General features: G+C 33.6%; 5 protein-coding genes and 1 non-coding gene across 10 annotated transcripts in view; 5 read left to right on the top strand and 1 right to left on the bottom strand.

Moving 5' to 3' along the window:
• Positions 1–2,188, top strand: part of LOC126705500 (uncharacterized) — a 6,198-nt gene extending 4,010 nt beyond the window's left edge. The window contains exons 2-4 of one of the 3 annotated variants that reach the window (XR_007648299.1): positions 591–631; positions 718–964; positions 1,194–2,188. Coding sequence is in view for 1 of the 3 variants with exons in the window: in XM_050404556.1 (XP_050260513.1) it covers positions 591–631; positions 718–821 (145 nt within the window). In the remaining 2 variants the exon portion in view is untranslated. Of the gene's footprint in view, positions 1–590; positions 632–717; positions 1,143–1,193 lie in introns of those variants that run through there. The other 2 variants (XM_050404556.1, XR_007648300.1) reach the window with 2 other exon arrangements.
• A 10,813-nt stretch (positions 2,189–13,001) lies between these two features.
• On the top strand, positions 13,002–22,104 carry LOC126704577 (uncharacterized). 3 transcript variants are annotated; one of them, XM_050403580.1, is made up of 6 exons: positions 13,003–14,062; positions 14,489–15,255; positions 15,341–15,430; positions 18,226–18,355; positions 18,470–19,014; positions 21,434–22,104. In XM_050403580.1, exons 1-6 carry the CDS (start codon positions 13,954–13,956, stop codon positions 21,557–21,559), a joined length of 1,767 nt encoding a protein of 588 aa, XP_050259537.1. In that variant the 5' UTR covers positions 13,003–13,953; the 3' UTR covers positions 21,560–22,104. The 3 variants fall into 3 exon arrangements, with proteins under 3 accessions (XP_050259536.1, XP_050259537.1, XP_050259534.1); XM_050403579.1 differs by having other exon boundaries at positions 13,002–13,541; positions 18,226–19,014; XM_050403577.1 differs by having other exon boundaries at positions 18,226–19,014.
• Positions 22,105–32,795: 10,691 nt separating this feature from the next.
• LOC126706783 (probable WRKY transcription factor 9) lies at positions 32,796–35,146 on the top strand. The gene is made up of 5 exons (XM_050406332.1): positions 32,796–33,168; positions 33,353–33,490; positions 33,604–33,975; positions 34,164–34,277; positions 34,385–35,146. Exons 1-5 carry the CDS (start codon positions 32,935–32,937, stop codon positions 35,087–35,089), a joined length of 1,563 nt encoding a protein of 520 aa, XP_050262289.1. The 5' UTR covers positions 32,796–32,934; the 3' UTR covers positions 35,090–35,146.
• Positions 35,147–46,552: 11,406 nt separating this feature from the next.
• Positions 46,553–54,241, top strand: LOC126705447 (uncharacterized). Its single transcript, XM_050404470.1, has 10 exons — positions 46,553–46,812; positions 46,908–47,018; positions 47,104–47,169; positions 47,783–47,959; positions 48,051–48,164; positions 50,620–50,691; positions 50,865–50,948; positions 51,056–51,156; positions 51,497–51,581; positions 53,561–54,241. Exons 1-10 carry the CDS (start codon positions 46,729–46,731, stop codon positions 53,948–53,950), a joined length of 1,284 nt encoding a protein of 427 aa, XP_050260427.1. The 5' UTR covers positions 46,553–46,728; the 3' UTR covers positions 53,951–54,241.
• A 2,705-nt stretch (positions 54,242–56,946) lies between these two features.
• LOC126706265 (uncharacterized) lies at positions 56,947–61,524 on the top strand. Its single transcript, XM_050405659.1, has 2 exons — positions 56,947–57,796; positions 61,067–61,524. The coding sequence occupies exons 1-2, from the start codon at positions 57,086–57,088 to the stop codon at positions 61,151–61,153; spliced, it is 798 nt and encodes a 265-aa protein (XP_050261616.1). The 5' UTR covers positions 56,947–57,085; the 3' UTR covers positions 61,154–61,524.
• On the bottom strand, positions 59,369–59,440 carry TRNAQ-UUG (transfer RNA glutamine (anticodon UUG)). Its single transcript has one exon. It is a non-coding gene; the product is annotated as a tRNA-Gln (tRNA).
• Positions 61,525–71,854: the final 10,330 nt, after the last annotated feature.

Below are 71,854 nucleotides of genomic sequence, written 5' to 3'. Positions count from 1 at the left end.
GTTTTTAAGAAGGGCGGTCACCATCTCCCTAGGTTGATAGAGTGGATTCATAAATGGAGGATTTGGCAAGGATTCCCAAGTTCCAATATCAGGGTCGAAAACCTCTATAAAGGCAGGTAATGGATATTTTAAACCACCTATAACATATAACTTACCATCCAAGACAATGATGTGAGGGGATTTTCTAGGATGCTTCATCTGCGGAGCGAGCTTTCAATTGCTGTCGCCGGAGTTCTTGAACGTAAGTATTCTCCGTCGTGAAAAATGAAGATAGAAGTGCCCACTGCTGTGAAGAAAGTTGTCGTCGGAAGTGTCAAGACCGCAAACGAAGAAATGATAGGAGGAGAAGCGCCTACTTCAAACGTCGTTCTGTATCTTCGTATTCTGTGGTTCTTGAAGTTTCACCTATATTAGACAAGCCCATGGATCTCGACGGTTTCATGGGGTTGAATATTGTTGTTCTGTCCATCGAAAAATATCGCTTGGTTCGTCCATTCAAGATGCAATGTTGGTGTAAGTGTTTCTAAATGTCTTTGTAATTTTTTTTTTAAATGTATCGCTTGTTCTAACGTGTATGCCTTGACTTGCAGGGATATTACATTTCATCCATCAAATATGCTGGCCTTGAGGTATATTATCTATTCCTTTCTTTTGTTCCTTCAAATATATTGTTTTATTGCTTTATTCAAGGTGTTGCAATAATGTTGCTTAACAAGTGCAATGAGTCATTGCTAAAAGAATTTGGGATGGCCCGACCCTCTAAGGCGGAGTGTGACGAACTCCTACGGCAGCATGCTAAACGAATTATGAATTTGGGATGACCCAACTCTCTAAGCAGTAAGGATTGTGGCATGTGCTCCTAGGCTTTGATTATTTGTTTTCTACATGTGAGAGTTGTAGAGTGTAGAGCTCATAATGTTCGAATACACCTACTAAAGCAGAAATCTCTCTCCCTCTCAACAAAGTAAAACTATTTATGTTTTGTTTTTCAAAATCTCATTTTTTTAACACATTGCTGAAAGTTTTGTTAAGCATAACAATGTGGTTTTTTCAAGCTTTCTTTGCACTGTTGCGCTTTGGAATGTACTTCTTTGGACTATTGTTGCTTACTTCAATTGAATTTCTTAAATATGCATTGTACATATTGTAGTCTGCCTTGTGTACATATTAATGCTTTGAAAGTCATCCAATAGGAAGCCTTCTGTCCAAGCTGGTTGAGATAAAATAATGGTCATGGACAAACATTTTGTAACTAAAGAAGTATGATGACTCATCAATGAGCAAAAAATCTTATGCACTAGGCTTGCATTGGCCTTTGCACAGATACTGGAAGATATGCATGATCAGGTCTCATGCTGTATGTTTCTCATCAAGGGCATTGTTATCTATGAATGTTGATTGTGGGTAAGCATTAAGGATTGAAGAAGTTGCTATTTACTTGATCTTTGTTTAATTGGTCTCAGGACTTGGGTTTTAGTGATCTCACTCTATTTGTAGATTTCACAGATTCTGTCTTTATGATTGTAGATCTCATACATCCTTTATCTCCTATTAAAGGAAAAAAGTTGTGTACAGATATAACTATTATTTTGATAAAAATCTTTGGATTGTTATGTTATCAAATGACAGAAGGTTATGTTGATACATTCAGGAGTAGAATGAGAATCTATTTAAGCTTAATTGTCAGATGTCTTTTGAGTTGTAAAATTTTGTTCGTCAGTTGTTTTCTTGTTTTTAAGTTTTTCAATATTTTGGTCATAATCATTCTAAGTGATGGAAATTATAGACCATGTGGAAGGAGAAGAAAAAAGGATGGAGGACATGTAGTTGATGAGGTGCTTTAGAGCATGTGTTGATTAGTTTACAATATCTGGTTTTATTGCAAGATGTGAATTGCAAAAGGGCATTTACTTGGGGGTTAGTTGTGATAGTTGGGAGAAGGCTTTTCTGTGTTGTGTGAAGGAACAAAACATAATATAATTGTTGCTTTGATGGTGGTGGGACCCAAAATTGTGGTATTGCTTTATAATTTTGATGCAACATATAGCAGCTTCATTTATATTCAAACACTCAACACGATTTGAAACATTTTTTTTTTTTCCAGAAATGTACTTGTTTTCTGGTTGCTCACAATTACTGATATATTCAAACAATCAAAAGTAGTGCACTCAAAATTTTGCTTTTTTGCTTCCATGTTTCTAGTTACTCGCAATACTTGTAAGTTTTATGGTTGCCTTCTTATACATTCCCTTTTTTTAGTGAATGGAGCGTTATTACTTATTAAAAAGAAAAGAAAAGAAGTTTTTTGGGTTGCTTGCAAGTACTGATATATTTTTTTCCCTGTCAACTGACTTGTTGGTGGTTCTTTCAATGTATATGCTTTTAATGAAGATGGAGTATGAAGTGCCAGTCAAGATCATATTGTTTTAGAAAAAGTGTTAGTATAATGAAGGAGGGTAAAAAATAATATTAATTTTGAGGCCTTACAAGATAGCATCAATAGTCTAAAGATTTGGAAAAGGTTTTTTTTGTTGTTGTTAAGATTTGGAAAAGTTGAAATACGGAGTATTTAGTATAATTCTCACCATGGACCTCAAGAACACCCGCCTCATGGTGAGGGACATGACATCACGGTGGGCATTTTCATTGAGAGATTATATTCTTCACACTGCCTTGTCAAGTGTAGTGTATTCCACCACCTACTTAAGGATAGGGGTGTGCAGAAAACCCATCGACCCGTCAAACCCGACCCGACCTATCAGGTTGGGTCGGTTTTTAAGGTTTGGTGGGTTGGGTTGGGTTACCAAAAAAATTATTATAGTGGGTCGGGTTGGGTTTGGGTCATAAAATTACAAACCCGCCAAACCCGACCCGACCCACCCATATTTAATACATATTTAAAATATATTTTATATTTAATAATTTTTTAAAAAAAAATCAATTGTAGGGCACTTTTATATATATATATATATATATATATACATATATATTTAAATATATATTATATATTTAATAATTTGCATTTCTTCAATTCCTTCTACTAATACTAATTTAATATATATATATAATATATTATATAATTAATAAATTTTTTTAAATAACCAATTTTTCCTATCCTATATAAAAGCCAATTAGTTTACACAAATTCTAATAAATTACTATTGTTGTTTAGTCATTAGTGTTGAGCCTTCAAGGAGTTACATTGATACTAATCTTTAGGTTTTTTTAATATATTAATATTTATATTTTTTTTTCTACTCAATTTAATAATAAATAAAAAATTATCAAACCCATAGGTTCAACCCGACCCAATCCGACCCACGTGGGTTGGGTTGGGTTGAATTTATGTGATGAGTTGGGTTGGGTTGAATTTTTTTTGACCCACCATGGTGGGTTGGGTCAAAAAATTCCCTCAACCCGACCCATGCACATCCCTACTTAAGGATATTAGCAAATAACATGCTCTTTACATTTAGAATCTATTTAGATATCAATTATTCCTAAAAATTAATAACTAAAAACACTGTAACAAAATAATTTTTAAATGTGTGAATAGTACTATAGGACTCAGTTTTAAAGTTGTTTTTGTTGAAAAAAGTACTTGTGAGTTTAATGAACAGTGTACAGGGTCTATTAAAAAAAAAACGCACAACTGAGAAATGTGCAAAACACGCTTACCAAACTCACTTAAGTAGCCTTTTGAAGTCAGAAAAAAGCATGAAAGAGTTAAGTTGACACGGGTTGGTCTTTTTCAATGATTGCTATATATAAAAAATACTAAAAATTAGGTCTCAAAGATATGGTTTTGCGAAGTGGATATCTTAATTAATTGCCACATGAACTACAACTTTTACTATTATTGTAATCCTACAACTAAAAGTCTAAAAAGCTTCTTAAAAGTTTTCTTCCAAAAAAAAAAAAAAAAAAAACCTTAAAAGAAAAATGTTTATCGATAAGAATATGTTAGATAAAGGATATAACTTAATTATCTTTGATACACATTTTTAAGATAATTTTTTTTTACTCTTATCAACATGTTTTTAAAATTTGATTATTCTTATTTGCTTTTGATCTTCTCAAAAAAAGAAAAAACGAAGAAGAAGATATTTGCTTCTGAAGTTGATATGTTTTTAGAAATGACCTCTTCCAATTCAATCCTCCAATTTCTTCTTACTTCTAGTTGGATGTATGACACATAGCATTTATATTATTTGAAAATTCCACACGTCTTACATCTAAATAAAAACTGGAGAAAACTAGAAGAATTGATCATAGGATATCTAATCCCATATGCGATGGGGTGAAAACTGCATAGAAGAGTCTAATTGAGAGGACATGGGATAAGAACAATAACACCTGAAGTTATCAAGATGAGCTCCTTTGATAAAGAAACCTAGTTGCATACTTTTGCGGAAGTAATGCAAACAATATCACACCATATCAGTCATAAACCTAGTAATAGTTGTGATATCCCAGATTTGATTGAATATTGATTGAATGTGTGTAGTGAGATGTGAGTCCCACATTGGACATATATTAGGTTGATTTAGGCTTTATTAACAATCACAAGGAGTCTCAATTGTAACTAAATTATTCCTTTTGGAGTATATAGCACAGAATCTAAAGAGGAACATCCTTTATCTACACCATTAGACCACTATTATGTGTTGCATGTCCTACTAAGCTATGATCTACATAATTTCCTTATTTACAAGTATGTGAAAAGAAATCATATCAAAAAGAATCTATGAAAGATTTTACAAATTCGAGAAATTGAGGTAAGGACCAAAAATAGAAATGCAACCATATTTGTAGGGATAAAAATAGAGATTTAGCATGTTATTTTGGCACCTAAAATTTAGTTCAAGTTCTATATTTATCTTGATTCTTTTTTTTTTTTTTTTTTTAAAGGTTCTATATTTATCTCTAATATATCCATTATGTTGACATTAATAAAAAAAAAAAAAAAAAAAAAAAAACTAACTAACTAACCAAATTAGAGCAAATGAGGATATTTAAAATTTGAAGGGGAAAATATAATTTTTTCTATAGAAAATTCTTGGAATGAAAATATAACATTCACTAGGGGTCTGTTTGGATATCGTTTATTGCTGAAAACTGAAAATACTGTAACAAAATAATTTTTAAATATATGAATAGTTCTGTGGACCTAGTTTTAAAGTTGTTTTTATTGAAAAAAATACTTGCGGGTTCCGTAAACAGTGCATGGGACACACACAAAAAACTCAGACGCGCGTTTGCTTTCATTTTCAGTGCAATCCAAACGTGCACTAGGTGTTTAAGATATATTTATAACTAAATTATTATCTCATCTTTTGTACCAAGTATAATGGACAAGCTACTTGGCACTAAAATGAAGAAAAATAAATTGGATACATGACGTGAGATTAAATAACAATTATAAACGAATGTGGATTCAATTTGGAGATGCACTTAGTCTGCCATTTGAATTATGGGTTATGATCATCTAGACTTGTTAGGGTAACTCCATCGTAGAATTCTTACATTTTATCATTTATTTTGAATTGAGTGCATTATCATTTTACCATGTCATCAATAATTTAAAAAATACTAAAAAGTGTGATAGTCATTTCAAAATGAATTGATAAGATTTTAAGAATTCTTGGTGGAATTATCTTAAGAATTTTAGAGAATCTTATGTCATACAAGATGGGTCCTACGGTCACTAGAAGTAGTTCTAGTAGCATAAGCAAATCCATATCTATAATTTAGACCTTTTTAATTTTTACCACAAATTGGTTTACATTAAAATTTCGATTTTTTTTTGGGGGGTGGGGTGTTGGGTGGGTGGGTTATGACTTTATCTATCTATTGAAAGTATATCTTATTCATTCTCCCCCTTATAATTTGTAACTCTCTAATATGATATGCGTTTCATATAATTGTGGGATTCACACGTAATGCATGAGAGAATTATTATTAACTTAGTATTTATAAGCAATTAAATGTATCTAAATTTAGTTTAACATGACACCCAAAAAATAAAATAAAAGGAGTTAAAGCATATGTTTAGGCCTAATATGATCACGCCGACATTTTTGTTATAATTGGTTATGTTGGTAGCAGGGGTGGCAAAATCAACCCAAACACATTTGCCCACCCAAACCCACCCACTTAAATGAGACCCAAACCCTTCCAATTATTAATTGGATTAAATGGGTATTAACCCAATTAACATAGGAGTTCTTGTTAGGGGTCAAGTTACAAGTAGACAAAGTTCATGGTATATATCTGTAGTGGCTAAACTTGATTTTCAAACAAACATGAATGGGAAGAATATTTGGCTTAAGAAAGGTTGTAGTATAAATTCCCAAGGAGATATTTTTTGCCCATTAAAATTTTAATTTCCGATGATAGGTTGTTAATATTTCTAATATGCTTGTTTACCCTTGTGCTATGCTAATTTTTATGAGGTGTGGTGGACTAAATAAGTTTATCCACAATTGAATTTTGTGTGAGCTGACTTTGGTAATAACAGATCTAAGATATTTCTTTGTTGTCCTCCAAAGAAGCTTGAACTAATGTCATTTTGAGCTTGCTATTGTGCAGGGCTGACCCTTCCTTTAGGCAAGTTAGGCAATTGCTTAGAGCCCTCAAATTTTAAGCAATAAGGCTTGTGGCATGTGCTCCTAGGCTCTGATTATTTGTTTTCTATATGTGAGAGTTTTAGAGTGTAGAGCTCATAATGTTTGAATACACACACAGAAGCAGAAATCTCTCTCTCCCTCTCAACAAAGCAAAACTATTTCTGTTTTCTTTTTAAAAGCCTCATTTTTTTTAACACATTGCTGAAAATTTTGTTAATCATAACAAAGTGATTTTTTTTTAATGCTTTCTTAACACTGTTGCGCTTCGGAATGTACTTCTCCAGGTGTAAACTTTTACAAGGAAGATTGCATCCTACCTTTGAGGAGGCAAAAATTTTACAAGGAAGTTTCAAAAGCATAATGTGCTTGGTTAAGAGCATATGAAGCTAGTTATCAATCAATAGCTACCCAAAAAGAAAAAAAAAAAAAAAAAAATAGAGAGGGAGTCATAAAAATTGTAGTAAGTACGGAAACCATTGGTCATAATTTAGTCGAAGAAATAACTTGAATGTCAAATATGAAGTAGCCAACATGAAAGCATTAAGGCACGTCGACCTTAGAAAATTAACATTAGATTAGCTAAACTTTAGACAAATTAAACCCAACAAGTCACTTGGAAGAAAAAAAAAAAAACAAATGTACTAGCCTATTTTTCACTTCCACTTGTCTTAACTTTCTTTTTTTTTTACTAGTTTATTTTATTCACAAACAAATAAACCAGGACCAGTTAACCTTCCATTGGCAAAATCAATTGAATGGAATTGGTGTGAGAGAGTGATAATGCCTTAAAATGAATATTTGTTATATATTTATGTGAGCGTTATCTCTTTATTACTATGCTTAATTTGTATAATTAAGCCATGATTTGCATTAGTCCTTATTATTTATCTTCACATAATTTCTTGAATAAAATGTCATTCATTGCATGTAATTTTATACTTTCAGGAAATCATGTGAAAAAGATGAGTTTACAGGAGTTTGTGAGAGAATGGAGGCCAATCTAGAATTAAAGATGAGCTAAAGGACCATGCTTAAATGTCTAAGGAGGTGCAGCTGGAGTGCTTGGGTCATCTACCATGTTTGGAAGCTTCAAATAAGGAAAGAAATCAAAGAGGTAGAATTTGAAAAAGAAAAATCAGATTTGAGCACTGATCAGTATTTTAGGCGTATCTCTCTTCTCAAAAATCCAATTGACATAGGGCCAAATGGGTTGGAACCATGACTTACATATCTACAACTTTCCAGTTTTGAGTCTTTCGAAATTCATAATTTTGAAGGCTGAAATTAACTCACAAGTTACTGTTATAAATCTGGACGAAAATTAAAATAGTAAAAGTTTTATTTTTCAACACTTTGATGTTAGGGTTTGGAAGGGAGGCTATGTAGAACGAATTAGGCGAAGAAAACCTTGTATTTTCCTTTCTCTAATTGCAACCTAAACTTTTTGCTAGGGCTAGGGGTTATGTTTCTTCTATACGGTATGAATATTCAATGTGATTCTTTCTAAGATTTTATCAACAACATATTTGATTGTTTAATTAGATTTCTTTTGATGTATTAGTTCTTCCATACTTTCAATAAGTTCAATCATGTTTTTCTTATTGTTTAAATGAATTTCTAATAGTTTCAAATAGAAATTAGGTTTTAAAGTGAGGGTTTTTTTTTTTTTTTTTTTTTTTCCTGAAAACTTTTCTAACTGCATAATTAATCTAGGTTATCATACGTTCTTGAATTGTCTCAGTTCAACCGAATCATAAGTATTTAATTGTATAAGTACAATCAATTATGAAATATATAATTTCTTAGATCACAAAGAATTTCATATCAATATAGAGAAATACCCCGATGCCCTGGTATTTACATTATTGAATTAAATCAGTTATCATTGTTATTCTTGTTTACAATTACCAGGCAAAAATTATTCTTCATCTTCACCAAAAGTTCATTTTTTAAATTACATTGTTTTTGAATTTACCTTGCTCTTTGTAGTTCGACCTTGGTACTCCGAGAATTATATTTTTACGATTTCCTACACTTGGAAGTGAGCAAGTAGAGAGCGTGTGCAATATTGACTAGTAGTTGTATATTTTTTGAGAAATGGACATACACACACAAAGGCACAACACAAAATTAAGAACATGTCATCTCAGGTTTCGTCTGTCACTCTCACGCACTGACTAGAAGTACGACTTTTTTTTTTTTTTTTTTTTTCCAATTTTATCACAACAAACTTGAGTCTACTAGACTTGAGATATTAGTTTTCTAATTAGTTTCAGAAGCATACTAAATAACGAAATTGTTAGCATTTTGGTGTTAAATTGCAAAAATCCCCGTTTTTGCCATTCATTTGAATCTGTTTCTTTTTCCACACACAGCCAACTTCACCCAAACACACACACACACACAACTCACAAACAAACCTTGTTATAATCTCTCCTTCAAACCAGAGTTCCTTCCATTCCATCCCAGTTTCCAAAATCCCAAATTATTTAACACCAACTCAATTTTAATCATACCCATACACACACACACACACTCTGTATAGCATAATAGGAGTAGTCTTTACTTCTTTTTCTTTTGGGCATTTGCTTTATTTTTTAGGGTTTTGGTTTTGGGATAATGGGTTTGGGTTCTTGCCCACTTCCCAGGAATTTTCTTCTTCAATTCAAACCAACACAAACATTATTGGATGAGAAATGAGTTAATTTGTTCTTCTTCACAAAATTTTATTGATTAAATTATCTAGAAAAGTGTATAATTCTATATAATTCTTTCATTCTTTATAATTTTGTTAAATGCTTAGGATTACCTGCAAACTAATTCACTAGTTTTCTCTTGCTTAAAATCAACCAAATTCATAAAACTACCTTATAATATTAGTTCTTTAGTTTTTATTGTTAAATCATCCAACTAAGATCATCTTTCATATAGCTTTTAGTTGAGTTATAAAATAAAAATTGTTAAGACTATCAATAGATGTGTTGCATGTAGATCCCTAAACCTTAATGTTTTAAAATATTGTTATTTACCTCAATTTAAGTTTCTTAATCAACTCATCATACTTTCTTTTCAATTAAATTTTATTATTTTGGTTTTATTCTCTTGTGGTATGCCAATCAACTCCATTTCCATGTGGATTCGATATCAGAATCATTGATATATTAGTTCATGACAATCTTGCACTTTGGAGCTTTATTGAAGTCACAACTGTTAGGATCTGTGCCCTTTAAATCCTATTGTATGATGCTATGTATGATATTATGTTGTGATTAATAAAGTTGTTTTATTATTATCTAAAATAATGGTAACATGAATATTTGGACATTATCATATAGTCCACGAGATGCATAGTAATTGATTTATGTGATTTAGTCACAGAAGATATAAATCACAAGTTCTTTGTAAACTCAAAATTTTAGTTCGTAGTTAGTAATGAAATTGGGCATTTCATCTACGAAGATTATAACATATCAACTAAGATTATAACATATCAACTAAGATGATTTGTCTTGATCATGGAAGTGAAGACTTCTAGTTGATATGTTGATATGTTTTAAATATTAAGACATATTGAACTGGACCGCTGTAAGATTTATTATTTTTACTAACGACTGTCAAATGAATAATAAATCTCATGACTTCTATTTATATTAACTCTTAATCCTGAGAGAATAATGAATCTGATCATGAAGTGTAGGTTGTTTTGATATATCAGGAGTAAGATATAAAGTAACGATCAAAACCTCAGTATGTTGGGTAGCCACATTTAGTGTTGAAGGAACATATATTCTCAAGATGGAATTCATAATCTCTTAACGGAGATATAAAATATTCTCTTGAGATAAGTTTAATCGGTTTGGTTATTCAGAATGTTAGGCCTAACTATTTTAATAAGAAGTTACTAAAGTATATATTTATGAAATTGGATTTCATAAATATATGATGAATAACTTAAAGGATTAAATCGGGTACTCAAAGATTAAGATGTAGTAATCTTCAAAATGACATTCCACATTCATGATTTTGTATTACTATGAATATTTTATGAAGAGGTTGTATATATAATAAAGTCTTGGGATATAATTTATTAATAAGGCATATAGTGTAATTATATTTAATACCACTATATAAATATAATTAATGGTAATTTTGGGCTTGTCAAGAGTTGACAGAAAAGCCCAAAACTCATTGTAGCTAGTGTCTTATTTGTTCCCTTTTAGTCGCACTCCAAGCCACATACTAAAGCCTAATCAGTTATAAGGAGAGAAACATACATAATTTTGGTAAAAGAATGAAATTGTGTGTATGTGAGTGTAAACCACTCTCTTATTCTCCCTTGAACATATACATATAAACTGATTGAGAGACCACACTTCTTGGGTACAAGTGGAATTGGAGTGAAGATTAAGAGTGTTTCTAAGTACTTCTAATCTTTGGTTTTGAATTTCACCGCACCAAAGTATGCTCTCTTGTTCTTAAATTCTGAAATTTACATAATATATGTTATCAATTGCGAGTGAAATAAATCTGTTAATTTTTCTATTGCGTATGTTTTGTATGAGATACAAACCATGTTTTTACAACAACAACATTGTTTGTAATTATCAATGCTGACGGGCCTTATCACCATACTTTTCAAATTCAGGGTAAATATATAAACTAGACCAAGTCAACAATTCAACATAAGAAGTACATTAGAACCTACTTTACTTTACTTACTTTACCTTTTTTTTTTCCTTAGAATAAATAAATCTAATTCAGTTTTAATTGTTAGCCATTCCTTATATTTTAAGTCTCCAAAATGGAGTTTCACATAAATACACTAAGATTAGCCTAAATAGGATTTCTTTCTCAAAAAAAAAAAAAAAAAAAAAAAAATTGAAAAGAGATTAGTAATGGTATTCTCAATAAAATTTTCACTGAAGGATTTTGCAGTTTTTCTTTTGTATGCATAAAAGTTTGTAGTTGAGTTAATAATAAGTTTTATAATTATGACATAATTTGTATTAGTTTCAAATGGGTTGGAAATAGTTTAAATGAAAGCTTAAGAACTTTCAAATTGGAAGAACACGTAACATAAAATTTTAATGGATTTGAAAACAAATTTAGAACACACTTAATTATAGTGAATTTAAAATATAATTTAAAACAGTTAATGAAAATTACAATAAATTAACTTAATCCTTTAAAACTTGTATTTTACATTTACGAGGGGAAAGTCATCTTAATATCCACCATCCATATAATGATTAATAAACACAAAAAATAAAGTAAGATACAATTCTTGGATTACACATCCTTGATTCTTGAGTTATTCATAATTGTTAAGAGTCTTATAATTTAACTAACATCTACTTTTAACAAAGACACCTAAAATCAAGGCAGTGTAGTCAAAGGATTGCATCTTACTTTATTTTTTGTTTTTATTAATCATTATCTAGATAGATACTAGCCTCGTGGGTTTCAGTTAGCTCAACTGATAAAGTCTCTCATGGTTGTATAAGAGATTTGAGGTTCAATCCTCGCCTACACCAAAAACCGATTGGTGTCTTGGTCTAATGATAATAATGATAATGAGCTATCATTAGGAGTGGACGCTATATGTTGAAATTCTCTCATGAAAAGATAGATACTAGCCTTATCACGCGCGCTCCTCATGTGTTATGAGATTCTTTTTTTATTTTGAGTTTAATGTACAAAAACTTAGGATTTGAAATAGAGTAAATTGCTGGGTCTAGTGATTACTAGTTTTTAGGAAAAAATGTATCAAACGTGCGTGAGATATATTAGAGAGTGTGCTAATTTTTAGGAAAAAAGTTTTCAGGTAGTTTTTTTTTTTTTGTTGAATTACAATTTTAACCCTATTTTTTATTCTTTAAGAATAAAGATTATTTAATTAGCTTAAGGGTATTTTTGACATTTTCTGAAGACATAAATAACTTTCTGAATCCTCTTAATATATAGAGATAAGTTTATAACTATCATTTTGTTAAAAAAAATCCTCAAAAAATATAGCCCCTCACTTTTGTTTTTTTGTAAACTCCATTTTTATGAACTAGATGAGGTGAGGTGGAAAACCCAATTCAAAAAGTATATTCTTATAGAATAAATATTTGGAATTTAAACCTTGCCTACACCAAAACTTAATTGATATTTTGAAGAAGCTAGCTATCTAAGTTGAAATTCTTAAGTTTCTAAAAAAAAAAAAAAAAAATTGAAATTCTTAGAAAAAATAAAAAAGATGAGGGGAGGGTTGTACTAAATAAAAAGTCAATATGGTAAGGAAATTTTAATGGAATGCGTTACAGCTTATTACTGGTAAGTGGTAACCCAACAACCAAAATAGGGAGAGAGGGGCCTCTGTGCCTAGCCTATCCATTAGACTCCCATTCCATCCAACTTCCAAGTCTATTCTCTATCTGTCAAGTGTTAACCAACCAAAACTCCCCTAAAAAAAGGGAAAAAAAAAATAGAGGTCCATTTGAATCCGTTTCTTTTTCCACACGCAGCCAACTACACACAAACACAAACAAACACTCACACACACAACTCACAATCAAGCCTTGTTATAATCTCTTCTTCAAAGCAGAGTTCCTTCGATTCCATCTCAGTTTCCAAATTCCCAAATTATTTAACACCAACTCAATTTTCATCATACCCATATATATATATACACACACACATACTCTGTATAGCATAAGAGGAGTAGTCTTTATTTCTTTTTCTTTTGGCTCTGCTCTGCTTTGCTCTGTTCAAACATCAAACTCCAAACCCTAGAGTCAAAGGGTTCTGGGCTTTCGCTTAATTTTTCAGGGTTTTGGTTTTGGGATTTTGGGTCTGGGTTCTTGCCCACTTCCCCGGAATATGCTTCTTCAATTCAAACCAACACAAACAATATTGGCTGAGAAATGAGTTAGTTTGTTCTTCTTCACAAAATTATATACTATATATAGGTGATTAATTTGGATTGTTAATTCAAGTTTTTCTTGACCAACTTCTTTTTTGTTATCATTTCATTGTCATAGTATATATATATATATATATATATATATAGTGTACAGAGGAAGAGATATGAATGAATGAAAGAAAAGCCTAATCTTTTAGTGTACAGGACAGTTTTGAAGAGTTGGGGTTTGGGGAATTTTGATTGAGATTGCCACTGACTTGTTTTCATTGGAAGTGACACTGGATTGATATTTTATTATTTTATTTTTAAAGAAAGATTGTTAAGGATTTTGTGGGGGAGGGGGGAATCAAGAAGTTTTACCCGAACGACAAATTGGGATTCGTTTAATTTTTTATTTGATCATGATTGAGTCAAGTAATGGATAGAAGTGAGCTTACTTTAGTGCCGGAATGGTTGAAAAGCAGTGCAAGTGTCACTGCTGGGAGCAGTTCAAACCATCAATTTTCATCGTCTTCATTGAACTCAGGCAATCCTCATTTCCTCTCTTTCAATTTCATTATTTCCTGGTTGCTGAGAAATTTGAGGAACATGGAAGGAACCTAAGCTCGAGTCCTATTTTTGTGTTGTTTTAGTAGTAGAAAAAGATGAAATACCAAATCTGTACTAAGAATAATGCTGGAATTTGTTTAGCTGATTGATGCATATGCTATTAAATTGTTATGTTTTCTTGAGTACTCATACTTAAAAAAAATTTATACTTTCTTTGGGTCTTAAAAGAATGTTGGAGATGAATGGAATCATTAAATCAATGTCATTTTGAATCCATCATTATTTCTCTGAAATAAACAGAAAATATGGAATTTTAATTGTCTTCTCTTTTATTACATTTTTGAAATAAACAATAAGAGCATAAGCTGAAATGTTTACCCTTTGCATATATCTTCTGATATAGATGATCATCCCATACCCAAGCATGTGAGAGATGGGTTGTCTGTGAGCAATAGTGATTATGATATAGGTCGCCAATTTGCTTCTGATCAAGCAACTTCCTCCTATTTCCACCAGAGTTCTACTAACGGTTCTGCCCACTCACGATCTTACAGTAGTTTTGGCAGAAGCCAGCATGATTGGGATTGGGAGGACACTAATGACTACCGTGGTAAGAACAGGTTGGTTTTGGGTGACCACAGGCGGCGTGACAGTTCTGATACTCTTGGTACCATCTTGCCCAATAGGGTCGAGAAAGATATGTTGCTGCATTCACAGTCTATGATTACAGGGAAATGCAGTGACACATGGCCTAGGAAAGTAGCTGGTGACTCAAATAATGCTAAAAGAAAACACAGTGATGCTAATGGCCTGCTTGGTGGTGGGGGTAGTGTTAGCAGTTCTACTAAAACTGCATTTGAACAGGACTTTCCCTCACTCATAGCTGAAGAGAGACAAGGTGGTTCTGAAATAGGAAGAGTCTCATCTTCTAGCTTGGACACTACAATTCAGAATTTGCCAATTGGCATTTCATCTACAATTGGTTGTGATAGCTGGAAGTCTGCTCTAGTAGAGGTTCCTCAGATATCTGGATGCAATAGCACAGATGCAGCATTGGCACTGCAAACTCTTGCTGCAGGCTCAGCTTCTGTGTCTCCAAGCACAAGGACTTGCCTTAATATGGCTGAAACATTGGCTAATGGTCCTGATCATGCTCGCACACGTCCCCAAGTAAGTTGCATTTTCCATTGTATTTCTGAGCATTTGTTAGAACATATATTCCTGCTCATATGGTGTCCTATGCTTTTGAATGTAGTTATCTGTTAAAACTCAGAGGCTTGATGAGCTGGCTATGAAGCAATCTAGGCAATTAATTCCCATGACGTTTTCCATGACAAAGCCCCTGGTAAGAGTTATTGCTTACCTCAATTGTATTTCATAAATACCTAGAGCTGTGCATTGTACATATTGTAGTCTGCCTTGTGTACATATTAATGCTTTGAAAGTCATCCAATAGGAAGCCTTCTGTCCATGGTGGTAGAGATAAAATAATGGTCATGGACAGACATTTTGTAACTAAAGAAGTATGATGACTCATCAATGAGCAAAAATCTTATGCACTAGGCTTGCATTGGCCTCTGCACAGACACTGGAAGATATGCATGATCAGGTCTCATGCTGTATGTTTCTCATCAAGGGCATTGAAATCTATGAATGTTGATTGTGTGTAAGCATTGAGGATTGAAGAAGTTGCTATTTACTAGATCTTTGTTTGATTGGTCTCAGGACTTGGGTTTTAGTGATCTCACTCTATTTGTAGATTTCATAGATTCTGTCTTTATGATTGTAGATTTCATACATTCTCTATCCTTTTGATTATAATGCTCATTCATGTGTAATTCTTTAGGCTACCTTACATATAAATTTTGTGTACATGAGGTAGTTATTCTGTTTTAATTTAACTTTATTACTTATCAAAAGAGAAAAGTAGTGTACAGATATAACTATTACTTTGATAAAAATTTTTGGATTGTTATGTTATCCAATAACAGAAGGTTATGTTGATACATTCAGGAGTAGAATGAGAATCTATTTAAGCCTAATTGTCAGATGTCTTTGAGTTGTAAAATTTTGTTCGTCGGTTGTTTTCTTGTTTTTGGTTTTTTCTATATTTTGGTCATAATCATTCTAAGTGATGGAAATTATAGACCACGTGGAAGGAGAAGAAAAAAGGATGGAGGACATGTGATTGATGAGGTGCTTTAAATCATGTGTTGATCAGTTTACAATATCTGGTTTTATTTATCTGTGACTGAGGAGTGTGCCCAACAAGAAATTGGTTTTGGGGCCCTTAGTCTTGCAGACAATCCAACCACTGCTGGCTGTTGGTTATGAGACTACTAGCAAAAGGCTCCAATGGATGATAAATATTTTGAGTGGAGGAGTGTGCATCCATTATGCTCTACAGCTGCATCCAGACGCCTCTGTTTCTATCCAGCAGTGTTGCCACGGGAGGGGGGTGGGGGGTTATACTATCAAACAAAACATGTGTTCTGATGATAAGGCTTTCAGACTAGCAAGTTATTGATGTATGGTAGGAAAATGAGGGATAGAACTATAGCTGAAAGCATGATTGGATAGTTAAAGTGAACACTTCTTGAGAAAATTTTGGAGAATTTTGGATGGTGAATTTGGATCATGTGTACAAAGATGAATCATTGCAACAGCCAGCATCACTAGCTATGTCTTAGGAATTTGATGATGAATGCTAAGAAGGAAAATTGGAAGGACTAGAAAGGTTTGAGTGTTTGTGGTAAAGAAAAAAGGGGTTGAATGTTAACAATTTTTTGCTAATGCTCTAGTCAACAAATTTATTGCTAGATGCATATGAGCTTTAGTTCAAAACCCACAAGAATGGGGAGAGGGTGAGGTTGTGCTTTCAAAACCCACTGGGTGCTTGTATCACTTACCAATAAAAAAGTTTGTTGCAAGATGTGAGTGAATTGCAAAATGGGACTTACTTGGGATTGTTGAATCACATAAAAAGGGGGTTAGTTGTGATAGTTGGGAGAAGGCTTTTCTGTGTTGTGTGAAGGAACAAAACATAATATAACTGTTGCTTTGATGGTGGTGGAACCAAAAATTGTGGTACTGCTTTATAATTTTGATACCACATATAGCTGCTTCATTTATATTCAAACACTCAACATGATTTGAAACAATTACTGATATATTCAAACAATCAAAAGTAGCGCACTCGAAATTTTACTTTTGTGCTTCCATGTTTTCTATTTACTCGCAATTCTTATAAGTTTTATGGTTGCCTTCTTGTACTTTTCCTTTTTTTGGTGAATGGAGCATTATTACTTATCAAAAAAAAGAAAAGAAGAAGTTTTTGGGTTGCTTGCATGTACTGATATATTTTTTCCCTGTCAACTGTAAGTATAATGAAGGCAGGTCAAAAGTAATATTACTTTTGAGCCCTTACAAGATAGCATTAATAGGCTAAAGATTTGGAAAAGTTGAAATATTTAGTATAATTCTCACCATGGACCTCAAGAACACCCACCTCATGGTGAGGGACATGACATCATGGTGGGCATTTTCATTGAGAGATTATATTCTTCACACTGCCTTTTCAAGTATAGTATATTCCACCACCTACTTAAGGATATTAGCAAGTAACATGCTCTTTGCATTTTAGTAGCCTTTTGAAGTCAGAAAAAAGTATGGAAGAGTTAAGCTGACACGGGTTGGCTCATTTCAATGATTGCTATCTATTGCACCTATGGAGTTTCTTATTTGAAGTGAAAACATTGCAAGGATAGCATAGCTGAAAACATGTTCTGATGGTAATGAGAAAATCCTTATATTGTTTTCTTGGACCACTTTATTTATATACTATTTGGATGAGGCTTGGCTTGCTTACAGGGTGGTCATTTTGATACTGTTTTATATGTGGATAGATAGCAAAGTAACTATTCATGACACATTACCAAAATACTAAACAATATGAAAAGTTAATGTGTCATGAATAGTTACTTTGCTATCTATCCACATATATATCAGTATCTAAACAATATGAAAAGTTAACTGCTCATAGTTAGTTAATGTACATACTGCTTCAAACTGTGATAGATCCCTTGTATTTATGTGATACATTAATTTAATGTTGGGTCATTTATGCCTGATTCTTATTAGGTGCCCAGTCCTTCTGAGAAATCAAAACCCAAGATTGGGCAACAGCAGCATTCATTCTCATCTTCACACTTTGGTAATAATAGTCCACATGGAGGGCCTGCAAAATCTGATGTTACAAAGTTATCTGTGGGTAATCTCCATGTCCTTAGTCCGTTGAATGGTTTCTCTTCAGCAGCTAAGGATAGCTTGAGTCCTACTAATGGAAGTAGACTAGCTAATAGTCCACTTGGCGTTGCTCCATCAGGTGCTGGGTCTGCATCCTTGAGGAAGTTTAGCAACAATTTAAGTGCTGCCACTGCTGACCGCAGGCCAACTGCTTTTCAGACGACTATGGAGAAGAAACCATCAACTCAAGTCCAGAGCCGGAATGATTTCTTCAAAAGTCTTTCAAGGAAGAACTCTCCTACAAAATTCCCTTCTGCTGTTTCTGATCCTTGCCAAGCTGCCTTGTCATCCGTTTCAGAGAATGCTGATAAATTGGTCAAAGAAGCTGCCGCTGCCGCTGCTGCTGCCGCGTCTATAACTCTTCAGGATACAGAAGATGCCATTTCATCAGATGACCCTGTTACAGACTCGTTGAATGACAGTAGGGATGAGATGACCCGCAATGGCAGTGCCTGTGATGTGTTTCAGAAATGTTTAAGCAATAGAGAGCAACATTCAAGCCCTGATGTGACTCTTTATCCAGATGAGGAAGAAGCTGCGTTCTTACGATCACTTGGGTGGGAGGAAAATGCCGGAGAGGATGAAGGCCTTACAGAGGAGGAGATAAGTGCTTTCTACATTGAGGTAACCGCTCTTCTAGAATTTTCTCTTTCCTTGTTTTTTTACCTCTTCCTATAATTTTTCTATGTTCTATAAAGGCCAAATACACAGTTGGTTCTTGAAGTTTACACTTTGAACACTTTTAGTCCATAATGTTTAAAATGATCAATTTCAGTCCCTAATGTTTTAAAAATGAGCACTTTTGGTCATTCTATCATGTTCTGTTCTTTTTTTGTGTGCTTGGCTAATGGAGCGATGAGGTGGCCTATTTTTATGACTTGACATCTGATTATACATAAATTGAAAAGAACTACACAGTGGCATTTCCCCTACCCAAACCTGTGAGTGCCTATTTGCCCAACCTGAACCTGTGAGGTCACTTCGTCGCTGTTAATCAGAATTATAATGAAGGTTTGTTGCAATAAGCCAGAGAAGAATTCTTCAGTCAAATTCTACCTCAACACTCTCTTTGAGCATGTTAAGATTTTCTTCACTAATTTCATCAAGACATCTGGTCTTTTTAAGACCTAGTCACCCCTACGAGCGCATAATTCCTTGCAAGCCTTGAAATTCAAGTCCCTTCTTGATTTCTCTGCAAGCTGCTCAAATATCAGTAACTTCTAATCCATAGAAACATCCGCTGAATCTTGATACTGATGCTTCTCTAACAACTCATAAATGCATAAGAACTCCTGGATAACTCTGCTCTTGGCTGGCTAATATTTAAGACAATATCTGATTATTTTGTCCCATGGTATTGCCGTATTGGAGCACCTTTTGTTTCCAGCCATTGGAATTGATGAAATGGCTCGATATGAGAGATCCACTACAGCATGCTTGTGCTTACTCAGCCAAAGCATTGTCTAGTCTGAGCTAAAAAAAAAGGTTCAAACTGAGTTTGGGTTGGGGGAAATGCTATTGTGTAGGTTTTTTTTTTAATTTTTTTTTTTTCATCTCATTCCTCTGTTAGCCATGTACACAAGAAAATTAATGGAAAATGACAAAAGGACCAAAAGAGCTCATTTCAAAAACTATAGGGACTAAAATTGATTATTTTAATCATTAGGTTCCTAAAAGTGCTTAAAGTTTGGGGATCAAGAAGTAAGTGCATTTTAATAAAGCCTTGTTAGGAAAATGGTTATGGAGGTTTGGAAGAGAAGGTACTCATCTTTGAAGGAGGGTTATTGCAACTAAATATGGAGAGGGTCAAGGGGGGTGGACTACTAAACCATGCAGAAGGGCCCATGGATGTGGTCTGTGGCGTGGTATTCATGATGGTTGGGAGAATTTCTCCAAACATGTGGCCCTAGTGGTGGGTGGTGGCACTCGTATTCTTTTTTGGCATGATTAGTGGGTTGGTAATAACTCTCTTAAAAGGCTCTATCCTCAGTTGTACATGTGTTCTAATGACAAGGAAGCTTGCATTTCTGATGCATTATGCTACTAGGAGGGTGGAATCGATAGAAATTGGAATTTGAGAGTTCATAGGGATTTTCATGAAAGGGAATTAGAGGCTGCCTTCTCTTTCCTTGAGTTCATTCAATCTCGGATCCCTAGGGGTGGTGGGAGTGACACTTCTCATTGGTGTCTCAACGGGAATGGCAAGTTTGAGATCCGGTCCTATTACAATAACATTAGGGGGGCAACCGCATCCAATTTTCCATGGAGGGGGGTTTGGAAAGCTAAAATCCCTAAGAGGGTGGCATTTTTTGTGTGGACAGCGGTTCATGGGCAGATCCTTACATTGGATAATCTCATGCTTAGGGGGTGCATTTTGGTGAATTGGTGTTGTATGTGCCATTGGAATGAGGAAACTGTGGATCATCTCCTCCTCCATTGTCTTGTAGCTCACTCATTGTGGGTTTATACGTTTCAGATCTCTGGGACCCAATGGGTCATGCTAGGCTTTGTGGAAAGTTTGGTGGATTGTTGGAGCTATTGGCTGGGAAAATTTAATTCAGACATATGGAATATGGTTCTTGGCTGTTTGATGTGGATTGTTTGGTCGAAAAGAAATCGGCGCTTTTTTGAGGATGCCGAGAAATCCTTGCCTCAATTACAAGCTCTTTGCCAGAAGACTTTATTTGATTGGTCTAGGTGTTGGGGCTTCTTGGATTGTTCTAATATCTTGGAGTTTATTTCTTCTCTTAGTATTGCTCTTTAAGTTTTTTATTGTTTTTTGTTGCTGTTTGTTTGTTTGTTGCTTTTCCTTGTGTTCACCATCATGAACACCTTGTATTGGCTGTCTTCTGTTTTATAGTTTGTTTAATAATACTCTTATTACCTATCAAAAAAAAAAAAAAAAGTGCTTAAAGTATATATACTTCAGGGACCAATGGTATATTTTGGTCTTCTATAAATAATATTGATTTTTTTTATTTAATGGTAAAGCTTATCATCTGAATACCACTTTATAAATCTTTGTGCTTGACTTCTTATGCAGTACATGAAATTGCGGCCATTATCAAAACTTTTGCATGGAATGCAGCCAAAGAGTTCACTGGCACTCACCTCACAGGATGGCAGCTGTGTTGGTGCTTCATCTGAATTGAGCTCGTCTGCTGCTTAGTCATAATCTGTGGCAAAAATAGGAAGTCTGAATGGTGGTTTACTTTTATTTTCTTTTTTGTTTCGATGGATATTGAGAAGTGATTTTAGCTAAATGGGGGTGTTGAAGAGGAGAAAGATCATGGGATGTGTCTGCAATTGCCGTTTGCTGAAGTTATATGGAATAAACTGCAAATGGCCCATTCCTGAGGAAAATTAGTAATACACTGCTTACTTTTAACTTTAGGATTTTCTGAGTTTGAAGGTTGATAGAAGAGGTAGGAATAGGATTTATATTGATCTGCCATGTAAGAAGCTGCTGAGGGAAATAGTATGAGAAAAGTGTGTTTTTCCTTTTAGTTATTCGTTTGGGGCTCAATTCCACAAATAGATTTTGAGTTCATTAGAAATTTGATTAAGAAAAAAAAAATTTAGTTCACTTTGGCTTTTCTTTGCCTTAAGCATTTTATTTGTTATGTTAAAAATTCAATGTTTATATCTGAGGAATAATACCACTGTTCTTATTCGGAGAGCAACGCAATTTTTATTTATTATTTTTTGGATTCATTTGGGTTTTGGACACCCTACTGGCGTCTGCTTGTACTTTTTACACCACACAACTGACTTGTGCTTAGCATAAAACATTAAAACATGGTGGATGGTTTTGTTGTCTTGATTTTTTGTTGGCTTAATTTCATGTCAAATTTACTTGTATTTCTTTCAATTTATTGTATTTTGTGGGGGGTTTTTATAATTGGGTAGAAATACTTGAGCTACAGATATGGAAATCCTCTCCTGCAAAATGGAAGGTTGTTCCCATGAAATGACACATGGCAAATAAAGGCTCCAACTTTATTGGAGCAACTCGCGAGAAACTCGCAGCCAGTTTCGTTCTCGCGAAAGAGCCTAAGACAATTTGTTTACATGCTTTGTCCTTGTGCCAACTCAATCCCAATTCATATATCTTGTTCTTATCCATGAAAACCCTAGAGAGAATTAGGTTACATTTGGGATTAGAGTTTAAAGTCAGCTTATTTTATTATTTAGCTTATTTTTGCTACTATTTATGGGTTTCACTGCACTTTTTGGTATTATTCATGGGTCTCACTTATTATTTCAGCTAATTTTTATTTTTATTTACAGTACTTTCAGTAAAAATTTTTCAATTTTAATTAAATAAGTTGTTTTCAAACGGATCCTTAAAGAACAATGTTCAGATTGTCCATTTAAGAGAGAGAGAACCATACCCTATGACATAGCCATACAAATGGTCTCTCTCTTCTCATGCCCTCTCACCATTGCCATATCAATGAGAGGATATTATTTCCATTACTATCTTCACCGTACTTGAGTGTTGAGAGTTGTTTAGAGATGGGAATTACTGGAGCAATACCACAAATCCAAGGAGATTTTTTATTTATTTATTTATTTTTGTTTTTTTGAGAAACACAAATCCAAGGAGAGTTGGTAGATGTGTGAATTACAATATTCTCTTGTAGTTGGGGTAGAATTTAATTGTGGTTCAAAAAAAAGGTCGTAATTTATCTATTTAAGATATAGCTATATTTGTTTTCAATTTATTAATGTGATATAATCATATTATAATGAAGTTGTTATTTTGTTTTTGTTTTGGTATTTACTTAGTTAAAAATGATATCTAAAGTATAGATATACTTAATGATGGAGATATTTATGATCTTATCTTATTGGGAGAGTTTGGTTTGGTTTTGTATAAATTGACATTGAAGTTGTAAAACTACATGAGTGCAAAAGAATTGAGCTTGTGTTGGGATCACTTGGTTTGTTTGTGGTATGATATGTGATGCATTTACCTTTTTATCCTTAAAAAGCTCTATGGATGAACAAATATTGTAGGGGCTTTTGGTGAATTTTAGGTAAAAATTTAGGGATTGAGTTGATGGGATTTACTTGCCCCCGCTAACTGTTCCCAATAGAAAAGGTCATCTTGAAAATGAAACTTATCCTTCGTTGTCTCACTGACTGACCTTGACCCTTGTTATTTTAAGGTCATATCTAGTTATTCAGAGTTTGTCTTGATTTGGTATTGTTCTCACGGCCTGCACGAAACAGTACTTTGTTCTAAATATCTAGTCAATTACTATGTCTTAACGTATTTCAAGGAAAACTGGCTAGGTCTAGGTTCAAGTGGCATTTCACCCCTAAACAGTTTGGACCTTTCCAAGCTTCATCCTGGTCATGGATAGACCACCCAGCTTTGGGCCCATAAGCAGTGACAAAAGAGGAAGGGGTTACTCTCAACGTTACATTTTGGTTTAAATTGTCCACGAATTCAACATCTTGCTTTGCAGGACATGGCCTTGAGACTTCAAAGTAGATTTTTTCTACGTACTTTTTTATTCAGCAACTACCATTTGACGAGCATAATTGGGTTTGATTCCTCTCACCACTGCAACCACTAGCAAAAACTCCTTATTTCTCTATTATTTTATTTATTTACTGTCACACACATAAAGCAATGACAAGGTGCTTCAAGAGGTATGGGGATTCTTTATAGATTTTTGAACTCCAAAAGCTTTTAGATGTTGTTCCGGATGGTGCCATGGTGACTGTTGAGGACCATAGCCTAGCTTCTTCTGCATGTTTTAGACCCACAAGATGTCCTTCCAATGTTGAAAATTTGTGTTGCTTTGGATTTGATCTACCAAGTATACGTCCCACCTTGTTGTAGCCATGGCAAACTAGCCTTGTAACACACTCCATCTCAGTCATAACAACATAAGGCATTTGGTGTCGTATCTCAATTTTCTATAAATTGACATTGCAACTGGACAGGTCTGATCTTAGTATTTTTGCGATTATGGCCTGGAATATTTGGTAGAGAAGGAAGTGTTTTGTTCATGGCAGGTAAGTTTGCTACGTCTGCTCATCTAATTCAGTCCAATGAACAACTTTATAATGATTTTAGACAAAAGAGGAATGTGCGGGAACAACTACATGGTTTTCAACCTTTGCCAAGGTCTCCCAGCGTTGGAATTTGGAAACCTCCTTTAGATGTTGTTTGTTAGATTAAATTAATAAATTTATCATCTCCAATAGTTTAAGTTTTTGGAAAAAATTAGTAATTTAATATGGTATCAGAGTAAGAGATTTTAAGGGTTCAATCTTTTACATGTGAAAGGAAAGTAATAGATTAAATGAATAAATTCACTGCCTTCTAATAACTTAAGTTTTTGGAAGAATCATAATTTAAAAATGTTTATAAGTTTTTTTTTTTTTTTGAGAAACAGTGTTTATAAGTTGAACCAAGCTTTTGCTTATTTCCCTTATTGTGATTGTGCTGGAGTTGGGGTTATTATCTGTGATTCTCATGGCCTGGGTTTTGTAGGAAGAAGTTCAAAGTTATCAATGGTGGACTCTCTTCAGAATTTGAAGCTCTTAGGTGCAATCGACTCCATAAAGTTTGCCAGAGATGTTGGATGTGCAGATGAAGATTTATTTGACTTGTTACAAGAAAATAGTTTTTCAAGGGCTATTTATGTCATGGACGCTTAGATTATGAGTATTCCTCTGATCTGCTTCAGTGCTTACTCTCTCTGGTTGCTCCTCAAAGGGATTAGTGTAGCTATGGTTCGATGGAGATAGCTTTATATGCTTGAGAGTTTACTGATCCTATGGCTTGAGGATTTGCCCTCTCTTTTGATGCTGTTTTAAGGGCAAATGTAACCTCTGTACAAGTTATTATTATCAATTAAATATGAATTTATAACCTTTTATATAGAAAAAAGTGTGTTAATTAGATTTGGATACATGGATTTGGATATAGGTGATTAAAATCAAAATACATTATTTAGATAGTTTAAAAAGTCAAGAAAGTGCCTTGCGCCAAATTCATTAGGATTTTAAGTCTTGAAATTCTTAGATTTTAAATTTCTTGGATTTGAAATAATATCTGATCCCATAGAATTTCAAAAATTCTTAACCACTCTCCAAAATGACTAGGACATCCTAAAACAAAAAAAAGAAAAATACCAAAGTACTCCCTAATAGCTTCAAAAATAACTAAAATACCCAAAAACTCTAAAATGGCTAAAATACTCTATAAACCTAAAAAAAATGACTTATATACCCAAACCTGCTTTAAAATGCCCCCAATACCCAAAAGCTCCAAAATGCCCCCAAACTCTAAAATAAGCAAAATACTCCACCTAAAAAATATTTTACATTCAGAAAATATGTTCTATCGAACCAAACATGGTCTTAATATTGATTTTGGGGCTATGGAGTGTAGATTTAGGTTGCTAAAATCTCTAATTTTAATTTGGCGGTTTTTAATTTGAATTTTAAGCGTTGGTTTTGTGAGGAATTAAGGACATAATTGAGGAACATTAGGTGCTGTAAGGGAACAAGAGTATTAGAATTTATGATGAGAGCCGAAATTCTTACAATTGATTTGGAAAAATGTACTTATAACATGTGAGAGGGAGAAAGATATAGGATGAGGAGGAGGGGGATGAGGATGAGGAGGATGGGAGAGCCAAAATTCTTACAATTCTTACAAAAATTCCATGTGCAATTATGTTGGCCGGGTATTGTTGGACAATTTGTTTTATACTTTTATGCATGTACTCTCCTAAAATAATTATTAGAATGTCAGCTTCAAGAATTCTTAAATGGGCTAGCATTGTGATAATGATGAGGCAGTACTCATGCATGTTTAATCTTCAGCTACATTTTCTTGTTATAATAAGGATTTTGTGTCCGTTTTCACCTTCCATTTACAACCATCCCATTACAGATCGAAAGAGTTTTCTTAATTTGGGAGGAGTTTTCTTTTGTCAATAACTTGATATAATGGCCACCTTTTTTATATTAATTAATATGAGAATTTCTTTTCTTTGATTCTTTGTAAGGGGATTCTTCTCTCCCCAGATTTACGTTGCTTGGCTGAAAGTGCCCACTCTAATTTGTAGAAAAAGGTGTCCAGCTAGAGCTGAGAAAATTGAATCTAGTACCACAACTTATTTCATAGCTTCTTTGCTATAACTATGTGTGTTTCTAGAACTACTTACAAGAGTTAGACTTTAACTCTGGTCATTCATGCTAAAATGTTGCTTCCAATCACATGATCGAGGAAGCAAGCACTACAAGAGGTAGACTTTGATTTGTTTGGGAATTCAGTTCCATGTTTGGCTCCATTCTTGTGGATAACATCGTGCTTTTGTTACCCTCTCGAACTGATTGAATTCCATGTAGTGGACCTTTACATAATTACTTACAGGTTGACCTTTGCATTAATTGACACAAAGGTAGTCAAGGGGGTCGTATTCATCTTTAGAAGATGTGGAAAGTGCCGAGTTTAGTTTCGTTGATCTTCAAACTGTGCACACGTAAAATTTTTGGTGTTTTAAGAAGATCAATGCTTCAACGTATAATTAATATTATTTTCTTCAATGATGCATAGGGTTTGTTAGTGTATGAAAGTTCTTATTATATGATATGTGACAAATCATAATACCTTACACTGCTCTAGAGATTGTAATGTTCTAGAGCATTGTCACAACTCACAAATGGAGTGGAAGTGGAACGTGTGTAGAAATATTGATAGTATCACTATTTATTCTAATATAATAATTAATTATTGCTTTATTAAGTATTTACTTTAATTTCAATTAGCCACGAACCTGTGCGTTGCGCATGATAATCATTTTTATGTTGGTTTTATTAAATTTTTTTATAAAATTTAAACTAATTTAATAAAGAGTAATGTATTTTGTAATTATATTTTTATTTATTATAAGAATAATCATAATGTAATATAGGAACAGTCATAAATCATAAATTTAATAATTTTTGTTGTACTAAAATGAAAAAAAAAATACAATTTTTCTCAGAAACTCAAAAGGCAATTTGGAAATTATTCTTTTACTTTTAAACAAACTTTCTCAAACTTATTTTTTCTGTCTACAATCCAAAACACTGAAAAAAGTAACTAAAAAAATTAATAAAACTTAACTATGATTAATTGGACCAATTAGGAAAACAATTTGTTATTTATAATCTACTAAGGTTATTTTCTTTGTGGAAATTGTAATTTCATCCACCCAAAACATATTATCAAATAATCAATTATTAACAAAATCTAAGAATTAAATTTCTATAGATGCATTGTTATAAAATAATAATAATAATAATAATTAAAGTAAAATTGCGAAAGATAAAATTTGTCTCTCATCCAATAACTTTTGTTTAGCCAACCTTTACTTTTCTTTAAATAAATTGCATTATAGAGTACTTCTAATACTATTAAGAGTACTTTGTCCACCACAAAGGATTAAAAAATAAACAAAAATTATTAAAATCTCATAGTTTAACATCTAAATTGAGCACTATAAAAATCATGCTATCAAATTACAGTAACTACCAAATTAAATTATCCAAATCATGCTATGTAGTAGAATAATATTTTTTTTTATTTAATCCTTTATAACGCAATAGGATAACATTTAACAATCAAAGAGAGAGAAAAAAAAATCACATTAACCTAAAGTAGATTAAAGAATACAAAAAATTATCAACCTAAAACGAAGATGCAAGAAAAATAAAATATAAAAATCCACTCAAAAATTGTGTGTGTGTGAGAGAGAGAGAGAGAGAGAGAGAGAGAGAGAGAGATAGATAGAGAGAGAACCTTTTTTTTTGTAAGGGAAAACTATACATAGAATGAAAGAGATAGTGACAGATTTATAGTAAGAGAGTGTGAATAAGAAGAGACAAAAATAGAGGAAGATGAAGGCAAATATGAAGAATGATATTAATGTAGAGAGTAGTAGGGAGATGAGAAGGTGAGAGAATCAGAGAAGGAGAAATATTGGAGAAGTAGTGGGGAGATGAAAAGATAAGAGAGGAAGAAATGTTGGAGAAGTGTAAATAAGAAATAAAAAAATATTATAAATAATTATAAGAAAATAGAAAGAAAAAAGATAATGATGTAGATGCTGACGTGGCTCAACGTGAGCGCAGTAGCATTAAACGCTACGCTTCAGTTTTCAGTAATATATAGACTAGCATGTAACTCATGTAAATGCGTGAATGCATTTAAAATTAAACACAAGTTTTATTATAAAAATATAAATAATTAGTCATTTTTTTTAAAGCATGTAATACATGCATACGTATAGATACATTTAAAGTTTTTTTAAAGAATAGATATATTTAAAGTTAAACACAATTTTATCATAAAAATATAAATAATTAGTAATTTTTTTTAAGTAAACATAATTAGTCACACATTACAATTCTTACCTAAATTTAATACTATTTATAATCTTTTTTTTTTCTAATTTTTAATAAGATAGAACGTGTGGTGAGGTGATCTTTGTTATGTGATGATTTTTATTGAGTATATGTGATTAGTTTTTTTTTTTTTTTTTTTTTTAATTTATAGTTTATTAATATTCGATTCTTAATATTTTGCACTAATTAACTCACTTAGCACAAAGATTAAAAAAAATTTAAGTGGACACATGACACAAACTTAAGTGAATGATTATGGTGTGGTCCCCTCATAAATTTAGACACATGGCGCAAAATTGGATTATAATTTCAAATTCTAATTAAACTTTCTCTAAATTTTGTCTATATATATATATGGATTGTCAATGGACCATATCTTCATATATTTATTTCAAAAAAAAAAAGTATTAATGAATTTCAGATAGCTCAACTGGTAAAATATCTTATAGTTGAATAAGAAATCTAAGATTCAATCTTCGCCTACACCAAAAACCGATTAGTGTCTTAGTCTGATGATAAAGAGTTATCGTTAGGAGCAGGCGCTGTAAGTTGAAACTCCCTAAAAAAAAAAAAAACTAGGTTACGAAAATGAATAACAATAAATATCAATATATATCTTCATTTTTTTAAGAGAGAAAAAAATCAATATCTTATAATTGTTGAGTTTGTGACAAAATTTACCATATACGCTGTAACATAATATTTTCACTAATGAGATGAGTTAGCTGTGTCTATGTAATTTTCATTCAACATTTATACCAATAATAATTATAATAGGTTTCAGTTAGCTCTCAATTGATAAAGTTTTTTGTTCTCTAGTAAGATATTTGAAAATTGATCACCGTCTACATCACAAACCAACGTTATAAGTTTGAAATACTATTTTATCTATAAAAAATTATTATAATTATTATAAATAGCAACATAAAATATAATTAAAAAATTAGAGTATTATTAGTTAATTAAATAATATATATCTAAAATTATTTATCTTATCAAGAAAACACATTCACATGCACTACGACTTTTGTTAAAATTGGATCTTCTTGTAATAAACACAAAGCAAATGACTTCTTTTGATCCGTAAAGAATGATAAAGGGGTGAGACCTTGAATTAAAAAACTCACTCAATAAATGCGTAATTTTATAATTATAAAAGGAAAATTGAGTCTTATAAGTTAACGTGAGGGGAGGTAGATAGGATTTGGATAATAAAAAAAAATTAAAAAAAAAGTGTCTAAGAATGAGAGCAGAGGAGAGAAGCGTGAGGTCTTCGAGTTGACGGATTCTAGATCTGATCCCAAGGTTTCTTGTTATTGGATTTCGTATAGGGCTCACATTCCATGACCGAAGTTGATGTTGCATCTATATGAATTAATTATTCATTTTTTAATTTGTTAATTCAATCTGTATTCACAATAACTATATAGTATATATCATGATTTATTTATTTTGACAGTTTCAGTGTCCAATGTCAAATTAATGACAATGATGCTCCAGCTAAGTATGAAATTAGTATTGTAACTTTAGGCTGCAAGAGACTGTGTGCTCGAATTAACTTATCCCCAGTAATAAAAAAATGGATTTGTGGTTGATTTTTCACCAACAATTCTAAAAATTAATGACCTTGAAAGAGACACTTGTACAAAGAGTACTTAAAATTTTATGCTTTCATCACTTCTGCTTTCAGCTCTCATTTTACTAACCTCTTTATATATGTTAAGAGTTAAGACCAATTTTTAATAAAGATTCTTATATATCATTTATGCTAGGTACTTTTCAGCGAAAAAAATAAAAATAAATAACAAAGAGGGCTAGGAAATTAAATTATTAGTATTCAGTTTGATTCAAGAAAATGGAAAATAAGAAGTTGGTAATTTTAAGAACTTCTAAATATAATTTTTAGGGTGGAGCCATGGAGGAAGTGTAAAAAAGAGTTCCAATCATTTGTAAGGTTTTACTTGTGTCCAATGCTCCAATTCAACGCAAAAGACCGAAACACAAAGCGTGTCTTAAAATGACCATCTGTCAGCCTAGTGTCTTGTCAAGTGCACAAAAATATTAGATGAAAGTTTTGCTCTTATCTATATATATAATTAAATAGGCCAACTCAACATAATTTAATGGCTAAGGCAAACAATTTTAAGGGAGGTTTCTCTTTTTTTTTTTTTTTTTTTTAATTTCTTTTATATTTTATATACATTAAACGAATTTATTTTTCTTGCTTTTTAATATGCAACACTACTAATTACGTTTTCAAAGTCAAGTTTTCTAGCATCAAGATTTTAATTGAAAACATGACTATACACTGCTTGTGATGTAATCAATTTTAATTAGTATTTTATCAATTTTAGTTTTGAAAAACTTTATTTACTTTCTATTATTTCATTATATTTTATTTTATTTTTATGAACTCTCGTAAATTTGTGAGATTTCATCTATACTTATCTTATATTATATTCCTAAAAACAAAAAATTTATCAAGAGATCTCATGTGAGATTCAATTAAAATTTTCTATTTTTATATCATTTTTTCTTAATTTTTTTTATATCCAGATGATATTTCTAGTATATAGTTCTAATTAAAAAATTAACAAATAAAATAAACATATTTACAACATAAAATTATAATAGGATAAAAATAAAATAAATTTTCAATAACATATTCTACTTTATCAAAGGCACTGCAACTTCACTTAATTACATAATCACATAAAAATTTTAGTTTTCCACAATTTTGGAAATCACATAAAAATTTTAATTTGCCACAATTTTGGAAATCACATAAAAATTTTAATTTGCCACAATTTTGGGGATGTTCTTGGAGAGAGTGAGATTTGGTAGTGTGGTCATGTGAGAGATTGAACGACTAGTATCAAAAAGCTATTGTATGGAAAAGAAACATATAAAAAATATAAATTAAACATTAATAAAAATTTGGTACAGTCACATAATTTTATTTCTGTTAAACAATTTAGGGTTTTAAATGAGTTGAGTTTCTATTATCACATAATTTTGGGGGCCTTCTTGAAGGGAAGGCACTCAACAAATTTGTCCTTTTAAAAAAATTCTATTAATTAAAAAATTTTGGGCCTTGTTTCTATTGGGAGCCCTAGGCAATGGTCTAATAAGTGGTCTTGCCCAAGGGCTGATGCTGTAATTAAAAAAAAGTTTAGTATACATGAATTGTTCTATACTTTCAAAAGTAACTCTATTATTAACTATAAATAATTTAATAATAAGTTCAAGTATATGTAAATTGAGAAATTTAAATTCAATTCAATATTAAAACTAGGAACTTATGTTTTTAAAATGTTATATTATATTTAAAAAAAAAAAAAAAAAAAAAAAAAAAAAAACACTTTGAACACAGGCTTGAAAATGCTAGTACTGTAATAAGTGTGGATAACTTTTTTTTTTTTTTAACCTAAAAAATTGAGGACCATTTTTCACATACATGCAATCATGCATATTTACATGCATGGAGGGGGTAGTAAAAACAAGAGTCGCATAGGTTAGGCTGTTTTAAATAAGTGGGTAACTGGCCATTAGTGATTGGACCCAAAAGAAAAAGGGTTTCCCAGGTCCAAAGGAAAAAAAAAAAGCTTTATTTTAAACCATATCGTTGAATTGGGTGCTGCCTTTTTTTGCCTCTTAGCTCTGTGTTAGGCGTAAGGGGCTATGCTTTACACCACCCCCCCCCCCCCCCCCCCCCCCAAAATATCTCAAAACTTATGGATTCCTTTTCATTTGGGAAGAAAAAGGCAAAATGACCCAATACTATATTTGTCAAAACAGTGATTTAGATGGCTAATACTGTGTTTTTACCCTGAGGTGAGGGCCCTCATTGTCAACTATTGGAGTGCCAATGTCGTTTTATATATATATAAACCTTTTTTTTAATATATAGTAAACATTTAGGCATTTGATTCTTAGTCTTTATATTAAATTTTGGTGAATTAAGGAGCCCATGAAAGTCAAAGCTTAGATGCGTCCTTGTGCGTCTAATAATAAGTCATTGAGACGAGGGAATTGACTTCGGTGCCTCAAAAGCAGCAACAATAGGAAGAAAGCGATTCTCTAATTTTGTCTCGTTCAATAGGGAGGGAAAAAGAGGGAGAGATGGAGATTGATCTGTCACTGAACATAGATGCTAAAGAAGAGGAGGTAGAAGAAGAAGAAAAAGAAGTGGACGAAAAAGAAGAAGAAGAAAAAGAACAAAAAAATGGTCATGAACATGTACATGATGCAGAAGAAGCAGCTGAGGCCACAGCAGGAGAAGTAGATGATGATAATGATAATGATGATGCATCAGTAGTAGAGGTATCCTTGCAACAAAGCATTAAGACTGAAGAGGTACTTATCTTTATAAATTAACCTCTATAAAAGCATCATCTTTAATCTCTATCTCACTCTCTCTCTCTCTGTTTTCCTAATAATTTTGTTTCTATAGGATCAATAGCTTTACAAAGTATATATATATATGCTCATGCATAGCTGTATACGATAATTGACAATGAAATCTTTCATGTTCTACCAGTTGTGTGTGTTACAAATGGAGATGAACCGCATGAAAGAAGAAAACAAGGTGTTGAGGAAGGTAGTGGAGCAAACGATGAAAGAATACTATGATTTGCAGATGAAATTTGCGGCTATCCAGCAAGATAACCAGAAAAAGGTAGTAATCCAATGTCACACTACTTTTTTTTTTGGGGGGATTGAATTCTAGTCCATTGTGTCATGACATTAAAATAATATGTAATTGTTTAATTACACTTTAATTTGATTTAGGACCCTCAAATCTTTCTCTCGCTCCATGGTAATTATGACAACACTACTCAAGAACAAAAGGCGGTTCCCAAAATTCTAGACATCAGTAACCAGTCTTCATTGGTATCACATAAGAATGGTATTGGTAATAGAGAGAGTGAATTAGGGTTATCATTGAGGCTACATAATACGGATGCTCATGAAGACCATGAACGAGTGGAAATTAAAGAAAAAGAAGAAGCGAACAAGAAGCTAGAATTGGCAAGTTTTGCTCCATCAGTACAAAACAAGCAGCAGAGGCCTGGTGATTTGGGTGGATCTACTGGCCATGTTGCCTCCCCAGCCAATAGAAAAGCTAGGGTTTCAGTCAGAGCTAGATGTGAAGCAGCTACAGTGAGTTTCATTTATCACATAATTCTCATAATTTTTTTTATTAACTCCTTAAACGAATGCCATAAGTTTAAATTTTATTATATCTAAATAAATAATAATAATAATAATAATCACGGGATTATTTATTTATTTTTTTTGCTGAATAATCACAGGATTATAATTTGATCAAAAAAAGTTTTTCTATATAGATGAATGATGGGTGCCAATGGAGAAAATATGGGCAAAAAATTGCAAAAGGAAATCCTTGTCCACGAGCTTATTATCGTTGCACAGTAACTCCAGGATGCCCGGTTAGGAAACAGGTAAAACAATTTCCCAACTGAATTTGATGAATATTGTTGTTGTACTTCAGTTTGAGCTGAATTTGTATGAGTGGTTAATTTCTATGCATTGTTTTGCAATTTGCCAGGTGCAAAGATGCTTAGAAGACATGTCTATACTCATAACAACCTATGAAGGTAACCATAACCATCCACTTCCAGTGGGTGCAACTGCCATGGCTTCCACAGCCTCACCATCAGCTTCATTTGTGTTAGTAGATTCAAGTTCTCCTTCAGATGGTACCTCTTGTGTCACCCAAGCATCCCTTCCATACCATATGATGAACCCATCTTCTCATCATCCATCAAATATCAGAAGCATGATAAACCCTAATGACCCATCCAAAGGGAACATTGTTCTTGACCTTACAAACAACCCTTATGAACAAGCTCATCATCAACTAATCCCAATGGCTAACCCCTCATCATACTCATCACAACCTCATCTTCAACAAGGTTTCAATTGGATGCATGGCAAACCAAGTTATCATCATAATAATATTGGCAACTCTCTCACCAACAATAACCTTTTTGCTAGCCCTAGTGACAAGGGTTGGAAAGCTGAAGAGGATAAAAAATCATTGGCTGAAAATGTGACAGCAATTGCATCAGATCCCAAATTTAGGGTAGCCGTGGCGGCTGCTATCAGTTCTCTCATTAATAAAGAGAACCATAATAGTACAACTCATCCTATGGGGACTTCTTTTGGTCCTAGGGATATTGGGGAGAGTAGTAGCTCTGCTAGTAACAATTGGGTCCTTGAATCTCTCTCGGGAAATGGTAAGCCACTTTAGGCGATTGCCTAGAAACAACCTGAATAGAATTTTTTTTTTTTTTTTTTAATGAATAAATATGAATAGTACTTAGTTTTTTTTAAAGACAAATGGAAGCTTATACACAGACTTGATTTGTATCAATATCTTGTCAAGATTTGGTTCTTAATTTGCACAATAAAATCAATATTCTAATTATTGCAACTTTTTTTTTTCTTTTTGGATTTTTTTACATTTTTTTTAATTATTATGTTTGTTTATACTTTATATGTACATTGGACTACATGGGATTTTGCAACATTATTGCAAAATAGGATGCGAGGTCACAAAGCTATCCCGAATAAATTTGATTGATACCAAAGTAGATCATACGCTGAATTTTATTAATTCAATTATTTTTTTTGCAACAATTCTGGTCCCTACTTTTTATTGTCACTTGGGATCCAAAAAGTTTGATCATTCCTTTAAAAAGATGAATGATAGAGCTTTTGTGTGGTGAGGAACTAGAATGAAGTTTTTTAATTTCATTCCGTTTCAGTCGAAACAGGGAAAATTTTGTGCTAACTGATTACTAACCAAGGTGAATCATCCCATTCCATCTGACCAAAATTCTAACTCATTCTAATCCGTTCTATCTATTTTGGGGCATTTTGCTAAATTTCGACTCAGCAGCTCGAACACATTCCCCCTGTCCTCCGAGCACATCTGGCATTAGGGAGGTATCAACTTGCCCAACTAGGTGGTGGTAGGTTATTATAGTTATTAGTTATTGTGATTTGAGCCCGTTCGCTTCACGTGCAAGAAGGCAACAAATTTCAGTTCATGAGACAGCAGTGGAGTGGAGTAGCCGCGACACGAAATGGGGAAGCTAAAAGATTATGTTTCGGAGAGTCTTGCAATCGAAAGCATTGAAGCCTAGAAATTCAATGTGAAGATAGCCTGGCTCTGAAGAACCGCTGCCATATACAATTAATTCTACTAGTTTATTAAGATCTAGGTGAATGAACCCATTAAGTTATTAACTAATGCCACAATTGTTTGGGAATCCAAAATGAAGGCATAGCGCAAGCCACTATAGCTCTGGAGCCTCCGCTTTGCCACAGTAGTAAGTACCACGAGCCCTCTATCCTACACATCCATCCAGAAGTAAGTGTCTTTCACTGGTTCCACTGAATGTTCCTATCTCTCCTCTGGAGTAAATCGGAAACTAGAACCACTAACTTTATTTTTGAAGGAATGCCCGATCCAAGATTTCTTCAAAAAAGAGTCAACAAGTATTCTAGGAAATGGTGCCCATAAAGTGAAATTGTATCATATGTTAGTTAAAGAGGTTGACTCTACATGTTTACAATTCATATTATAAATCTCTTTGTTATATGTAACAATTATGTTAAAAATGTGTACTATATAATTTTGAACTGATAATTTGATATGTTTTAACAAAATGGGATTAATACATATATATAATGGCAATTTCGAAATGATAGGCTGAATTAAATTAGTGCCGAAATATTTAGTTTTAATAAATAAACTAGAACAGCCACTAAAAAAAGGGAATAGGCAATTTGGTGTGATACTTTTTCCAAGTGATAAGTTAGAGATGCATATATGGTAAATTCATTTGGCTTTATAGATTTTATTTTTATTTTTTCTCTGATGGGGGTATAGATCATTATTATTACAGTACGAATGCCATACAATTCACGGTTACTTGTACGCCTCATAAAGGGATTGTTTTTTTTACTATATATATATATATAATATAATATAATATAAAGACATATAGGTTCTAGTTATCTTCTTCTAGTTCTACCGGCATAAACAGTGCCTTAATTTGCGTAGCCACTAGCTAGCCAGGATCGTAGGATCTTCTAATATTACAATATTGGTAAATTTTGGTTCACAATTGCGTGTTGTAAATACATTTTAGTCTGGATTACAGATGTGCAGTTCCTTAATTTAGTGTGCGTAGTATTTAGTGAGATCTGAATCTAAACATGAAGTCAACTCTTGTATAATTTTTAAACCTAAAACTAGGCAATACTGGTGCTTACACTCTATGTATTAATCTATGTGTGCATTCAACCATACTTTTCAAAAAACAATTCTTCTGCAAATGTGCTACCTTGAATCATGACAGATGGACATTAATAAAAAGTTTAGTAATTGAGTAAAAATTCTCTTTTATGAGGTGTTTGAATAGAGTGATGGTTAGGTACTCTCAAAACATGAAAATTTGTGTGTGTGTGTTTTTTATCTCATACTCACGGTAAGGTTCACTATGATTGTGAGAGAAGTGAGTACCATTTCTCCGTACTCTGAGAATATTTAAGAATTTTCTATTTGAATTTTGAATGGAGCCATTTTTTTTCCTTAGTGCGGATATAAATATAGAATTGGAGGAGCCATTGTCTAATTTGTGTATTTCTTTGAAAGAGCTTATTATTAAAACAAGTCACATGACCTAATAAATAGGTTATGTGATTAAAAATATACATGAATAATTATATATATATCATCATATAGTGAGTTGGAAGAATTTTTCTCCAAACTAATTTAGAGATAAACTTTTTCTTTAAGATTTATCAATAATCTCTTATCAAAATAATAATAATAATAATAATAATAATAATTATTATTATTATTATTATTATTATCAAAAATAATATCTGCAAAGGCAAAAGAAGTTAACTTTTTAAGGGTCTATCATTCTCTCTCTCCCATCTGCTCTCAAATATCCATGAAATGTTTTTATTTAGTGCAATAACAAAGTTGAAGCTTTAAACATAATCAATTTGAGTTGAGTTTTTTACAAGTTTGGCTTGTTAAATATTATAGGAACTCCCTATTCAAATATATATATATATATATATATATATTATAGGAACTCGAGCTTAACTAAAGCTTATTTTGAAGCTAAGTAAGCTTGGCTTGACATAAGCCTCTTCAAGTCTCAACTGCTCTAGCTAGTAACTTCATAAGGTTACATCCAATTTAAAAAAATACCACTTCATCACTAATGGCCTAGCCATGATAATAAGGCAATAGCTCAATAGGACAGTGGATATTGGATATTGGTGCAGGCCTAAATATTAGAGTTCAAAAATGGAAAAACTATTTTTATATGAAGTTTGAAAAAATAAAATTATTTAGAGCATCCACAGCATTGGATGTAAAACTTTGCAAAATACAAAAAGCAATCAATTTTACACATTTTGTTCCAAAAATCTTCTACATCAGTCTTTTTAAAACTGTGTATTTTTACACATTTGCCATGCACGGTTATTGTAAATATATATCTTATTATTTTATTAATTTCACGTTCGCACCTTTTTTTTTCTCTCTACTCCATGCACAACAAACTCAGTGACTTCTCGTCTTCTCATCTTCTTTTTCCTTAGATACACACAAACAAACCCACATGAACAAACCAACAGAGAGAAAAATTAGTGCTTGACTGGAATAATCGGTGCTTGTGGGTCAACGGGAATGGGTTTTGATGTTGGCGGTGGAGATCGGTGTTTGACCGGAACGATTCTCTGCATGTGCATCTGTCATTGTGGGTCGATGCTTGTGGCAGAGATGATGCTTAAGGCGGCTTAAGGGTCGAACACAGGTAGAGGAGATCTGACCGAGAGGGAGTGGAGATTGGGTCTTGTTTGAGGAGTGAGAATGGGCCTTGATGGTTTTGCAGTAAAGGTGTTTGATGTTTATTCTCAATGAGCGTTGAAGAGAAGGAGCGAGAGAAAGTGAGGGGTTTGAGATGGCAGTGAAGGTGTCTATGGAGATCTAATTGAGAAGGTGTGGATTAGACCAAGAGAGAGAGGTGATATGTGTTTAGAAATGGGTATAGAGATGGGTATAGAGAGAGCAACAAATAAGAAAAAATGGGTAGAGAGAGAGAAAGAGAGAGTGAGCACGCGTATGTAAAGGGTAATTGAGAGAAATAATAATAAAAAATTGAAAAATTAATTATTTAAATAAAATAAATTGTAGAATAGATAGACTGATGTGAAGGATTTTGAGAAGTAGGTATGTAAAATAGAAAAAATAGATTTTTAGTGTAAAATAGATAAAAAAAATTTAGCTGAATTTATGTGAATGCTCTTATAGGGAAATAAGTAATAAGTTAGCAGTTCCTCAATTATTCACAACGTTTCCTTTTTTAAAAAAAGTAGTCCTTGAGCTTTGTAACTTTAAATAAGGCAAGCAATGAGAACAAGAAAGTCTTCTTAACTAAGTTTCAAACGTTTGTGTATATATTTCCTCAAAAAAAAAAAAAAAATGTGTATATATAATAAGATTTAGATTAATTAAGATCCCACAGCCTCTGTGATTGAAAATAAGAAGACTACTAATCAGTTAATTTGATAATTTTTTATAAGATTAATATCAGTTTATTTATCTTTTTGTTAATTGTTCTTTAGTAAAAATGTATTAAAATATATTTAAATTTTAAAAAATTAAATGAAAATTTTAAAATTTACACATAAAAAAAAAAACACTAAAGATAAAAATTGAAAAAATACGTGGCAAATAGACATTGTTCATGAACTTTGTCCATGAGCCACACGACAACACACAAGCAGGAAAAGTCAAGCTTTGCCTTAAATTTGGAGATAAGCTTTATTTATTTAAAAAATAAATAAACAAATACAAAATAAGTTTTCATCAATCGAGTTTTCAGCTACTCACAAATAATTTATATATTATATATATAAAATCAAACGTTTTGACTTTATCTACCTCTCCAAAGATTGTCGCATCATTATTAATGAAGCGTGAGTTCATCAGTCGAAATAGGCAGATGGAACCAACCTCCGGTCTGCGTGAATGTATCCTCAAAGATGGTCACCGGTGTGGTGCCTGCCACAACGTCTCTGATGCCAAAGTTAGAATAGAAAAGCACTTTATGAAATGCAACAAACTAGCAAGATAATAATGAGTGTTTCTTAGAGTGTGTATGTGCCTTCTGTTGGTAATGTGAAGGTTTTATATATATGGCTTTGGTTGCTAGCCGTTATGATCGTTAATGCCTTTTTCAGTAACGCCTCCTGCCTAATAATGGGGCTTTTAATAGGCTCCCAACGGTCTGCATGGTTGGTTTTGTAACTGTCCAAGTCATTGATTGATTATATTGAATGATTTTCATATCTTCGTCATTCAAGATGACTTCGTCATGATTGTTGGCTTTGTCTAGGAGACGTAATCTCGTCATTTCCATCAATTATCATTTTTTTTTAAATAAAATTATTTTGTATAGTCCAAACTTAACAAGGAATGAAACTCTATTTCTCTAACAAGTTTAACTTAAACTCAAACCCAAACGTTAATAATTTATCTCCAAATTTGCGAGGTTAATCATGAACTCTATAAAAGCATTGCAAACCCTAAATTTTTTTTTTTTTTAAGCTAAGTAAAGGTATGAGCTCCTCTTCTATTATTTTTTTCTCCTCTATTTTGTTAAATATATATATATATATATATATACATTTTATGGTTTTTCATGTTTTTTTTTAAAAAAATAATTTTCAAACATGAACCACCAAACTCTCTTTAGCCGTTTCTTACAAGATAAAAAAGCTTGCAACAATTGAAATTTAAGGTTGTTGCTATTGCATATGCCTTTGCTTCACCTCATGATATGAAAGTATGTTAATTTTTTATGCAGAAAGCTTATATACGATATACTAAGAGGAGGTATTGCTTTCATTATTTCAACGTGGGCTCCTGTTCAACATTTTTTAAAACTTATTACTTTATGGGTTCATGTACTTACTTCTTTTTCTTATATTTATTGTTTCAATAACTTATTCTTTAATTATATATTTTTTTTGGCATCAGTTTAACATTCGAATTTGTGTAGTCATATATATATATATATTGTAAGGACTGAATTTGGATTGGACCTAGTGTAAGATTGGATTTAAGCCCAACAAATCCAAACAATAAATTTGTAGAGCGTGGATGAAAGAACTAGTTCTACTCCAAAATATGGACAATAAAAGTTGCTGAATTAGGATTGTTGAACACAAGTAAATAAGAAAATCTGTCATCGGCACGGCCTGAGGAGTTTATGTTATAATATCTTGTACTTTAACAAAGCTATAAGAGTTCACCGTATTCTTACAAAGATTCCTTGATTTTTTCCGATCCCCTTTCTTTAGGCCACTTTCCCATACTATATACTACAAGTTTGGTGTCATCTCTATCATACATTTGTAGGTTAGATTCGAGGAGCTCCTTTTTGTCCCATCCAATATCTCCTAAAACCATCAAATAGTAGCTGTAAGGCTGCTTGGCCATTGTTCAGGTATCACCTCCATATTAATGCGGCCAAAGAGTTAGTTGGAAGGCATTTAATGTGGAGGTAGCAGCTTTTGAAGATATTTGTTGCCTCCCTTTATTCACTCCTTGCCCAACGTCCAACTCCTAGTTGTGATGTAATTTTGAAAAAGGTCTAGGGTGATATGACATTCTTACTGACCTTGGATCCTCGCTTCCGAAATGACTTTTCTCCTCGGACATGTGTTGGACTTATCTCGTACCATCTTTATTTTTTTCTTTACACTATTCCCATTATAACCTCATTTGGCCATTCTCGGATTGGTTAATGTTCTTGGATTGGGCCATAGGCCCAATTCGTACAGCTTTAATAATACCTCCTGACTAACTTGCCCCCACATATATATATATATATATATATATTTTGAGTTTTGAGTTTTTTGATTCATTTCAATAGTTATAGCCATGGATTATTCTTTTGAATATAACTCATCTTTCTCTTATATTTTCTATTGTTTAGTCATGTATATTTTGTTTTGTTTCAATAATTTCTAAATAGTGAATCATCTGATTCTTTAATATTTTTTGGTCTTTCAAAAGTTTTAATATCTGAATTTTTGAGTTATTTTTTTCCAGTATTTGAAACTGTTTGACAATTTTTTTTTAAGTTATTGCGCGTTCAAGCAATGTTTTCTTCATCAAATTATAACATAAATTGAAGTTATATAAGAGCAAATTATGCAATAGTGTAGTTTTTTAATCAATTCAAGATTTTATAAAATTATTTTAGTTTACCTCACAAATAGGTAAGTTCCCGTACATAATACGGGTTAGCGACTAGTTTGGCTATTTTGTGAACTTTAATTGAAGAAACAATTTGTTTTTTTTTTTTTTTTTTGTTATTCTTTCTCTCTATACTGCGTTATTTGAAGGGTGCTCCTATGCAAGGTCTATTGTACAAGTCCTGTGCTTCTATCTCCAATAGGTTTTAGTGATGTTGATTGAGTTTTTAGCCGTTCTAATTGGTGATTCACTTCTGGCTATTGTACCTTTGTCGAAGGTAATCTTGTTACCTGGAAAAGGAAAAAGCAAAATGTAGTCGCATTTTCAGTACTAAGGTTCAATATAGTAGTGTTATGACTCATATTCCTTCTGATATGTTCTGGGTTTGCTCTCTCCTCGTGACTTGGGTATTAATGTTCCTACTCCTATGCTAATGTTTTGTGACTATCAAACTGCTATTATTGCTAACAATTTTTTTTTCCATGAGCATACCAAACATATTGAGTAAGCAAGAATTGCACCACGACAAATCTATTAGCTCTTTTACACCCTTAGAACTGGCAAGAGCATGCAACCACCTTAAGCACACGTTTTAACTCCCATTTGTGAACAAGGAGGCCCCAATTAAGAAAGGCAACGGGTCAAGTATGGGGCGGCTTTCTTTATGACTGAACCCAACCCGCCACTCGCCCCTCAAAACCTAAACCCACCCCATTAACTAAATGGATTTTTTTTAAAACCCAAACTTGCCCCATCGGGCCCTGCCTCGCCATGCCACTTCAGGGGCCTAATTTAAAGCTTGTAATCCATGGCCTAATCTATGACCCAATCTATATATTTATGTTTTCCTGATTTATGATTTTCAAATTTATGATTTCCCTTTCAAAATCACAAACACAAACACAAATCCTATCACAAACACAAACACAAGGCCCAATTTGAAGACCCTGAATCCTAGCCCAATCTATTAAAAAGAAAATCAATATTAGTGTATCACACAAGTCTACAATAATTTAATTTCATATGTCTCATTTTCCCTTTCAAAATCACAAATCCAAATACAAGAATCCTAAATATTTTTCAGGATGAAATAATAAATAAATAAAATGTAAAACACTAAAACACTCCAAAATCAGAACCACAAAACACCTAGAAACCCAAAAAATAATCCCTCATTTTTCCAATCAAGGCCGAACCACAACCACCATAACCACAGTGATCCATCTACTCAAAGTGTAGTAAACCTAACAGAGTGTGTCTCTGTGAAACAACATTGACTCAGCGCGTTCCAACAAAGACCCAAATCGTAATCATCCATCACCCCCACGAGGCTCACCACAAGCTCTTTACTATACCATTCCTCGCCAAATGAATACATCACAAAAATGGTGATTGGGGTCATTCTTCAATTGAGATTCTATTAGAAAGTGAAAGTGAGGGCAGCTAAGAGTGAGGGAGAGGGAGGCGGCTAAGAGAGTGATTAGGGTTAGGGAAGTGAAAATAGAGAAACGAGAAAGTTAGAGCAATATTTATACTTAGGGTTTTTAAATTTTTTTAATATTATATATGTATATAGGTTGAGTTCAGGGCGAGTATGCATAATACCCGCACCCGACCTGAACCCGCTACAAGTTGGGTTTTTAAAACCTAAACCCGCCCCATTTGCTTTGCGGTTAGGTAAAACCCGCCCCATTAGGATTGGGCCGGGTCAGGTCAAGTTAGGCAATTTTTGCCATTCGTAGCCCCAATCAAATAAAGGATAAATGCCATAGCCATCCATGTCTAATCACCTTATGTCACTTGGGTCTAGGACATGAAAGGACCTAAGAGATCATAATTGTAGACAAACTCAACCACAATAGTTTACCTAAGCATAACTTGATCTAGGGCTTAGCCCGAGACATTTTCCAAACCAATCCACTTGCCTTCTAGTAAACCTATAAAAGTTTAAGGGAGCCATAGTTTTTCCCCCTGCAATTCAAGACAAGGACCATTTCCCATGGAGTTTGAAAAACAAGGACATCTTCCTAAACCAAGGCCACTTTTAACCCAATATAACTATAAGGGTTCCTTTTGTGGTCCAATATGTGTAACCACACCTTTGTTTGGGTTTGAGATGAAGGTCAAAACAAGAACTTAGCAAAAAAGCTCAAGTTGTGTAGCTTTCCACTCTAGGTTTAAGATATGGAACTTGGTACCAATTTGCTAACCCTACTCAGAAGACAAGTAATGACTCATGCAACTCATGAATTAGACTCTATTCAACCTGAGAAGTGGGATAATTTTCACCCAATGTATGCATGATGTGTGATGCATGTGTAGGAAGGCTTAAGTTGTAAATTGAAGAAAAAATGGATTGTCACTTTAAGCTTTTTACTCTACTTGTTTCACAAATATCATCAAAAGAGAGGCAACTGTAGATACCACATGTTGCACCCTATATGACTTAAGCCCTTGTTCTCCAATTAATACATATGAAGGAACCATCACTAAGAGGCTTTAGTTAAGCAAGACACAACATAACTCAAAGATTTTCAACAATAAATTGCCCCACTGAAACACAAGCAAGCATTCAAAGAAATACTTAATCAAATTTCTATTAAAGTTATTCTTGAGTAAAAGTGAGTTTTATTTCAAAATTAGTTTTGAGTTTAAGTTCTGCTGACCAAGGCCTCTATTAGGTCATTGTTCCTTTAGTTCAAAATTTGCTAACTCTTGTTTGTGTGGTAGAGTAGCCATACAAATCGACTGAGCAGATGGTCAAATTTCAAGTTTTAGTTCTCGCTTAGAGGTAAGATCACTTTTTTTATTTTTACATTCACTTTAATCTACTATTTTATTTTAGGAATTCAATAGTTTAATTGCTTTCTAGTCTTGGATTTTTATAGGCTAGAAACATATTAAGGGTTGAATTGATACATTTTAGGGCTTCTACCTTCGTGTGTGTATGCATACTTGACCCTACATTCACAACCTTGGTCATGCGAATGTAGGTTTGTCCAAAAACCCAAATTTTGAGTGTTCTATGATTTGTATTTTGTTTTAATTAATTTTCTATTTTTCAATAACATGTTAGTAACATGCTTAGGGCTGTAAATTATTAGAAACATGCCTAGGTTGTTTGAATCTTGTACATGTTTAAGATTGAATGAGTTCTAGGTTCTATGGTCTTTTAATTTAAAATTTTGATTGAATCTTGTGTGTGTTGTTACTTTACAAATTTTATATGATTGGAAAAGGCCCATTGAGGGTCCTTATCAAAATATAGTTGCTACGAGGTATGTAAGTGAAGGCAAGCCAACTCGACCAAATGGGTTTAAGGGTGTTTAACACCTTCCCAAGTTCGTACCTTAACTTCATACTCAATTTCTAGTTCGTTGTACCTTTGCATATGGTTCAAGATCAATTCCTAGACCTAAAATAGGTGGCAACTTCCATTTCTTTGATCTAACCCAAATGAGTAGCGGCATACTCCCAAGCCTGTGTTTAGTTAGGGCTACACTAGGCTGCAACCATGCTTCCAAACAAGGTGCCCATAATCACATTACTTGAAAAGTTAGGTAAAAAAGAAGAAGAAGAAGTCAAATATCTCATTAAGCCTAACTAATTTAATTAACTTGCATCATTGTTAACTACTTTTTTGGTTACCATGTTAATTGTTAGTTTCTATATTTTACCAAAACAAGAAAAAATAAAATGTCAAACCTTTAGAAAAGAAATAACATTAGGTCCCATAAAAAGGTAGGAAGAACAAATATGAAATTTTTTTTATATATTACCATAGAGCAATCTTACATGTGATTCTTTTTTAGAGTAATCTTGCAAATGATCCTAGTCATTTACAGTAAGTAGGATTGTACAATCATACATTCATACCATCGGAATCGCGATTTCAACAAAGCATGATTGAGAGACCCAAGGGTTGTGAGACAAATTCTTACTTTTTTGTGGTTATGTATATTTAAACTTTAAGAAAATATTTTCTATTTGTGACGATGCAAAAAAACATTTTGTTATAAAATGCATAGTTTTTCATTGATCTTTTTGTTTATTTTATATTTCAATTCTACTAAATATTGTAAAACTCGAAAAATGTATTCAAAAAATATTTTCTGGAAACATAACATTAAATTCTCTTTATATATATAGATAATTTGATAGGCTAGGTTAGGCTAAAGGCTCTCAGCTAAATTCTCTTATATATTATTAGTTTCAATTTTAAAGCTTTTTGTCTCTCAAATAAAAGATCTAGCTTCAAACTCTATTTATAACAAAGACCTATTAGTGTTTTAGGTTTGATAATAAAGAGGAATTCGAACTCTATTAATCTATTTATTATATTATAACAAAAATCAATTGGTGTGTTGAGTTTGATGATAATGATCATCGAATTAAACCAAAATCTAAAAAATCTCCGAAGTCCAAAGTCCAGACTCGAAGTCCAAAGTCCAAACCCACTTGAGAGACTAGGGGCCGCACACAGTACAGCATAACTTGTGAGAAGGGTTTTATTTCTTTGTAAGAGTGAAACCTACTATCAGAGCATCACCTCTTCCTTCTTCTTCTTCTTCTTCAATCGAATTCGAGCCCCAATGGGTAGCACAGCAGCGGCAGCGGAAAAATCAGAGGAGGAGCTTCGAAGAGAGATCGATGAGCTCCTACGCCAACAGCGCCAGGTCTCTTCTCTCTCTCTCTCTCTCTTTCAAAAACTCTCTATACTTGCCTTTCTCTCTCTCTCATTCTCTTTTTTAACTTAAAAAAAAAAAATCAGATAACGGAGCGTCTTCGAGATCCTCGTGGACTCCGGAGGGGAGGCTTTTCCGGCACCGGCCCTCGCAACCTCGCCGCCAACGGACCTCGTCAGCGTGGTTTCCTTCGACCCGTATGTATTCACTGTTTGTTTCCACAGAAAAAACAAATTTGGAAGGAATTTGATTTTTTATTTATTTTATTTATTTGGGTTTCAGGCTGATAGGACTGACTCCGATGATCAACCTCCAGCCAAACGCCGACTTTCGTCCGCGGTTGTCAAGGTAACAAATAAAACAAAACACCCTCTGTTTCGTTGATGAGAATTTAGGAAAGTAACAATTTGAAGTTATGATGTTTTGTTATGTTGTCTTTGGTTTGATGATAACTGAGTAAAATAAACAGAATGGCAACCTAGGAAGTACGGACACTTCATTTGGGGTGCTCGTACCCATGTTGTAAGGGTGTCCTATTCGCGGTGTCATGTTATAATTTTTCAAAAATTGCTTGTATCATATCCATACTAGTGTCCGTGTCCATGCATCCTAGATGGTAACATTTAGTTAAGTTGAAAATGTTGCCCAATTAGACCATATTTATATGTGTAATGAGTCCAAACTTGTACTATATGTGTAACTTTTGTAATCAAGAAGAGTGGTTTGTGGTTTTTGTAATCGCTATTGGTGTAATTGGTTAGGAGTCTTGCACTTGTATAAATACTTGTAATCCATGGCATTTTAGAATTGTAGAAAAAAGTCTTAGGTTTTATGGTTTTTTGGGGGTTAAATTGTGGATAATTTTATGTATTATTTGTCCATTTTGAAATATGTTTTGGAAGGCCAAAAAATAATTGTCCAGATAGTGCTTAATTGAACTTTTGCTGATTTGCAAATGAAGCTGGAGGATGGAGAGGCCGGTGAGGACGTAGAAGTAGCAGAGGATGTGAAGAGTAAAGATTCAACTAGGGAGGAAACTGCTGGAGCTGGCACTGCTAATCAGATCGACAGAAAGCCATTGAATTTGCAGCAGAGTGGCTGGTCTAGAAGGGATGGAAACCTAAGAGCAGCAAAGACTGTAAATTTCATATACTTTAATCTTCTTGAGGAGTGATGGTTTGGAGCTCTAAGTCTTAATTCTTTCATTTTTTTTTTTTTTCAATTGCTAGGATTCTGAAGCTCCAATGACAGAGCATGTTCCGAGGGTATTGCCGAAAAATGAGGATCCAAGGTTGGTTAATAGGAACAAAAGAATGCTGGGGCAGCTTTTGGGGACTTTAGAGGTATGTGTATGATAGCTGCTTGATTTTCAATAGAAATTGGGACATTAATTATATTGATAATTAGAAGTTGTTAGTTCAATCTACAGGCTGAAATTTATTGACTTATTGTTACTATTATCATGGTCTTTAAATTGTATTTAAACTTCCTAGTTGACGTCATGATAAATTCTTCCCTGTGTTTTCTTAAACATTTGTATATGATTGAAACTGTTGTTATCTTAATGAAGTTTTGTTGAGACGAAAATAATTGACTTTGTTGCTGTAATTGGAGAAGTACATATGTTGTAAAAAAAAATGGTGGGAATGATTTCTAAGTCATTTTGCACTAGATTATCAATATATAAATCATATACTGTATAATAAAATTGGGCTTAGAAGCGGTGGATGTGCCAAGTAGCTGTAAGGACACTGGTGGTTAGTAGCTTAGTGCTTTGTTGAGGGAAATTTTAATATTCTTTGGGATACATGGGCTCCCCTGGGGCTAAAAATTATCAAAACAAGAAAAAGAAAATCAGTGAATATAATATAATAAGGATGCTGGTGGTTAATGCTTTGTTGAGGGAAATTTTATATTCTTTGGGATACTTGGGCTGGCCAAAATAAACTTAAGCCCTTTTAGAGGAGTTGAGAGTTGACAATATGTACAGAATGATACAGTGGTTTAAGACTTAATGAAATGAATTTTGTATCTAAATTTGATAACTGGGGTTATCAAAACCATTTGAATTCCTCTTTATTTGACAATCTGATATATTATGAAGGCTAAAAATATTCTTTTTGCCAATAAAATATAGCCCAGGCTCTGTTTTCATCATTCTTGTCCTTGAAAATTAAAAATGTTCTACATTTCATGTTTTCATCCTCCCTGATAAGTTTAAGGAACAAAAACAAAACATGGATGATATTTCAGGTACAAAAGTAGAACCTTAACTATATCATTTTTGTCCCTAAGATGTAGTTTAGTTTCTATTTTTGTCCCTAAAATATGCATTTGTTTAGACATGCTGACAAAAAATTTAACGAAAGTAGACAGAAGGACAAAAGAGGTGACATTTTATATTTTTAGGGATGAAAGTAGAACCTTTTAGATATTAGTGAAAATAGACAATGTGCTATATTTCAAGGGCAATTTTTTTTTTTTTTCCTTTTATTAATGAATTTTTTAGGACATACAACCACCACAAGTCAATAATTTAAACATCTATGGTTCACTTTTTGCTAAGGGATTATAATTTGTGGAGGAAGTGAGTTATGACTAAAGTGAGTATTTTCAAATGGAGGACTTCAAATTGTATTTTTAAAAGTTGGTCATGTATTTGGCATTGAATTTATCAGTAATACTTTCTAATATGGGCATTTAAACCTTGTTTACACAATGTTCAAAAAGTTATCTTTAATATGGACTAAAGCGTGCTGTTTGATGAGAGGCAAAATAGATGGATGGTAAATCAATCCTAAAATGATATTGATTCTTGAATTAAAGCATTTAAAGTTGGACTTAAAGTCTTAAGCTGGACGTGTAGGAGAATTTTTCATATGGGTAGGTATGGGAGATCTTATCACGCCATGATATGATGGTAGTCACCATGGTATCTGCTAAAAAGTTTATCTTAGACTTGTATTAGATCAAAATATATGTATTAAGGCTTTTTTAGCAATGTAGGCAATCAATAACCCTAAGGAGTTGGTCCAGTGGTTCTAAAGGTCTTATGAGATCCATGAGGTCCTGGGTTAAAAACTCCTAGCCAACATCTCGGCGTTACTTGCGAGGGATATCTCCTTCTAATTACCTGATGTGTGTGTGTGTGGGACAGGGACTACTCACACTCAAGGAAATAGCCAGGCATTCAAAGAGGTGTGGACACCTAAAAAAAATAAATAATGTAGGCTGTCTATGTTATATCTCTCTCTTTATTATTAAAAAAAATAAAAAATAAAAAACTATAGTGTCAATTAAAAAATTTCTTCAAAGAAAATGACAACAGCACACCAGTACACAGGAAGTAGGATTGCACCCCTTATCCGCTATTTTAATATAATTTATTGCTTATGAGGGGAAAAAAAACACTAAAATAAACTTGGTTTGAAGGAACTTTTTCCAAGCCTTTAGGTGGCAATTCTAAAGGCTATCCGTGTGTGCTTTTAATTACATGACACAATTAAAATTCACTTGGTTATTAAATAGGTCATAAATGGATTTTGTGATGAAAAGCACAAATCGATGTTCTTCTAAGTTTCCACCTAGTAGTTTAGAGGAAGTTCTTTCAAACTTGTTTGATTGGAAATTCTTTCCCAATGGTGATATCTGAAATAATGTTATAGTGGTTCTTCTCCTGAAATTTGTTTTCATGAGCAGTCATTTGTGCATCATATTGTCAATTGAATATCCTGTTGTTTGTCTTCATAAATTTATAGTTGTTCATATATTTACTGTTTGCATGAAACTGTGTTCCAGAAATTCAGGAAAGAAGATATGCAGCTGTCAGGAACAGAAGCTTACATGCGAAGGTCGAACTCTCTACAAAAAGTGAGTGTATTTAATATATTGATTTATGTCAACTGAGAAACAAGTATTTTAGGTGAACTGTAATAACCATGCCATGAATGAGGAACTCAGTTATGATTTTTTTGGATGGTTTTCATCTTGAGTTTAACAATGAAATTGTTTTATGATACATAAATTCCTTAAATATTATTCAGGCTGAGCAACGAGCACGTGAAGAAAGCGAGAAGCTGAGGCAACAAGAACGTGAGCAAATTGCCGAAAAAAGGAGGAGAGATCTGGTTTGTTGTTTATTATAACTTTGTGGTTACACCTTTGAAGCTTCAAAGGTGATCTTTTATTATGATCCTTACTCAATATCTTATTCTTGTGCTTTTATTTTGTTCAGACTCTCAGAGCACGTGTAGTTGCGAAGACAGAAGAAAAAAAGTTGGAATTGCTGTTTCTTCAGTGGAGTGACCACCATAAAAAACTTTGCAATTTTATAAGGTAAATTTTCTTCAGATATTAATTTTTCATGCACTCTTTTTATTGCAAAATTTTTTTAGCATGTGACCATCCTTGACAATTGAGAGCCCTAGTACGCCATTTCTAATGAAATCTTTCTGTACTCTATTTCTACTGCAGGTTATGTTTAATTTTGGTCCAAAAGTGTCCATAGAATTTTATTGAGACAAAGATAAGTTTCTGTTCATGTGGATTGTAGTGATGAAGCATTTTGATCAGTGGATGGTTCCTGCTTCATTGCAGGGCTTTAGGTAGAATTACACAGTTAATTATTGTCCTACATTTTACTGGTTGCTGATTGGTTGTGGGATTTTTTTTTCAGGACCAAGACAGAACCTCCAATATATTATTTACCCAAAAAACCTCTAGAAGAAGACGAAACTGTGGTCCAGCAGCGTAAAGAGCAGGTGAGTCCTCTGTTGCACTTCTCTTATAATATGGAGTTTTCCTGGAGGAATATTAAGAAATTGGCCCATCTTTTGAATTAAAGCTGATTATCTTTCCCTGATATTTCATAAGAAACTAAATGTTTTGAAAAGGGAGTTGATGGTTTACACTTGGCATCTCAACTTTAGTTTAAACCTGCATCAATATATCATTTATTCAGCATTAGGGAGGACCATTTGAGGCAAGAGGCCCAAGACCCATTGGCGATTTTAGGAAACAATTATTAAAACCCAATCATGTATGGGGTCGGTTTTTGTTGAGACCCTAGGGGTACCCAAATTGGTCCAAATTTTATACCTATAATAATAACCCCCATATGTTTGTATAGTTACCTCAACTAGGGTTCCTCATCATAGTTATCTGTCTCTTCTTGTTAATCAATCCACTTCTCTCTCATGCAACTATGTGGGGGGTGTTCATGGGTCAAGTTTGGTCTAATTTGGGTCAACCTGCCACTCAACCCCAAGCATGTATAGGTTGGGAAAGTTCCCAACTATTGTTGACCGAACAATCAAATGAATCCTGCCAAAGCTCACCTCCGACTAAGCAGTCGCATTGCCATCCCTGCAAAGCCAATCAACCTTATGGAGAGAGGCAGTGACTAAACCTCAGCTGAGGATGTTGGGCTTGCCATTGCAGGACTGGGTCTCAGAGGCGTAGAGGGTGAGGAGGGCAGCCTGAAAGCTGATGAGGGAAGGGAGGGAGAGGGGAGTTAGCTTGCTCACACTATTGTGATGCCTTGACGCCCAAGCAGCTGATGAAGATGTGAGACTAATTTGACTTAAATCAGAGAGAAATGAGGCAAGGGAAGAGGGTGGAAAGTATTAAGAAAATTTGGGGAGGGAGGGAAATGAGAGAAGAGTAGAGTCCTGGCAGCTGGAATATACTAAATTTCTGGTCACAGTCCCTTTCTCCTCTCCCCATCACTATCCTTCCAAACATTCAAGCTCAAAGCCCCAAGTTCTAAGCACTTCACTTGGCTGAAGCAAAACTAGTTCAAAGCATCATGCCTTTTTTATTTTATTTTTTGCTAAAAAAATATGAATAATTAAAACCTATGGCTCGATCTTGAAGGAAATAACAGGGACCATTTATTTATTATACAAAAACTCTTCTTTAAGGTGTAGTACTACACTCTACACGAACTTTTTTTTGGGTTTATTAATCAAAAGAGAGAAACAGGGATAATTTATGTGCTTTTTGGTCTTTACCTTTTAGATATATTTTTTTATCAAACTGTATGTTTCATTATGACCATAGCTATTACAGTTTATATTTATATAATCACAAGAAAATTAGATAAAATGTTATATTTAAACATTATATGACTAGATTATTATTGTATTGTCAATTGATACTTGTTTTCAAATTTACTATATAAAAATTTTAAGAAATTGATATCACGTTTGTATAATTTGAACTAATCAACTGTGTAATTGCACAATTCATTTGAGCAAATAGGCGAATCAAAATTCTATTTTGTGTTTGTTAAATTTTTTATTATGTGTTATGAATCTTGCTATTAGAGATTATTATAAATTATATATGAAAAATATGCACTTTAATCATGCTCGTGCTTGTGCTCTACACTTTGCACCTAGGCTCTAGAAGTCTGTGTGCTTAAATGCGCTTGACACTTTTAGAGGCTATTATACATTATATTTGAAAAATATGCACTGTACTTTAATCAAGCATATGTGCTTGTGTTCTATGCTTTGCACCTAGGCTCGAGAGGCTTGTGTATTTAAGTGCGCTGGACCTTTTTACCAACACTGAATTGACATTTTTTATGTAAAATAATGGCTTCACTAGATGCCAAAGCTGTTGGGAAGGTGATGGTATAATTAGAGTTAGAACTGTTACTTATATTTGTTAGATATAGATTCATATGAAATTTTTTGCACTTGACCATTCAACTTGTACAAATCTGTATATCCAGACATTTCAAGAGTGGAAAACTGCCAGGAGGGAGGAATTGTCGGAATATCAGAAACAGATCCAGGAGCAGTCTGTTGCCAATGTTGAAAAGGAGTTGGAAAGATGGCAAAATGCAAGGAAAGCAAGGAAAACAAATAATGATATGTTGAACTTACAAGAAACAATGGACAAAGAATTGGACACACATAGGCTTGAGCATGGTCCCAAGAAAAGAAAGATCCCTGGTGGAAACAATGAAGAAGAGGAGGAGGATGATGTGGAAGATATCAATGTTGGGGAGGATGACATGATGGATGATGTACTGGATGTCGATGACACCAGCAGCAGGAGAGGTGATGAAACAGTCAGGCCAGAGACCGATTCTACTGGTCCGCAAGATGACAATATTTGATCACAGTAGTCATGGAAGCCATCCTATTACACCTCTTTCTGGTTAATCCCTTTGAACTTTTTTTACATTCTGTAGCTGTTTTATTACATGGCAAGCAGGCAGTTTCTTGGGTTGTCATTGTTTTTTTCTTTTTCTTTTTATTTTTATTTTATTTTGGCCTTGATGGGTTCTGAGTTTCTGTTTCTAGAATGAACATATCCTTTTTATATTGCCTGTATTAGTATATTGTATTGCTTAGATCTTGATGAAAACGGTGAAATGTAGAAGTATCTGAAGACTTTGTGCGTGGAAGAGTGATTGTCATCTAATGAGTCTTTTATTAGAGGATACCAGCTCATTGTGTTTTGGTCCCTTTGGAATGCCATCAAAAACAGTTTTTGAATTAATCATCAGTGCAGAATTTAGTTCTTATCCAGCTGATAATGAACTACTGTTCTATGGGGTTTCGTTTTGGTCTTTTTTTATGGATTCTTGAGTATTCATGTCCCAATACACCTCCCTTTTGTGGGAACTAGTAAACTACCGAACTAGTATTTTGTTGGTTGAAAGAACAATTTAATTAAAATCATACATTGAATGAAGGATTTTTTTTTTATAAATAAAATGAAAGGAAAAAAAAAATATATATATATATATATATATTTATATATATATCTTAAAGCTACTGAATGAGAGTACAATGTGAAAGATTGAATATTTTTATAAATTATGGTATAAAAAACCTTTTCCTTTGAGAGTTCAAGAGAAATGGGAAAGACTATTGAATGAAATGGTTGAGAGAAACATTTTCTTTTTCTTTTTCTTTTTTTTTTTTTTTTCTCTCTGGAACCAAATAAAATAGAATTTGATAAAATTTTGATACCCGTAATGCCCTGTTATATTTATCAACTTCTTGTAATAATGTAATATTCCTTTCTTATTATTTGGCTCAGTTTATTCTCCCTCCATCCAAACTAACCGTTAATGATATATGGAGATTATTTGTTTCATTTTTTATGTTTTTCTTTATATTCCAACAATCACAACTTGCTATGTATTTATTTGATTTTTTTTTATAAAATAACCAAAGTTTAAATGGAAAAAAAAAAAAATCAAATCAAATCAAACACATGACATACCATAATTGATAAAAGATAAAGTGAAATATAAAAAGAGAACAAAGGATTTGATTATAGTGGTATAAAAACTATGGGGCTTCTTGCATAAATCAACTATAACATTTGGTACTACTTGCACTTTGCACACCAAATTATGCAATTTAATATTCCCCCAATTTTGGCAAAAATCACCAATAAGAAGTAACAACACCATCCTTCATTTGGAGGTTAACTTTAACAAACATGTGCAAAGCATGTAACCATTAACTGTGTAAATGACAAAAAAATGCCTCTGATAATGAAATTTACTTCTCTTTGTTTAGTCAGAGTGCATTAGGAATTAACCTATATATCTCTTTGTTTAGTCCATAGTTAATCCTTCTTAAAAAAAAAACTCAAATTGACATTCATATGATGAGTTTTTAAAATGTTAGCGCTCTAATAAAAACATCCAAATAGCTTTATTAGAATGCTAGTGATCCAAAATTCTCCCAACAACATAAAACATATTCTATTATCATAGACATAGAGCCTATGTTTCTAATGGATTTTTATTGATCATTATTTTTCCCTAATAAGACATCCTCACTAAAACAAAAATTAAATATCTTTAAACACATGACCCAAAATATCAATGATGTAGTTTTTAACTTCAACTAACCGCCTTTAATCCAAGGCTGCCTCAAGAATCTGAAAAGGAGGAGTTAAATAAGGTGAGATAACTTAGTAAGTTGTACTTGCTAACCTAGTAAGATTCTAGAAAACTTTTACACACTTGAAATGCCTCAATAAACATAAACACGTACTTATTAAAATTTATCTCATTTCTTTTTGTGCGAAATTTATAATTGCCAGAAATCCACCTTTCAAACATCATACTAAAATACTCGGATAACAAAAATGTTCAAATACACATAACAAACATTCTTATTTTTCGCTCCCACTTTTCCATCTTTTGTAATTTCTTCAAAACATGAATGTTATTAAGCTACAGTGAGTAATAATTTGAAGATGCCAATCTTTTTATAAGTTTTTACATAACTCAACTAATTATCACCCGTTGATATTTTTGTATATTTTAGAGTCAAATTTTGTCCACTCTTGTAGTTTGAGAGAGAAAATAAAATTTCTAACATAAAAACACATCACAAATTCCACTTGAAAAACTTTCTTAACTCTTAAGAAACATGGAACAATTATTCATTTATAAAAATTAAGAGATAAGGTTACATATTTATAAATAATACTAGTAAATAACAAGTATTCAAAGTGTGGGAAGATCGGAAGAGTGTGTAGTGTGAACTGTGAAGTGTGTGACTGTCTCCCATGGAGGCATGTGCGGGGTCCTCAAGTCTTGGTGGAGTCCACTATCAATCATGTGAGTGTGAGAGAGCAAGACTCTTTCGCCGAATTTCTCATAAAGTCCACTTTTTTCTTTTTTTCTTATTATTTAATTAATTATATTATATAATTCATATTACTAATATCTTAGTCTTACTTTGCCAATCATACCAAGCTGCACTCCAACAGTCCAACTCCAACCTCATCTCTGTCTGCAGTACATTCTAATAAAAAAAAAAAACTGTCTGCAGTATGCTAAGAACACGTAAAATTGTACAACTTTTATAACAATTTACTTCCGTAACAAGCTATGAATAGTAAAAATACAATAATGGATCAAGATACATTTTTACCGCTCACAACTAAACACATCAACAAATTATAACATATATTAATGAAATTATGCCATGATCCGAATTATAACACAAATTATGCCATGATCCTAGCATTATCCCTTTACCAATACACCGTATTTTCTCCAAATAATTTTTTCATTGTATCGCTGTCTGTCTTGTTGTCCCTTTTTATTATTCTCTTTCATTTTTATCTCTCAACCAAAAAGCCATACTCTCTCACTCTCTCACGCCCTTTTTCTCTCTCTCTCTCACACTTTCTTCCTTCAAAACCAAGGAAGACCACTGTAGAAGAAGAAGAGGAAGAGGTAGAAGAAGAGGAGGAGGCGCACAATAGCGCAAAGATGGCAACGAGGACTAATGTGAACGGTGAGCACAGACCACCACCACCACGCCCACGCCCACAGCCACAGCCACAGCCACATCCACAACCACATCAACAACCACCATCATCGCGGTCTAACTCTCACCACTCCCACTACTACCCAACGGCGTCGTCTTCTTCATCTCCATCTTCCTCCTCAGCTTCCTTCAAAGGCTGTTGCTGTTGCCTCTTCCTCCTCTTCTCTTTCCTAGCTCTCCTAATCCTAGCCGTCGTTCTAGTCATCATCCTAGCCGTCAAACCCAAGAAACCCTCTTTCGATCTCCAACAAGTCGGTGTCCAGTACATGGGCATAACCACACCCACTTCCAACTCCGCCACTGCCACCGATCCCAACAACCCGACAACCTCGGCCTCCTTGTCCTTAAGCATAAGGATGTTGTTCACCGCGGTGAACCCCAACAAGGTCGGGATCAAGTACGGCGAGTCCAAGTTCACTGTCATGTACCGCGGAATCCCATTGGGTGAAGCCTCGGTCCCTGGGTTTTACCAAGAGGCCCACAGCGTCAGACAGGTGCAGGCCACCATCGCCGTTGATCGAATCAACTTGCAGCAAGCTGACGCTGCCGATTTGGTTCGTGACGCTTCCTTAAACGACCGCGTTGAACTCAGGGTCCTCGGTGATGTCGGTGCTAAGATCCGTGTCTTGAACTTCGACTCTCCTGGCGTTCAGGTCATTTCTAAATTCAGCTCTTTTTTTTTTTTTTTTTGGGGTTCTCAATTTGCTGCATTATTAATTAATTGCTTTTTTGGGCTTTCTTTTATTTTATTTTATTTTTTGGTTCTGTGCTGAAATCTTGGTCCCAATAAAATTATGGGTCTATCTCCCACTTAGTTATCATAATAATAGTAATGAAGTACCGAGTAGTGAGCACTGAGCAGTAAGTAGTGAGTAGTTTATCTGAAACTCTGAATTGAGACTGATATTTCCCGGAATTTAGCAACTCAAAAATAAATAAATAAAAGTTTATCTTTGTTGTGTATTTGCATTTATGCCCTTGAAGTTCGGTGTATTTCCTTTTTCTGCATTCTGCATTCTGTTCTCTGCTGTGTACCTTTTATTTTTGGTTGTTGCTTTTTGAGTGATTGAAGTAGTGATTGGCCTTTCGGTTTGGTGCAGCTTTTTTTTTTTTTTTTTTTACGTTTTCTTTTTATTAACAGTGGTGGGTTTTGTGTTTTTTTAAGTCATCCTAAATTTGTTCTGAACTTGTGGAAGTAGCGAAACCTTGTCCCCTTGATCTGGCATTATGCTAACTTTTATTATTATTATTTTATTTTTTTTTCTTGTTAGTTAATCCTAGTCTTTGGATATAATAAAAAAGCATGCGGAAAAGTCACTGAAGTCCGTGTTCAGTGTTTACTTTAACGGTGGTGCAAATTTTGCTTTCTTTTTACGCTCCTTTTCGAAAACCCGCTCCAATTGCATCATCCTGCTGCCTCAAGGCCCTTGATCTTTTTCTCACCTTTTCTTTTTTACTATCGTAAATTTTTTTACTGTTTTTTAGGTTCTGATTTTTTAAGTTCTTTAATTCAATTCAATCATTGATATGGATGGTATCATTAATCGTTTAAGAGTAAAAAACTTATTAGTTGTAAATTTTTAGGTGATATAACTTCTTTTTTTTTTTTTTTTTTTTTTTTTTTTAAATTCTATGAATCAAGGTGGCTAGAACTTAAGATCTCCCATCTCCCACTTAAATTTAAGTGTTAAATCATTTTAGATATACACTACTGTTAATTTATTTTAAATCTTCTCTTCTTTTCTCTTGTATAGGTTAACATACTTGTATTCTAAAAAAAAAAAAAAAAAAAATTAAGCATTCAATTTCATTAATCAAATCATTTAGTAGAAGATGTTTGGTACATGCACTTAAAAATTGAAAACATATATTTAAAAATATGTGTGAAAATACGTGTTGATAAAAAAAGTGTGAAAATATATGTAATATTGCTTAAAAATTGAAAATATGTGTTTAAATGGATGTAACTAATTAGCCTTAGTTCCTCGGATCTTGAAAGTGTTCCTAGTCCTAGATGTTGGGTCCATGTTGTTGTTTTTCATTGTAATGTTTCTTCGGTTGTCATTAATGTTCCTATCTTTTTTTGTCTTTTCCTCGTTTTCTTTGCCGATTAAGTATTATATTTCGTTGTCTGTCATTATTGTTCTTTTTTCCTTTTTTTTTTTTTTTTTTCTTTCTTTTTCCTCGTTTAATTTGAAGTAAAAAAATTATGTGGAAATTGAAAAAGGTCCCACCGGGAGTCGAACCCAGGTCGCTGGATTCAAAGTCCAGAGTGCTAACCACTACACCATGGAACCCTGCTTCGGTGTCACTGTTCAATTTTTTAATCCTTATTAAAGTAATGGAGTTTTCTAGATTCGGATTCGAGACCGTAACGGATCACCTTAACATGGGTCTCCGGTTTGACAAAGTATATATATGATAGAAATAAAGTAGAAAACTGTAAGAATAATAAATGAGCTGTTTCTAGGCTTTTCAAAATTGATCAATTTAGACGTCAAAAAAAAATTTTTGATCAATTTAATATATAATTATTGTAAGAAATAGGAGAAAATGAGTAATGGTTTAGGACCAAGTTAATTTAGGAATCAAGTTGATCAATTTTAAAAAGTTTTTAGACCCGGTTGACATTTGCTCGAACCTAACCGTATTTTATCCTAAATTATAAAAATTTAAAAAAAAAATTGAAAAAAGGAAAATTTAGAAGCCGCTTTCATTGTCAGTCTCATAGGGGAGACGAGGTCTCTGTAATTTGTACAGTCACTCTCCAGTCTCCATTATAAGTAACCATGTGAATTTTGCGTATTGGACCCCATGCGGGCCCGTATTATGTGGTTATAATCAGTTTCAGCATACAGTAGTAGGTAGAGATGCCTTATAAATTTTCTTTCTTCTTCAAAGCACTGTATGTTTTTGTTGGGCTGTTTTGTACACGTTCTCAGTCCATAATTAGCCCATAGTTTCTGTTTGCTAGTGAGGATTCCGTTACTTTTTGTATTTAATAAAAGAAGAAGATTCCATTACTGTCCACTTCACACACTCAATGATACTTTTCTAGTTAAAGTTGCCGTTCGACTTTAAATCAAAGATCTTGTAGAATTAAATGAGTGTCTTAGTACATTGGTTAAAGTTTAGTTTTTTATTTATTATAATCTATCAGTTTTTCTTGGTGAGTGGCACAACATTAAGTTGAAAAAGGTTTTTTTTTTTTTTTTTTTTTTTTGGATTTTTTGATAGGAGGTATTTGCTCTGTTACTTTACAATATTGGGATCCATTAAATTCCTCCTTATTGGGTGCATTAACAAAAGCCATTATAATATATTGTCTAATATGATTTAAGTTAAAATAACTAACGGTCCGGTATAATTTTTTCTAGATAGAAAGGTCTTATTCTATCGATTGGCGGATTAGAATTAGAGCTAAAATGCATTTCCTGTGGATATTAGATCATTCATATTAGTCCATATATAATAGAAAAAATGTGTAGAATTTACACAGTTTTGCCTAATAATGACCCACGTTAGTCCGTCTATAATTGTGTAAATTTACAAGTTTGCTACAATAACCGTGTAAATTTATACTAACATTATTCATTTTGCATTTTGTTGTTTGTTATTTCTTTACATATTTCAAGAATAAAGGAAGCGAGTGAATGGTAATTGTTGTGTGTGAAGAAAGATAAATAATTTTTTTTTTAAATGATAATTTAATGAAATGTAGCGTAAAATAGAAGATCTAATGTGAGATGTTTTGAAGAGTATGTATGTAAAATAGAAAAAGTAGATTTTTATACTAAAAGACTGAAATTTTTGTACCAATTGATGCAAATGCTTACTTATGCATCATTTTTTAGTTTCCCCCTATCTTGATGTATATATGAGTTTCACACTTTAATTTGTAAATATTTATTTATGGTGAGCAGGTATCAGTGGACTGTGCAATAGTAATAAGTCCGAGGAAGCAATCTCTCACCTACAAGCAGTGCGGTTTTGATGGATTGAGTGTATGAAATCTGAACACTCAAACAGCCCCTTAGTAACAGTAACAAATTCCACATCCTCTGTTATTATTATTATTATTATTTTTTTGTTTTATTTTCTCTCTCTACAATTAGAGAGCAAAAATGAGAAAGCCACAGAAAAGAAGGCTGGAAAGTAAGTATGAAGGCCCCAAAAAACCTCTCACGTTGTGGTAGAAAAAGCAAAGCTAGCTTATAGAGAAGTGAGCAGATTCTAAACTTGAGGAAAAAAAAATCCCATAGATTTTGTAAAAAATTTGTATAATTGGTTGGTTCACTTGGATGGAGAATTTTCTAACTTCGTGTAAAGTGAAATCTAAAAAAGTGTGGAATTGAGATATTCCACGTCTCATTGCCTTGTACTCTCTGTGTCTGTGTCTCTTTTGTTCAAGTTTCAAGTAGTGTAATCTGGTTTGCATTGGTGCTGCTCCACTAAAAGGGAATCCTAGAATTCCACTTTTAAATTTGGCTAAAAACACAAACGGAATCCAAGAATGCTACACGGGCAAGACTCGTATATAAATTTTTGCGTGAATAAATTTATTACATACATCAAAATGTACGGTGCATTGAGATTACTAGACGTCATGACCATCCGTTAAATGAAGAGTAAGTTTGGTATCACAATTTTGTCACATAGCAATTTGTGAGTAGTAGAATAATGAATCCATAAGGATCCACCATTTTATTTCTATCACTTACAACTTATTATAGAGGAAATTTGTGGTAAAAGTAATGAAAATTGATGTAGCATTAAACTTAATCGTAATTGAATGGTTGTTTATTAAAAATGAAAAAAAAAAAAAAAAAATTTGTTAGAAAATAATTACAACATACTACGTTATTTTTTATTAGAATAACTTAATTTTATTGCATTGAGAAGAAAAAAAATCTTAGAATATGAAATTAAACTTGTACATACAGTCAAAACAATAACAAAATCTTAAAGAGTGTGGCTAGAGATTATTAGTGAAGATAAATGAAAAAAAAATTAAAAATAAAAGGGAATAGAAAGAGATGATAGAAATCAAGTGAGAGGGTAAGTGAGGTAATGTTTTGCAACATGACAAACTATATAAATATAATTTATATATTTATTTTACATAAAATATAGGCGAGCGGTTCGAAATATCTCAATCCGCTAATTTAGCTGTATAACCCGCCTAACCCAACCTACTTACTTAGGCTCCGGATGGAGCGAGTTGATGGGTTAGATAGTGTTTTTTGCACAACCCTATGAATAACTTGTGCTCAATCTCAATGGTTTTAAAATGTGACCAACTTAACAGAGTTTTTTTTTTTTTTTTTTTTTTTTTTTTTTTTTTTTTTTTTTTTTTTAATAAAGAGACCAACTTAATAGAGTTGGTAAACAAGCTCAATACAAACCAACTTTTTTTTTTCCATATCCTTTGCGAAAGAGCATTACCACAGCGCTTGTGGCTTGACAAGTAGTTTTCTTTTTATTACTACATTATTTACGTCATTTTCTTTTTTGTATTTATAAGTGGAAAGGAAGATTTAAAACTTATGGCATCTACTTTATAATAATTGCTCTTTATCATTAAGTTTAAAATATTAATCGGTTTTTGGTGTAATTGGGGTTTGAACATCAAATCTGGGAAATTATTGAATACTCCCGAAGTACCATAAATGCATACTCTCCCATCTCACATAATTATGGGTTGTAGGGGCCTTTTTTTTGTGTTGTGCGTTGGGCTGGGTAGCCTCCCGCGGTAATGGGCCCGAATGTTTCTGAGTAAGGGAGCTAAGACCGGTCTAACTGTAACTCAACTTGGGCCGGCTTGCGCACAAACTATGCCTCGTCTGCCAGGAGTGTGCTTACGGTAGACAGAGCTGTTTTAGATAAGTTACGACAGACAGATATAATAATAATAACAAAACAGAGTACTCTGACTATGTAATGGAAAATGGCCAAGTAATCCCTACTTATAAGACTAATTACAGTCATAACAATGTCATTTATAAAGAAAGTAAAGGAGAAAGAAGGTAACATGAATTAATCAAGAATGAGCATAAAGTCAAGTTTAAGTTTGGTCCGCAAAAGCAAAACCAAAAAGGGGAGAACGCCTCCTCTCAATGCAAATAATCTCCCAGGAAAGATCCTGCCGTGGGGATTAATGGTTTTGAGGGAATCGGACCTGAATGGTTAATGCCCAAAAAGAATCCTTGTTATGTTTTGGAAGAGAGCAGGATTTAAAGGGGGAGAGAGAGAAATCGACCTACTGGTGCATGCCCATTGTATTATCTCTCTTTTTTCTTCTGTTTTCTCTCTTATCTTTTTTTTCTTTCTCTTGTTTTCTTTTATTCTTTTCTTTTACTCCGCGAAATACCCTCTGTTTTTCGATCCTCCCCTCAGGGCACGACAAGGGTCTTTTTATAGTGCCTGCCGTGACCAGATTTTACCACTTTGCCCCTTAATCGCCTTTGTCTGGTCTGAGCGTACTTGCCGACCACCAAAGGGTTCGTCTGTGTGCCATTCACCCTTGCCAGATAAAGACAGGTTTGTTTCATTTATTAGTCCATCGTAGCACTCTTTCCTGCCACGGCGTAAATGTTTTCTCTCTCTTTCCTTCAAGGCATGTGCCGTGACCAGATTTTACCACTTTACCCCTTAATCGCCTTTGTCTGGTCTGAGCATACTTGCCGACCACCAAAGGGTTTGTCTGTGTGCCACTCACCCTTGCCAGATAAAGACAGGTTTGTTTCATTTGTTAGTCTATCGTAGCACTCTTTCCTGCCACGGCGTAAATGTTTTCTCTCTCTTTCCCTCAAGGCATGCACCTAACGGTTCCCCCCTCAACCTTGCCTCTTTTGGGTGGTCTATCATCCCAGCAGGACGTACCTCCCAAAAGGGCTTGGGCAGGAGCCGTGCAGAATAGGTCTTTTCCCCTCTCCCCACCACCAAACCATACCCCCCTTACCTCTTACCTCTGACCCATGACCCCACCACGTCTCATATTGGCTGAGTACAGTCTGGTGGAGCCTGGGCTTTGCGCGTACTTTCATTTCATATATGTCCAAAAATCTACCTGCTGCTCATGCGTTTGCCGCGGTCTGGAGCTTTGTTTGCACAGTCTGCCTTACCTCTTCATTCTTTTACGTGGGCCATTCTTTGTTTTCTCGCTCCACTCACGAGCTGGGCTTTATTTGATGATGGGTCTTACGTTTCTTTGGTCCACTCCTTGGTTTCCTTTATTTCTTGCAATGTCGTTCTGTTATTCCTGCCATAACAACTTAATCCTGTTGGGTCTCTTTTAGGCCAGCCGTTTATTCCTTCTCTCAGTAGCTTGGCATGGCCACTGGTTTGCTTTTATTTATGGGCTCCTATGTCCCTTTTGACTTTCCTTTGGGCATCCTTGGCCTGTTTGCTTTCTTTGGGCTACCTCGGCCCTTTTGCTAATTCTACACTCTCATGGGTTTTTTACTAACTTCATTGGGCTTCCCTGACCTAATAACCTTATTCTCATCCTTAGGGTTTATGGCTTACTTTCTTAGTTTGCATTATCTTGGACCTGCGGCGGCCCTTTGTCGTTTTTCTACCTCATACACTGCCCATGGGATGCTACTTCTTTCTTCCTGGGCTTCTTTGAGCCCACTTGCCTCTTCAAGACCCATTTGTTTATTTCTTGAGCCTATGATCCATTATTCCTGTCGCTTGGGCCTAATGGTTTTGTTGTCTGCTTTGTCAATTCTTTGTTGCCCTTGTTATTGGGCTTTCTTTCTTTCCATTTGGATTCTCACAAATGGCCCTTAACATGGGTCTCACTAATTAAATTTATGGTAGGACCCACAATTCATGTGAGAGGGGGAGTACACATTTATGGTACTCCGGAAATACTCAATAATTTTCTCTCACATAATTATGGGTCCAACTAATTAAATTTATAGTGGGACCCACAATTCATGTGAGAAGAGGGAGTACACATTTATGGTATTCCAGAAGTACTTAATAATTTTCCATCAATTCAACAACAATGAACTTAATAAGTTGAAATAATTGGAACTCACATTATGATGTATTATTTGACTAAAAGGTTATTGACATGTTTATTCATCAATTACTCTCCTTCCACTCAAATTTGACTTTGTTGGTATAATGTCTTTACACACCTACCATACAAAGCCCACAATTTATTTGGTGGTATTTCGATTCCATATACATACTTATCCATCAAAAATGCAAAAGGAATGGAGATCATAATTAAGCAATCAACTAATAATTAAAGGAACAAAGATCATAGTTAAGCAATCAACTAATAAGTTAACACTTTGCCATAAATAAAACAAGGGTAAATTACACTTTACCATCCTAAACTAAACCTCATATTATACTTTGCACCCTAAACTTTTTGAATGCACATTTTCCACTCCAAACTATGACCCTTGTTACACTTTCACCCCGATGTTAAGTTTGTTGTTACAACTCAGGTTTTGAAAATTTGAGTTTCTACTACATCTTAACTCCTCAAAAATCAAGTTATAAGCCATATTGGTTGAGGTGACAATGATTGATGTCTTTATTTAATAATATATATAAAAAAAGAAAAGAAAAAAAAAAGTGCCCATATGGAACTTGAGTTAACGAAAAAGATTCAATATAAAACTTGACTTTCAAGTCAAGTTTTATATTGTATTTTTTTCTTTAACTCAAAAAAAGAAAAAAGAAAAAAAAAGAATTGACTTTTGGGAAATCAAGTTTTAAAGAGTAAGAGCAAAATTTCAAAGTGAACTGGAGTTATGTACAGTTGTAGGGGTCTTTTTTGTGTGATATGGTATGTTGGGCTGTCTCTTGCGGTAATGGGCTAGGCTGCCTCCTGCGGTGATGGGCCCTAGTGTTTCTGAGTAAGGGAGTTGGGGCCGGTCCAATTATAACTCAACTTAGGCCGGTTTGTGCACAAACTTATGCCTTGTCTGCCAGGAGCAAGTTTACGGCAAGTAGAACTGTTGCAGACAAGTTACGGTAGGCAGATACAATAATAATTAAAACAGAGAATTTTGACTTATTTAAATAAACGGCTATGTATTTCCTACTAATAAAGCATGATTACAGTCATAATGATATCAATCACAGAGAAGAACGAAGAAAAAAATACTGGCTAATTTAAATGGGCATAAATTAAGTTTTAAGCTTAGTCTGCCGCAGCAAAGCTAAAAAGGAGAGAACGCCTCTTCTCAATGCAAATAACCCCCTCAGGAAAAGGATCCTGCCGTGGGGATTAATGGCTTTGAGGGAGTCGGACCTGAATGGTTGTTGCCCAAAAGAAAGAATCCTTGTTTGCGTTTTAGAAGAAGGTAAGATTTGAAGGGGGAGAGAGAGAAATCGATCTATGGGTGCATACCCTATTGAACCAACTCTTGTTTTCCTTAGTTTTCTTTTTCTTTTCTTTTCTGTTTTCTTTCTTATCTTTTTCTTTTCTTCTTGCTCTGTTTTTTCCTTTTACTCTCCAAAATATGCTCTGTTTTCGATCCTCTGCTACAGGGCACGGCAAGAGCCTCTTTATAGTGCTTGCCGCGACCAAGGTTTTACCATTTTGCTCCTTAACAGCCTCTGTCTGGTCTGGGCATACTTGCCGACCACCAGAGGTGTGTGCCACTCACCCTTGCCAGACAGAGGCAGGTTTCAGTTCTCCCCCTGCCGTAGCACTTTTTTCCTGCCACGGTATAAATGCTTTCTCTCTCTACTCTCAGAGCATGCACCAACGGTTCCCCCTCAAACTTGCCTCTTTTGGGTGGTCTATCATCCCAGCAGGATGTACCTCCTAAAAGAGGCTCAGGCAGGAGCCGCAAATAGATCTTTTCCCCTCTCCCCACCACCAAACCATACCCCCTTTTACCTCTTACCTCTGACCCATGGCCCCACCATGTCCTATATTGGCTGGGTACAGGCTGGTGGTGTCTGGACCTTGCGCGTGCTTCCCTTTCAGATATGTCCAAAAGTCTACCTGCTGCTCATGCGTCTGCCGTGTTTTGGAGACTCTCCGTCTGCGTTTCCTGACCCTTCGTGTGGGCTTTTTCTTTGGTTTCCTGCTCCATTCAGGAGCTGGGCTTCGTATGATGATGGGCTTTACATTCCTTTGGCCCACCTTTGATTTTCTTTATTGCCTGCTACGTTGAATTGTTATTCCTGCCGTAATAATTTAATCCTGCTGGACCTCTTTTTGGGCCAGCCGTTTATCCCTTTTCTCAGTGGCCTGTCATGGGCACTGTTTTACTTTTACTCATGGGCTCCTATGTCCCTTTGGGCTTTTCCTTTGGGCATCCATGGCTTGATTGCTTTCTTTAGGCTTCCTCAGCCCGTTTGCTAATTCCACACTCTCATGGGCTTTTTTACTAACTTCATTGGGCTTCCTCGGCCCAATAATCTTATCCTTATCTTTGGAGTTCATGGGCCTGCCATAAACTCCTTACTCTCTTAGTTTACAATTACCTTGGGCCTACGGCGGCCCTTTCTCACTTTTCTATCTCATACTCTGCCCATGGGATGCTACTTCTTTCTTTCCTGGCTTCCTTGAGCCCGCTTGCCTCTTCAAGACCCATTTATTCATTTGTTGGGCCTGCGATCCATTATTCCTGCCACTTGGGCCTAATGTTTTTTTGCTATTTACCTTATCAATTCTTTGTGGCCCTCATTATTAGGCTTTTCTTGTCTGCTGGGTTTCCACAAATGGCCCTCAACAACAGTAAAGCAAACTAGTTAATCAAGAAATCGAGTTGCATTATTTTGGAGTGAACTCATTCCATATAAAATTTATAGTAAAAATAACTGTAGAGGGTTCTTTTTACGTTTCTTTTTCTAAAAAGGAAGTCAAGCCTGGCGCTCCGCAGAATGGGCTTCAAAGTACCATTTTGTCGTTGCCAGATTGTGCGCAAACGTTGAGTCCAAGTCCAAGGGAAGACGTTGCAAAGTGAGCTTATCCTCTGTTTCTACCGCAGAAGGAACTTTTCTCCAGTTTCTGCCGCAGGACTGACTTTTTTGCTATGCAGATAAACTTTCTGCTTTGCAATAAAGCTTTTTGCTGTGCAGTAAAGCTTTCTGCTATGCATTTGAAGTTGTTCGCTGTGCATTAAAGCCTTCTGTTGTGCAGTAAAGCTTTCTGTCGTAAAGCCTTCTGCTGTGCAATAAAGCTGTCTGATGTACATTAAAGCTGTCTGATGTACATTAAAGCTGTCTGCTGTGCTTTAAAGCCTTCTGCCGTGCAGTAAAACCTTTTGCAATGTGAATGACTACTCTTCATTTTTACTGTAGAAATACTTTTTCTACTTCCTGCACATAAACAAATCTAAAATCCAAAGAAAATACCCATCAAACAAATGTTAGTTTAAATGGGTTAGCATATTCTCAAATATATACATACATATATGAGTATATATACTTATACGTATTCACATATACATCTATTAAATATATTTTGCAGAAAATAAGAAACAAGATATATGTATATATATACTTATGGCAGGATAATGATTAGTTTGTGTCAAAAGTAAAACACGTAATAACAAATAAAGAAGAAAGTTTCAGCAGAAAATGTTTAGCTAGTATAATATCTAACACGGTAAATATAATAAAAAGATGCTACAGCAGAATAACTAAACAGCAGGTAAAGATACCACAGCAGGACAACTGACGCAGCAAACGTGATAAAAACGTGTTACGGCAGGATGACTAAATACAGCAGATATAAATTATAATGAGAGAAATCAAATATATTTGCAATCAAAATCAAGTATTGAATCTTCCCATAGAATAAATAAACCAAGAAAGAATCAAAATCTCAACTTGAACAACCTTGTCATAGACTTTTGCCATCAAAGTTGTGCATTTTGGAGAATAGGCCTAAATGGCTACTAGCTATTACTTTTGGAGACATCAAAGAGTAGGTTTACTAAGAGGGAGGGAAAAGATGGTCTATTGATGCATGCCCCCTATTTTTGCCGTATTTTTCTCTCTTTGTTTTACCACTTTCTTTCTTTCTCTCTGTTCTTTTTTTACTCTTATTTTCTTATTACTCTCCTACCGTGGGTTGTTTCCCCCTTTTGGTCTTTCCTTTTCTTGGGTCTTTCTCTCTAGGTGCTTACTACTCTCTTACCATGGACTTCCCCCCTTAAGTGCTTCCATCCCATTGGGTCTTTCCTTCGGTGTTTTTTTTCTCTTCCGTGTTTTTTCTCCCCCCTTTTCTGCCATGGTTACCTCTTCCTTTTATAGCACACTGATTCAATGGGATTTCTCCCTTTTACCCCTAGGGCTTTACCAACTGTTTTTGGTTTGTTATGGGCATCCCTTCAGGACTACCCACCAACCCATTAATTTCCCCGACCACTGCCATTACTTAGAATATGTTAGCTGCACCATTACTCATTTCATGACAAAATTCCATTTTGTTTGTTCCTGTTGTATACCTCTACCTCTAGGTTCAAATGGATAAGGATTGGGCTATCTCACTACCTAGCTCTATGGCATGCATCAGATGGTCCCAACCATCTATTACTTCTTTTGGGTAAGATACCATCCCAGCAAGGTATATTCCCAAAATAAGTCATGACATGAAACCAAATATAGACCCCCTTTTCCCCCCACCACCAAACCACACCCTCTGAATCCCCTTGACCGTGGGCCCACCTCCCTTGTATTGGCTAGGTACAGGTTGGTGTTGTTTCGGCCCTTTTGTGCTTGCTCCACTATCTTCTGTGTTTGTCTCCCACGCTGTTTCTGCCGTAGCAGATTAGTTCTGTTTCGTTTTGCTGCGTGTCTCTGTCTTATTTCTTCATGCGTTTCCTGCTATGTTTGTCTTTTCCTTCAGTTTGGCTTTTCTTTCCTTCACGCGTTTCTTGCTGCTGACACTTCCTGCTGTTCCTTATTTCTTTTCATCGTGCTTTTTCATTTTAGTTCTCACACCTATCTTTTATACAAAAGGATTTGGGCCTTTGTGGGCCAAATAATGTTGATTGGATCAAAAGGGTCTTGGGCCCGATTTATCTTCATTTGTTGAAGCCATTTTGCCAGAGAACTGTATTCTGTGGTAGATCTGTATTCTGCGACAGAGCTATATTCTACGGCAGATTTGCGTTTTGCTATAGATTGCTTTCCCTTACACTTCTTTCTTTGGACCTTTCTTACTCTTCAGTCTTCTTGGTGGGTCTTACTTTTCATTGGGCTTTCTTCCTCATGGTACGGATTCAAAAATGGGCATCAACAATAACTTTAGTATACAGAGCTTGAGTTGCATTTAAAATTTTGGGTTTCATTCCTAGAACTAGTATAGCTCATCTAAACCCCTATACCTCCATTTTCAATTTTCTACTACTCTTAGGATTTATGATATATCAATATACAAGTAAAAAAATAAAAAATAAAAAAACTTGATTTTTAGTCTATAAATTTTCTTAGATCTCGTTTATATACATTTTCTTTTCTTAGATTTAAATGATATACGTTTTCTTTTCTTAGTCGTTGTTCAATTTTTAGAGTATAGATGATATTTAATTTAATAATTGTATTAGATTGAAATGTTGAATATGTGCATGAGTTTTCAAATGGTTTATGATATATCAATATACTCTTAAGATTTCTACTACACTTAGGATTTGTGATATATCAATATACAAGTTAAAAAAAAAACTTGATTTCTACTCTATAAATTTCCTTAGATCTAGTTTTTATACATTTTCTTTTCTTAGATTTAAATTATATACATTTTCTTTTCTTAGTTGTTGTTCAATTTTAGTGTATAGATGATATTTAATTTAATAATTGTATTAGGTTGAAGTGTTGAATATGTGTATAAGTTTTTAAATGGTTTTGTATATATGTAATGGGTTTTGCAAAAATGATATGAGAGCGCATGAGTTTTGTATACATTTAATAGGTATTGTATGGTTTTTTTATGTGTGTATTGGTTTATGTATATGTGGTGGGCTTCGTTTGAATGATATATTGAATTTGTGCATGGGTTTTGTATGGATTTTGTATATATGTAATGGTTTTTGTGTGAATGATATGTTGAATATGTGCAATGTTTGTATGTAAAATCTTCAAATTGAAATGAGACTCGTAGTTAATCTATTAAAAAATATATCATTTTATTTTAGAGAAAAGAAGGAAAGTCATTTTACATTTTAATAATTCCTTCAATCAATTCAAAAATGCATTGCTTAATTATTCTGAATAAACGAACTAAAATACATAACTCTTACTTTATTGGGTTAAGTTATGGGTTGTGTTTGTCTTTTTTGAATCATATAAAAATAAAACTACTCTTTTTGGTGTAAATATTTGTCCTTACTCACTCTAAATATTAAAACATTGTAATACATAAATTGTAATAAATAATAGTAATTTAAATTTTCATTTTTTGAAGCTTCAAAAAAGTAAGTATTTACTTTTGATCAATTCTAACTTCTTGATTTGAAATGTTTTTGTTTTAAAGAGAGTATAATTTAATTTAAATAATAAATAGAGAATTAATAGTAAAGAATAATTGGTTTATATGTATTGAATCAATAGGTAATGGTTCGAGACTTTCAATTCCTTTTAGCTTAGGAGCTCCTAGGAATGCCCTTAGTTAGTTAGGAAATTAAAATTAATTAGTTAATAGGTAACCAATCACATCTTAAAGACCTATGATTTATGGGTTTACCAAAAAAATGAACAATTAATTAAAAAGACTCACTCAC

The sequence above is a fragment of the Quercus robur genome, chromosome 11 (genome assembly GCF_932294415.1).
Source record: "Quercus robur chromosome 11, dhQueRobu3.1, whole genome shotgun sequence".
In the NCBI taxonomy this organism is placed as follows: Eukaryota; Viridiplantae; Streptophyta; class Magnoliopsida; order Fagales; family Fagaceae; genus Quercus; species Quercus robur.
This window is presented reverse-complemented; position numbering and strand designations above follow the sequence as displayed.

Bases quoted from the DNA above. Each gene is read 5' to 3' on its own strand.
- LOC126704577 (XM_050403577.1), top strand. From the start codon at position 13,954: ATGGATAGAAGTGAGCTTACTTTAGTGCCGGAATGGTTGAAAAGCAGT. The intron at 15,256-15,340 runs GTAAGTTGCATT...TTTTGAATGTAG, and splicing joins ATGCTCGCACACGTCCCCAA to TTATCTGTTAAAACTCAGAG. The intron at 19,015-21,433 runs GTAACCGCTCTT...CTTCTTATGCAG, and splicing joins TAAGTGCTTTCTACATTGAG to TACATGAAATTGCGGCCATT.
- LOC126706783 (XM_050406332.1), top strand. From the start codon at position 32,935: ATGGAGATTGATCTGTCACTGAACATAGATGCTAAAGAAGAGGAGGTA. The intron at 33,491-33,603 runs GTAGTAATCCAA...AATTTGATTTAG, and splicing joins AGCAAGATAACCAGAAAAAG to GACCCTCAAATCTTTCTCTC. The intron at 34,278-34,384 runs GTAAAACAATTT...GCAATTTGCCAG, and splicing joins GATGCCCGGTTAGGAAACAG to GTGCAAAGATGCTTAGAAGA.
- LOC126705447 (XM_050404470.1), top strand. From the start codon at position 46,729: ATGGGTAGCACAGCAGCGGCAGCGGAAAAATCAGAGGAGGAGCTTCGA. The intron at 47,019-47,103 runs GTATGTATTCAC...TTTGGGTTTCAG, and splicing joins AGCGTGGTTTCCTTCGACCC to GCTGATAGGACTGACTCCGA. The intron at 51,157-51,496 runs GTAAATTTTCTT...TTTTTTTTTCAG, and splicing joins AAACTTTGCAATTTTATAAG to GACCAAGACAGAACCTCCAA.
- LOC126706265 (XM_050405659.1), top strand. From the start codon at position 57,086: ATGGCAACGAGGACTAATGTGAACGGTGAGCACAGACCACCACCACCA. The intron at 57,797-61,066 runs GTCATTTCTAAA...TATGGTGAGCAG, and splicing joins TCGACTCTCCTGGCGTTCAG to GTATCAGTGGACTGTGCAAT.